Source organism: Strongylocentrotus purpuratus, unplaced genomic scaffold, assembly GCF_000002235.5.
Source record: "Strongylocentrotus purpuratus isolate Spur 01 unplaced genomic scaffold, Spur_5.0 spur5_scaffold_14, whole genome shotgun sequence".
In the NCBI taxonomy this organism is placed as follows: domain Eukaryota; kingdom Metazoa; phylum Echinodermata; class Echinoidea; order Camarodonta; family Strongylocentrotidae; genus Strongylocentrotus; species Strongylocentrotus purpuratus.
In genome coordinates, this window is record NW_022145599.1 from 10,456,324 (window position 1) to 10,528,412 (window position 72,089).

The 72,089-nt window shown below is 36.3% G+C and overlaps 5 protein-coding genes across 5 annotated transcripts in view; 2 read left to right on the forward strand and 3 right to left on the reverse strand.

Moving 5' to 3' along the window:
- LOC100892296 (voltage-dependent calcium channel gamma-5 subunit) overlaps nt 1-2,961 on the reverse strand; it is an 11,840-nt gene extending 8,879 nt beyond the window's left edge. The window contains exon 1 of the mRNA XM_003726378.3: nt 1,761-2,961. Coding sequence (XP_003726426.1) covers nt 1,761-1,965 — 205 coding nt within the window. The 5' untranslated portion in view covers nt 1,966-2,961. The remainder of the gene's footprint in view (nt 1-1,760) is intronic.
- Nucleotides 2,962-6,272: 3,311 nt separating this feature from the next.
- On the forward strand, nt 6,273-18,387 carry LOC581455 (actin-related protein 2/3 complex subunit 1A-A). The gene is made up of 12 exons (XM_011676863.2): nt 6,273-6,356; nt 7,114-7,246; nt 7,662-7,747; nt 8,133-8,198; nt 9,004-9,112; nt 9,563-9,632; nt 13,392-13,499; nt 14,315-14,418; nt 15,006-15,184; nt 16,054-16,157; nt 16,647-16,733; nt 17,391-18,387. Exons 2-12 carry the CDS (start codon nt 7,183-7,185, stop codon nt 17,563-17,565), a joined length of 1,152 nt encoding a protein of 383 aa, XP_011675165.2. The 5' UTR covers nt 6,273-6,356; nt 7,114-7,182; the 3' UTR covers nt 17,566-18,387.
- Nucleotides 18,388-21,327: 2,940 nt separating this feature from the next.
- LOC581506 (mismatch repair endonuclease PMS2) lies at nt 21,328-39,311 on the forward strand. The gene is made up of 24 exons (XM_781499.5): nt 21,328-21,457; nt 22,796-22,952; nt 23,922-24,008; nt 24,652-24,754; nt 25,543-25,645; nt 26,216-26,296; nt 26,748-26,836; nt 27,816-27,894; nt 28,384-28,481; nt 28,969-29,068; nt 29,658-29,742; nt 30,824-30,903; nt 31,449-31,747; nt 32,680-32,735; nt 33,124-33,680; nt 34,005-34,101; nt 34,762-34,864; nt 35,419-35,512; nt 36,025-36,098; nt 36,812-36,912; nt 37,345-37,451; nt 38,025-38,129; nt 38,383-38,418; nt 39,099-39,311. The coding sequence occupies exons 2-24, from the start codon at nt 22,814-22,816 to the stop codon at nt 39,159-39,161; spliced, it is 2,736 nt and encodes a 911-aa protein (XP_786592.4). The 5' UTR covers nt 21,328-21,457; nt 22,796-22,813; the 3' UTR covers nt 39,162-39,311.
- A 2,308-nt stretch (nt 39,312-41,619) lies between these two features.
- LOC581555 (FAD-linked sulfhydryl oxidase ALR-like) lies at nt 41,620-44,216 on the reverse strand. Its single transcript, XM_030984161.1, has 3 exons — nt 44,006-44,216; nt 42,512-42,738; nt 41,620-42,087 (listed from the first exon to the last, which is right to left on the reverse strand). Exons 1-3 carry the CDS (start codon nt 44,213-44,215, stop codon nt 41,922-41,924), a joined length of 603 nt encoding a protein of 200 aa, XP_030840021.1. The 5' UTR covers nt 44,216; the 3' UTR covers nt 41,620-41,921.
- Nucleotides 44,217-60,672: 16,456 nt separating this feature from the next.
- On the reverse strand, nt 60,673-71,285 carry FoxJ1 (forkhead transcription factor J1). The gene is given in 3 exon segments (NM_001079545.1): nt 60,673-61,949; nt 69,431-70,077; nt 71,010-71,285. Coding segments are annotated over 2 exon segments (1,407 nt in total). The 5' UTR covers nt 70,013-70,077; nt 71,010-71,285; the 3' UTR covers nt 60,673-61,124.
- Between the last annotated feature and the right edge of the window lie 804 nt (nt 71,286-72,089).

Consider the following 72,089-nt stretch of genomic DNA (forward strand, 5'->3'; position numbering starts at 1 on the left):
CATTTGGGTCCACTTCTTTGGTATAATATAAATTGTATCCAATTAAATATTTCATTTAATAATACATTCGTGAGGCAATATAAGAAATATTTAAATTGTTCCTATTGATTACTTTTTATTTGTTAAATATCTCTTCTTAGATTATCTTGTGGAACCACACCACACTGTTCGATGCTTTTATATGTTTTTATGTTTATGTTATCAAGTTTTGTGTCTTATGTATGGTTTTACCAATCTCTCAATTTTACAATGATAATGTAAAAACAAACAAATATATAAACTAGGTGTGCACTTTAACAGCCACAAACCTGGCTTTCTTTGTGTTCACCATTTTCCCAATTATTGAATTATCCACTTTGATTGTTTAAGTATGTAGTCTGTCATTACTGAATTATGTATTATACGATCTACTTTTCCCCTTTCTTCACCTTGTTTCTTATTGAATGCTATATAATTATGTTTTGTTAATTTACCTTCTTAATCGTTTGATTGAAATGTCATAGTTTTATAATGCTTTTATTGCCCATTGACTGTTTATACACATTGTTTTAATTGATGTTAGAATTTGGACATATATGATTTGAATTGAATTGAATAGCGCGATTCCAACCATTGTGGGGCACTGATACCATGGAAGGGGGATCGATACCACTCTTTGATCATTGATTATGCTGATTTACAGGGCCTCTGATTGGAGGAAACGTGTGGGAGGGGTCCTGCTTACTTTTCTCGTCCTTTTCCCATTTCTCTTTACCTTTGCGCTCTTGAAGAAAAAACAATCCCTCTTCTATTTTTCCTTCTGTTATTTGATTTTATGCATGTGCCCCCTTACAGCTATTCCATGTGACTCAGTGGCGTAATGAGCATTAGATTTGGGAAAATTTATCATTTTCCAACAAACGCATAAATTATAATTCACCAAAAGTGAGAAGAAAAAAAACACCCGGAGAATCATGTAATATCAGCAACATTTGTAAATCACTGGTATCGAATTAGAAAACCATGAATGAATGGATTTTATTTGGGGAGCAACTGCGTGCTATGTGATCCACAGTCCGATGACGTATCCATTAGACCACGACTCCTCTATATACTGAACTATAGGTCTATTTAATTTTGTTTTAATCAGCTAATACTTTTTTTTTATAGCTTGTAGATTAAACTACTGGTGCATAGAGAAAGCAAGTCCCCGCATAAAAAAAAATGATTTAAAGCAATGCTTATTTTATCATTTTTCAGAAGCAAACAATAATTATAATGAATTTCAGCTCGAAATGCTGTTGGACAGGATTGTTGGACGAATTCACATACAATGTACTTTATAATGAAAATCAAGAACATAATGTATGGAAAACGTGATCGCAAAGGCTTTCAAGAATTCAATATTATACTCTACATATTGCTCATAATATAGAAATCACGTACGTATACCATTGTCATATATTCAGACATTTTGATATGACGCAATGTATTGGAGTTGCCTAATTCTGTTGATTATTTTAAAGACCGTCAATAATATTGGGCCAGAATGGATGAGACCACACAGCGAGGTCACTGACAGGTGGCTATCTCATTCAGCTCTCAACTATAACATAAGAAAAAGAGGATCATTGGGGAACAACAGGCACCGATTGGGGAAGTTTTCTATATAGAGGGAGCAAGTAGCTACAAGTATGACAGTGGGGCTTTAAATCTTTTGTGATCGTGTTGGGAATAGGGGGAGGGAGGAGAAGATAAATTGGGTGGTGAACAAATTATACCTTTATCTCGGCAAAATTCCAGCAATCCGGAGTGCAATTTAATGGTGACTCGGAGGGTGCCGTTACTGAAATCTCGATCAATGATCTCGTTCGTGAAGATCCATTGGTTGGTAAAGGTAGCTATCCCAACGAGGAATAGGGTAATATAAGACCCAGCCACCGCCCAGATCGTCAGCCCCAACAAAGTAAGGTTCTTATTTTTCATCTTTTTTTCTTCCTATCCTCGATTTTGGGGTATTAAATCCTTTATTTTGCTTTCCTTGTGACCTCTATAGTCCGCTTATAACACTATTCGCTTCTATGTGTCTCCCTTCCTTTTTTCCTGCTTCTTTCATTTGTGTGTTCTCTCCACGATTATCTAATTTGTTATTGTTTAATTCACTTCATCCTCATTTTATGCTTCTTGTTACCCTTCACGATACTTCTCCTGTCCACACTGACGTAAGCACCATGTAGAGAGTGTTGAAATTATTCCACAGGTCAGGAAAATGCTAAAGCGATGTACCGATGTCTCCACACGAAACAACAGTATTGATACATACATTCGCTCCTTAGATGATTTTCGAAATCGCTCCAAAAGCTGATTATCCAATAAGGATAAGTTGGCTCAAAACATGATGGACAGCTTAAAACAATGTTCATCAGTCTTGGTTATAATTATCATCAACGCGTTTATACACCGTGTCAACTTTCAGCAAACCGTGTATTCACTATGCATCAATTTCAAAACAGACGTGCATGTCGTATGGATAAGGAGTATCTGAAATGATTGAAGACACCCGTCTTAATTTGGGCCAACCAAAGGAGTTTAGGCTGATGTTCAGAGAGATTCGATGGGCAGATTCAAATTAAAGGGTGTCGATGGCGATGTATTAGAGGCTTGGAGACACAAGCACATATAGGCATCCAGATGCATCCAGTGGCATCCGTGTCCTAAAGAGAAATATGATCCGAAGATGTTCACGCAGACGACACCGCATCACTGCTAAAGAACATCGGAGAGACTGCAGCGCGCGAAAGAGATGGCTATAAAATTATGAAGTGGAATTCTTTGCAACAGCTAAAGATGATGATGAATCCTTTCAAATTACGTTTCCACTAATCCGAAGCATCTCAATATCATACTCGCAATGTATCAGAAAGGCCTTAAACTATTAATAGAGAATTAATCGTCTATAACTGATTATTTCTAAATGACTTCCCATCGCTAAAGAAACATCTTTTCCCTCTTTCTGAGTGTGTGTTATGAAGGATGGATTGGACGGAACGCGCGCGGCGCACAACCATTATAACGCACACTTACCTTTTCCTATTGTATCTAGCATAGCGGCCCTCCGGGGGGGGGGGGGCAGAGGGGGCATAGTGCCCCCTACTTTTTCAAGCATCCGAAAAGTGCCCCCTTTTACATAGGAAAAGTTCCCCTTTAACTTTGTAAGAAGTGCCCCTTTTTATATAGGAATAGTGCCCCTTTAACTTTGTAAGAAGTGCCCCTTTTTATATAGGAATAGTGCCCCTTTTACTTTGCCAAGTGCCCCTTTTCCTTTGCAGAAAGTGTCCATTTTCCATTCTCATAAGTGCCTTTCTTAATCTCTATAGTAAGTACCCTTTTCAGGTACGAGAAGTGCCCTCCTTCACTTTTGATAAGTTCCCCATTCACCTTTGATATAATTGCCCCATTCATATCTGAGAGGTGCCTTTTTTTACTGTGACAAGTGCCCCTTTTCCTTGGTAAGAAGTGCCCCTTCTCCTTGTAATGACTACCCCCATTCTATCTCGGATAAGCGCACCTTATATTTTCACATGTGCCCCTTCACCTTTCTAATAAGTGCCCCGTTTCCTAATGAAAAGTGCCCCCATTAATAAAAGAGCCCCATTCCCCTTCTCATGAATGCCCCTTTACATCTCAAATGACACGTTTCAGGTACAAGAAGTTACTTCTTTTCACTTCAGATAAGTTCCCCCTTCTCCTCCGATAAGTGCCCCTTTAAAATCTGATCGTTGCCCATTTTCTTTCAACAAATGCACATTTTCCTTTATTATAAGTGCTCCTTTTTCATACACTTTAGGTGCCCCTTTTCATATTTGGTCGTTGCCCAATTTCAGGTGCGATAAGTGCCTCATTCACCTCTGATAATTTCCCTTTTTATAATGATACATGCCCCCTTTCCTTTCTAATACGGGACCTACCCCCTTTTCATAAAATTTAATGCCCTTTTCGCCTTTTATAAAATGCTCCTATCAAAATCTGATGGGGTCCCCTTTTCCGTCGACAAATGCCCATGTCCTATTCTCATAATATGCCCCAAATTTTGACCGAAATTATGACCAAACTATACAAAAAAAGAGTATGCTCAAAATTATGCCCATAATTATATACGACTTATACCCAATATTATTATAGCCACTTGGAAGAATATTATTAGCAAAAGGACATTCATTCACAAGCCTTTGTTCATTTAATATTAACCGATCAATGTTTATCAATCACCTGATCAATCAATCCAATCCAATCCAATCCAAAAGATATATAGCGCCTTTTCCTTTTCAATCAATCAAATATTTAATCAAACAGATTTTCACTAATGTTATTAATGAATTTGCAAGAATATAAATCATTTCATGTTCATAATAGTTTTTATAAGAGGAAGTTTGACTCAATTGTATTTTTCGAAATGATCAGCATTTAATAATCAAATTAACACCGCTTTAAGATTCTTCGTAACTAGCATGACAATGCATGAGACACAGCGAGTCTGAAGTAATTGATATCTCAATTTATTACCATTTTCAGGCATTTCTGACGAACCCATTATGTATTCAGGCTGAAAAATGAGTAGGTCTGTTCACATCATCGTAACTATATATATATGCAAATACATTTGTTTTGGTGATGTTTTGTAGACCTATGGTATAGTCTGTTCTCCAAAATAATATACGGGAGAGGAAATCCACTCTTTAAAATGTCATAATATGTGGATTATTTCGCGTTGGAGTGGAAATTCACGCAAAAAACTTAGAATCCACTCACAAAATAGTAATTGAAACATATATTAAGAGTAAATTTCTCTCATCGGAGTGGATTAAAAAACGAAATAATTTCTAATATAACTCGTAAAAGAGTTAATTTCCAAGAAAGAGGGGAGAAGAAAGAGAGAGAGAGAGAGAGAGAGAGAGAGAGAGAGAGAGAGCCGAGATAGGAGGGAGAGAGAGAGAGAGAGAGAGAGATGGGGTCCATAACCCATTGTTATTCAACGAAGATTTTGATAATTATATAAATTTGGCCTACATTTTATTTCTATAATGTCTATGTCTAATATAATGTATAATAAATGATAATTTGGACTAGATAATGCACAAAATAGATTTGATGTCTTCACGATTATCAAGCCATACGTGAACGACCCGTCATTTTATCATCCATCGAGTCAGTGGAGCGTTACATTTTCATGAATATATGATACTACTTGGAAATATATTTTCTTCTCATCCGGCATGCAGCCTGATAGTTTGCACCTCTTTATAGATGAATTAAGAGGATTTCATACAAAACCATAATACTAATGATGATGATGATGATGATCAGTGATGATGATGGTGATGGGGATGATGATGATGATGATGATAATAATAATAATAAGAGGAAGAAGAAGGATGATGATGATAATTATAATGATAATAATAATAATAACAACAATTATGATAATAATAATGATGATGATGATAATAACAACAACAGCAACAAGAAAATGGTAGCTATGTTTTTTAATTGTATCATGAGCATGATAAAAATGCCTGCCATGGGACTTGTGATTAGGTCTTTTTGGTTCAACGTTAATTGCAAGCTCAAATTGTTACTCATTCATAATGATATACATTTAAAGTCATATACTTAATTATCAAAAGCTATATTGTTTCGGCTAATGTAACAAACTATTATCCATTATAGTGGGATAATATTTAATTGTAGGCCTCCGATTATGACGGTCTTGACGGATGCTAAATAACTCAAGTGTATGGCATATGACATTGTTAAAACCAAGTATTCATTTCTGGACTAGTTGTGTTGAAAGATTCGTTTCTCAAAATTTAATTTATAAGTAATTTGCATCTTTTCATTTTGAAAATTCGAATCCCGGCAAATCGTTGTCATTGAGATGCTTCCAAAACCCCCAAACTTCACAATCCCTGGATCCCACAATTTTCCTTTTATTAAAAAACAAAACAATTATCCGCATTCCACATAACTGTAATTTTCACTTTCTTTCGCATTGAAATTGCACGATCCGATCAACATTACCTTTAAGTTTAAACAGATATTGTTGCTGTATTATGAAGATGGAGATAGATTGAAAGATAACATAAGTTTTTTTTTTCTTCTAGATTTCTGGAATTCCAAATATGAGACCAATGTGACGTCAAAATTGACCTGGGCGACGCGACATCAACACAGTGAATTTATACACTGCAAGCACTGTGCGTGTAGGCCTACTGTTTGCATACGTTCGCTACATGCCAAGCTAGCTGTATGTTACTGCACTGAACACACTAATTCGTGTAGACTGACCAGAGTCCACGAATTTCTTGCTACGAAATTTCGTGAGTATGAGTACTAAACATAATATATTTAAATGATATAATTATTAATTGTGATATGATATATGAATGCGAACTGTCATTAGCTCACCAATAAACAATGTATTTTTCAGTGAACCGTGTGCAGGACTGACGATGAACTTGGTTCAGTCCCATGTATTTACAACCGTGTGATGAATGATCACCTGCACGTTGACAAAAACTTTGACATGTTCGATTTAATTGCTTCAAAATATTGGATTATTATTCAGCTCCAAATGACCAGTTAAGACATTTGATTTCAATGAAATATTTGTAATATGAAATTTTTAATTAATCTTCTCCTTACTTAGTGAAGTTAGTCTGTGAATGAGTGAGAGTGAGTCAGTGCCGGTGGTGAGTGCTACTGCTGGTTTTACATCTTCAGTAGATCATTGGTGACTAACATAATTACTTTTATTATAATTAATGTTAGATCACCATCAAGACTTGGGCCCGGCTAAGCATTGACCATTGCAGAAAAACAAATTATTTTAAACTAGTCTTTATCTGACTTTGTTATATCAGTTAATTGTAAACTTTATAAAGGTAATTAAGCCAGTGTTTGGAATCTCCCCTCCCCTCCCTGTTGCATTGTGCAACCTTTTCACCGCATTCCAGCTGAAAATAATCCTTAGTGATATTTTTAAGTTTAAGTGAACTTAATAGTCTACTTAAGATCTGTATTTGAATTTGCTGTTTATCAATTATCATTTTTTAATTCTGTCTCTCCTTTTTTTAGAATCCTGATAAGCAATTTAGAAAGTGTTTCTATCATTGAGCAATTATACACAACCACAGAAACAGAAAGATGGAGAAATTCAGTTTTGGGGTGGACCCTATCACTTCACATGCTTGGAACCGTGACCGAACACGTAAGTTTACTATACTTATCTTTATCCATGAAATTTGATAGTAACTAAAACTTTTCTTTTCTTTCTTTCTTTCTTTTCTTTCTTTTATTTTATATAATACTTTGTTGGTTGTTTTTTTTTCTTTGTGTAATATTCTTTCAATTTCATGGTTCTTCTCTGCTCTCAAATCAGTTAATTAATTAATGAATATGGATAACAGTTAAACAAAATGTTATCGTTCTCTCTATACAATATCTTTGTTAGAAAGCCTTGTATATTTGACAGGTAGAAAACATAAATATGAGACCAATGTTACATCAAAATTGACCTCTGCGACATCATCACTGAATTTATATGCTGCATGCATGCAGTTATCGTTTATACAATATATGTCTTACAAGTCTGTTTGTTTGCTTTCTTGTTTTTTCTTCTACAGAAATAGCCATTTCTGCCAACAACAGTTTGGTTGACATCTATCAAAAGAGTGAGGAAGGATGGGAGAAAACACAAACCCTGAATGAGGTATGTATGCGCATGTTCATTTGGGTGGCAATATTTTTTAATAGATCTAATTCTGTTGCATCTAGAGAGTCTGAGATTTAAAAAATAAAACATTACCACGATCCATGTCGGCCTCTTTCTGGGGATGCTTTTAGTCTCAAATCTACATTCATATGTATTATCTATTCAAGCCTGCAGGTATGCCTTGCCTTACAAATCAGTTTTAAAGAAATGCTCTAAAATTTTAGATACTGGTACTACTGAAAATGTTTTGAATAAGATAGGATAAATTTGACGTTTTGCAAAAATGATGCTGTTTTCCAGCCTCCGTCACACTCATTTTTCAGATCTGTAAAGTAAAACACAATGTTGAAATGAAAATTAACTTCTCTTTATCTCTATCTAGCACACCCAGCGAGTGACCAGTGTTGACTGGGCACCCGAAAGCAACATGATTGTCACATGTGGATCCGTGAGTATAATACCCCTTTCGCATATATGTTGTAGGTAATCCCAATATTTGTTTGTACGTCATCTTGATCAACCTCTGACATTTTTATTTATTTATTTTTTTTTGGGGGGGGGGGGGGGAGGATGGGCTTCTTTGTTTGTGTTCATCTTGCTCATTATTTGAGAGATGTGTAGAAGAAACCACCAGAAACCAGCCTAAGTGGTTGAATATTTGCAACAAAAATGAGGGATAAACCATTATTATATCTTTAAGAGCTGTTTCTTCTCGTTGTTATTGTTTTTTGTTTGTTTATTTGATTAGGTTTTAAATTTTTGTGTTTTTGTAAGAACTGTTGCAGCAATACACACTGTATGAATATTTTGTGATTTTAATCCGTTTCAATTCTTTGCCGGGCTTGTATTTTACTATGCTAACTTTTATCCCATTGGATGGGTCAGTGAGGGGGGGGGGGGGTATAAAGCAAATAATTGCCAGAAACACTTATCTTTCATTTCAATGATACTGCAGGTCAACTTGGAAATATTGTGATTCAAACAATTATTTTTAAACTGGCCTGATTGAAAAACTAGTCTTTGTATCCTTATCGAAATACATTTTTGACTTTCCTAAACTTAAGAAGATAAACCGTTTAAAATTCTTCCTAGCTCCAGCCTCCATGACTTTCTCAGGCACTTTGCCCAATGACAAGTTTATACACTGAACGGGTGGGTTAACAGCTAGGACGCCGTGCACACACGTATACATTTTACTCAATGTCAGATAACAAGTGATTTTACAGAGGTGATGTCTTTTATTTCCATTCCAGGACCGTAATGCCTATGTATGGATTCAGAACGGCAATGATGAGTGGAAGCCCTCTCTTGTTATCCTGCGTATCAACCGAGCTGCCACCTGTGTACGCTGGTCACCATTGGGTGAGAAGATTTCGCCTCTTATGATTTTTTTAAAATAAATATTTACTTTATTCAGAGATATATAAGCTAGCCATAGAATAAATATATCCCAGTCTATCTTCCTTTGACAACATTTACGTAGCACATTTTAGCCCGTACAGGGTTTAAAATGAAGAAAAAATTACATTGATATATATATATATATATATATATATATATTATCATTTGTGTTATTTTTAATCCTTTCATGACAAAACTATAAAAACTTTGAAAATTTGATCACATCTGATTTGTGTTTACACCTTCCTGTTATGCATAAAATGGCATGATGCATGAAGTATATGCTCTTCTTCATTTACCACATACAGTGATTGAAGTATGTTTGCCAATGTTTTGCCCATGTTGAATTTTTACTATGGGTACTTTAGCAGCTGTCACTGTTAGATTAAACTTTCTGTATTCTATCTGCAGAAAACAAGTTTGCTGTTGGTAGCGGTTCCAGACTGATCTCCATCTGTTATTTTGATAAAGACCACGACTGGTAAGACAATTATTTCTCGTGTGCATTCATACTAGTAGAGACATTGAATCAAATAGACTCTAGGCTTGTATTACAATAAGCATGATCGTTTAGTGTATAATTGTCCATATGTCACATATGTTTATCTCAAGACATTTCCATTTTCCATCCATATGTGTATTTATAAGATTTAATGTGTTGATACTAATTGTGAATAAATACAAATATGTAAAATTTCTTCTAACACTAAAATTATTTTTAACATATAATTATACCTAAAACAACAAAAGAGCTAAAGGGAGAAAAAATCTTCGCTACCAAATTGAAATGTCTGAAAGAGAGAATCCCTTCATTGGTATTCAAACAGTTCTATAAAAATATATACCTCTTTCAAGATGTCGCCCTCACATCTTATTCCACTCTTTACATCTTGGGTAATTTGGCACATCGATGGCACATTGATTGAACAGCATGCATTGGCCCGGTAAGAATGATCATACATGAATTTTACATGTGAGGAGCACCTACATTGCGCAATAATATCATCTGCTCAGAGTCAGAAGGACGTTATCTCTTCTGTGTTCAAGTATGTGAAGTAACACCCTTCTGGCTCCAAACAGATGATGTGTCACAAATTTGTTGGGTTGTTTCAGGTCATCTCAGTCAAAATTTCTCCTCTTTTTCACCTTTCTGTCTCATTTCTTTTTATGTTTCATATCAATTGGATAAGGCTTTTATAAACTAACTAGCAGGACCCGCGGAAATCCGCGGGATTTTAGAGGGGGGGCGGGGGTGTAAATAGATATATAGAGAGTGTTTAAATTAAAACCACCAAGAACTTTATTTGCCATTCAGGCCATTTAAAAAATATACATGTTTAGCGTCCCCGCCCGCTTCCTTTTTGGGGGCCGCCTCCTATTTATTTATTTTTTGAAATTTTTTTGATTTTTTTTTTTTTGAAAGAAAATAAAACAGCGTCCTGTCCGCTTCCTTTTTGGGGGCCGCCTCCTATATTTATTTTTTTTTTTGAATTTTTTTTGAATTTTTTTTGAATTTTTTTTTTTTTTTGAATTTTTTTTATTTTTTGAAAGAAAAAAAAAATGAAAAAAAAAAAATTGTCGGCCGCCATCTTGAAAAATAGCCCGAATGTCATGGGAAAATGTACGGAGCGGCCATTTTGAAAGGAAAAAAAAAAAAAAAAGGGCCTCCTCCTTCCCATTTATCGAAAAAAACAGGATGCTAAACATGTTTTTTTTTAAATTTGGCCCTATATAAAAATTTAAAAAACGATCCAACTGTACCGGTAGTTATTCTTTAAGCTTTAAGTTCCGTAGTGTGGCGTACCGAATACGCAGAAATTAGGCTGCGTATTAATGGGAAAATAGTCCCTGCGTAGGTTATGCGTAGGCTGGCGTACAGGTTTGCTTATGGTTGCTTACTGTGTGGAAAGCTTTTACTGCTTTGTCGATCTGGCGTAGGGTAGCGTACTGCTGCGTAGTCATGTAGCATAGTGTTGCGTAAAAAGGCGTACTTTCTGCGTCAAGTTTCTACGCCGAAAGTACGCGAAAAAAAATTAAACATGTTGAATTGTTTTCGTTCATCTTGCGTACCCCTTTCCGTCCCTCAGCATATAGTAACGTAGGCCAGCGTAGTTGGTACGCAACACTATGCAACTCTACGTATTAACCCCACGCCAATTAGTGACCCGCAAGTGTCACAAATAAAGTATGAAAAAAATATGCTCATCTGACCCTAATTAAACACCTAAAACCCCCGAGCTTTCGGGGGTTTATGGCCCCTTGAAACCCGTGGACCCCACGCCTATATTATATATACACGCAACTCGCTGCGATCTGATCTCCCCCCCCCAACTTTGAAGAACGTAACCCTGAGCTTTTGGGGGTTTATGCTGGCCCCTTGAAACCCGTGGACCCCACGCCTATATTATATATACACTCAACTCAGGACCCGTGGAAATCCGCAGGATTCTAAAGGGGGGCGCAGGCAAAAAATTAAGTTTTTCATTTCGGGGGCTCCATTTCAAATTTTTGGGAAATTTTCGGGGGCTACTTTTTCAACTTTCGGGGGCTCTTTCTTCTGGGGCTCCTTTTTCATTAATTCATAAAAGGATAGGCCTACACTTTGTTGAGATTTGTTTAGTAGGCTATAAGGTTTCAGGCTTCCTACTTCATAATTGCCTATTTAAAAAAAAAAAAAAAAACATTTTTCTAGTTCAATAACTAAGTTTTCATGCATTGATTTGATGCAAGAACTGTAACATTATAAACCCTAGATTGTGATTATTTCCGACCATGAATTTCGATAATCATTTTTCAAAGTAAAATTTTCACAAGAAAATCAGACAGTCGTTTAAAAACGTAGACATTAGTAATACTTTTACTATTTCTAAGCTCAGGTTTCGTAAATCTATTCACAAAACTATATTGAAATCGCGGCAATAATGATGCAAACCAACAGATAACAATTTCAAAGTGTCAAATCAGCTCAGCTGAACTCACACACACTACAGCGTAACTCCATGAGCTCGAACACCGGCGCCGCAGGCGTCGGACGCCTGCAGTGCGCGGTGCTGGTGTTGAAGCTTCCTGCAAGCTCATGTCAACTCACACACACTGCACAGCAGCATTGCACTGTGTGTTGACTGAAGGCAGCTTGCGACTCAACTGTCAGTCTAATGGTTTTCTTGTAATAACTTTCCTTTAGAAAATGATGATCAAAATTTAGTATACATGTCCGTAATAATCACAAAATAAGCTTTGATTTCATACCTCCATTCACAAAAACTATATCAAAATCGCGGCAATCATGATGGAAATAGGTCTCTAAGTTTGGACGTCGACGGGATTGCTCGTCGTCTGTCGTGTGTCTATTTGATACGGATGTAATGTTGAATATGCATGAGGTATCTCTGTCGTCACGCATATCCTGCATTATGCATGTCGCGTCTGTTTTCGCCCTGGACGTCGACACGGAGGAGGACCTCGGGCGGAGTATAGCCAATTCGCTAGAGTAGACTCTCCCGCGGACGATGGCACCGGGCACGGGTACCCCGAGGGCAGGGTTCAGGAGGAGATAGCCGCACCAACTTGGGTCGGCGATCTCATTAAAAAACAATAGAATACAAAGGCTCGCCGAGACGTCGCGCCCCCCGCGGAGCCTTAGCGTATTACTTATATAGATGTTGTATGTCATTTTGGCGGCATTAACTAACATTTGTATCAACATATTAACTGACTTTATTTTTTTATTGGATTTGAAATATTTGTGGAGCATTAATTACCTATTTGCATATACCGGTAATATTTTTTCTTCTCTTCTCCTCTCATATTGCATGGACTAAAATTGGAAACTGTTTTCAGAGGATGCTCTTGTTTTTGGACCACAATATTGTGTTTGTTGGTGTAACTGTTCTACTCGTACAGGTCTTCATTATGTATTTGTCTTGGGCTGTAGAGGTTGATAGACATATACATATAGAGAGAGAGAGGGAGAGAAAGAGAGAGAGAGAGAGAGAGAGAGCGCTATACACTATATTTATCATTGTTGATAGAAAGTAACTTGTGCATTATGACATTGTGTTATACCATCAAACATTATGTTTATAAAAAGTAAAAAGGCTACCGGTATATATTTTCTCAAATTTTAATTGATAATGCACAAAATTGTTTCTTTATTTTTTCCTTCGTTTACTGAATTGAAATCCTACTAGTTTACTCTGAAATAAAAGTTAATGTTAATGCATTTATATTGCAATTTCAGGTGGGTGAGCAAGCACATCAAGAAGCCGATCCGTTCAACCATCACCACCGTTGATTGGCATCCCAACAACATTCTCCTGGCATGTGGCTCAACTGACTTCAAAGTCAGGTTAGTTTACCAGATGATGACGTATGATGGTTATGGTGAAGATAGTGATGATGATGATAAATGATGATGATGATGATTGGTGCATGGTGGTGATAATGGTGATGATGATGACGTTGACGATGGAAATGATGAAGATGATGATTATGATATGATGAAGATGAGTATGGTGATTATAGTGGTGATGATAATGGTGAGGGTGATGATGGTGATTATAATGGTGATGATGATGATGATGATGATGATGATGATGATATGGTGTGATGATGAAGTCAGTGGTGATAATGATGATGGTGATTATAATGATGGTGATTATAATGGTGATGATGATGATGACAATGATGATGATGATGGGTGTGATGATGAAGTCAGTTGTGATGATGATGATGATGATGATCTGCTGCTGCTGCTTGATGATGATGATGGTGATGATGGTGGACAGCAGTTATACAGTGCCATGTTTCTGCTTCAAAAAATTGTTCTGTAATCCAAAATTCTTGTTCAGATACGGCAAGGTAAACCGCCTCGGAAAAAAGCAACTTCAGATGAATGGCAACTGCATGCCACAAATCACTTACGTGTATTTACTGAGCTCTGTATCATAATTAAGATACAGAAATGCGAGAGTATCAACAGTGATTTGTGTTGTTTGATCATATCTGTTTTCTCATTTGCAACAACTAGTTCATGAATTAACTTTCCTGTTCTACTGGGTGAAAGCATTATGCAGAGCTTATGAAAGTGAATGCAGGAACAAAGATTTTATTGATCCTATCATTTAAATTTAAACAAAAATCATCTTCTTCTTTTCTAAACAGGGTGTTCTCTGCCTATGTGAAGGACGTAGAGGCGAAACCAAGCGGTAACGTGTGGGGCTCCAAGCTACCCCTCGGTGCATGCCTTATGGAGTTTGGAGGAAGTGGTATGTTGATGATAATAAATAACTTTGATTTTTAAATAGCACCATACCAGTTAAATTTATAGCCAACTAAATGCTTACATTCACTTGGTCAGCTCTCTGTCGATCTTCACCTACAAACTAACTCGGGCGCACTCCGGTTTGAGTCATGTCATTCCGGATTAAAAGTCGGTGCCCAGACAAAAATTAAATATCATATCTGATTGATACAGGACTGTAAAAACCTAATAAAAAAAACACACAAATATACACACTTACAGTATTTTATTAGCCCTGTCACTCGATTCAATCACAGTTCCGCAAGTTATATTGCATACTCTCCCCTCATATGGGTAGCATCCCATCTAAGTCACCTTGTACGGGAGCCGACATGCTAATCTAATCACATTGAAGTTAGCATTGATTGATCCTACCACTACCAGGTACCCTATTAACACCTGGGTGGAGAGGAGCAACGTAGATAAAATACCTTGCTCAGCCATGTTTGACATTAGTATATATGCCTTGCTCAAGAAGATAATTTGTTTATATTCCATGGGAACCTGCAATGTTTTGTGCTTAGTGTGTTTTGTTTGTATGTTGTTTTGCAGGTGGATGGGTCCACGGTGTGTCCTTTGATGCGACCGGTAACCGTCTGGCCTGGGTGAGCCACGACAGCACCATCAACATGGTGAATGCTTCGGCCAACTTTGCAGAGAGCCAAACTAAACTCAAGAATCTTCCCTGCCACAGCCTGCAGTGGGTGGGACCAGACAGTATTGTAGCTGGAGTAAGTGAAGAGGTTTTTGTTTTAGGATGATGATGGGGGTGGTGGTGGTGGTGGTGGTGGTGGTGGTGGCGGCGATGATGATGAATTGATGATGATGATGATGATGATGATGATGATGATGGAGGTGGTGGTGGTAGTTGAAGCTCAGATCAGGTTCTTGATTATAGATCAAGTAAATTATACCCTGGTGCACTAATTAAAAAAATTAAATAAATAACTTTCTTAAAGGTATTACAGAGTTTTGGTATGGGGTCATGAATTTGGTTCAAATTAACATATTGGAAGCATATGCGATCCTACAATATTCAGTGATCGTTGTCGCGGTTGAAATCGATCCTAAAAGTATGAAATTGTAAATAATAAACCCTTTATGTTGTATAGCTCCCTCTCAAGGTCAAGATATTAATTAAGACATAAAACAATGTTTCTTGACTAAAATCGACCAATTGGCTATTCCCCGTTTGGAAATTATATATCACAACTAAATATTCTGAGATTTTCATGGTCGGTGCTACCTTTGTATGGCCGTAAGCGCTATTTGAAATGTATCGAAATTTACCGGGAGCACCGGTAAATTTTGATATTTAATTTTTATCGAAAGCAGAAGTGTTTTAGGGGCTAAATTTTCTAGTGCTTATATTACATCCACAGGAGCATCCAAATATAATAAAATGGTAAAGAATCACTATCAAGCCAGTTTTCAAAATTTCCCAAAACTTTGTATTACCTTTAAGAGGTATGCATGGGATTTAAGTAACAAGTCATTTCTTCCAGTAATCACTCATGTAATGATTTTATCCATTTGCTTGCTTAAAGATGAAAATATGACAACATTCTAACTGTGTATGTTCTTCTTGTTGATTTTGTAGGGTCATGATTGCTGGCTGCTGCGATTCAGTGTTGATGACAGTAACAACCTCACCTTCGAGGGGAGAGTTGGCTTCTCCAGAAAGAGGACTGAAGAGAAAGTAACGTGAGTTTGACAAAGATAACTATATTCATTCCCTCTCTTGAAATATGCTACCTAAGTTTTCTTGAATTGACCTACCGATATACATTTTGAAGGGGGAAAACAATTTTAAAATATATATATATATATATATATATAAATCTGTGTTGAAGCAGAGCATACACATATGGATGTACTTTTATCACAGTTGTCTCTACAATTCCACATTTATAGCATTTTTTATGATGAAGCTATATGCAACAAACACAATTTTTCTAAAAGAACCTTAAAATATATAGAAAAACATATGTGTAAATTTAGAATGGACTGATCAAGCGTAAACCATGCACAATTTCTGTGGGTTGGTCAATGTAAACAAATAATTAGTGTTTTCAGTAAAGTTTCAGACCTTATTAATCAGAGGTACTGCCCTTTAGCAGTGCCCTTACATTGCTTTTGATATATCCTGATAGGCTATTTAGTTTGTTTTCTTCTATCTTCTGTCTCTTGTAGTGCCATGTCAATGTTTCAGAGCTTAGACAAGAGAGCCACAGTCGAAGACGATTCTAAGAAGACCTCAATACACCAAAACTCTATTGTGTAAGTAACTATCCAAGATACTTGTACTTATTCTTTTTTCTCTTTTAACTTTCCTATGTTTCCTGAAAGTATTGTGAAGGTTTGTAGCCCATACCCATTATGTAGCCGTTCAGTCACTGAAAATTTGTACTACTGTGTTCACTTTTGTCATGAAAAGTTTAATCAGTATTAAAAAGAAAGTGGGGAATCCCCTAAGGTGAGCATGCTAGGTGGCGCTAGACTTCAAGCTTACACTGCAATATAGCATATAATGGTGTTTGGGCAGTTTTTTGTGGGAGGAGGGGGGGGGGGGGGGGGGGCTCATGAGTTTTAATATACAGGCTTATAACCCTTTCTTTTTGGTGGTGGGGGTGTCTTGTTTTGTTTTTTTTCCTTTATGTTCCCTCAACAGAACATATCTTGACAAAATGCCCATCATCTCAATTATGGATAGCTTTGCATTTTATCCCCATTGAAAACAAATAAGAAAATAGATGCCGCTTATAAGTATCGACTTGCATGGTGATGTGAATATACAGTAGGCTTGCAGTTGCACCATGTAAGAGAGGGTGTAACCGCAAGCCCAAGCCTACTGTATAAAAAAGACCATGTTGAATAAGAAAATGTTGAATAATTAAGCTAAACTATACAACTTTTTTCATCCTTCCCCATGGACAGCCAACTCCTCATCCACACAGGAGGCAGGGAGGCCGTCACCAAACTCTCCTCCGTCGGTGCTGACGGACTGCTGGTCGTCTGGAACCAGCACTCTCTCCAAGCTAGCATAGGGGGCAGCACATTCGACATGCTCGCTGAAACCATCAATCAAGTTAACATAGCATCTCAAGAGTAATCTACATGACTGCCTCGGTTATCTGAAAGTTTTCTTTCAGTTCCTTTGACATGAAAATGCTCTTGGGATAAAAAGAAAACAAAGGAAATGATTTTGTAATTTGAAGCTATGCTAAGTTTGGAAAAAAACAAATATTTCCTTTGTGACATTGATTTCCTGTGTATTTTGTGAGCTTATGAAAGCTGTATTCAATTTGCTTGCTTCGAGGTCTTCACAGGTATTCATCTGGCTATAGGTTGTGCATCTCTGAACATTTATTGTATGTCTTCCACTTATTTGGCTTTAAATTTGATCAGCCCGAAAATCATGTTAACGGCAGATATTGGACTATTCAATGTAAAAACTTATTATCAAAACTTTGATAAGATTTTGTCATAATTTGTATACATACTTACCCATATTTAAACTACATTGAATGGCTGAAAGTATTCAGGTGTACAGGGTCTGCATGTTTCAATTTTGTTTTGTATGTTTTAGAATTATTTAAACAGCTTTTGAAACCATCGTAACTCCATTTGTTTTCTTTTCTGTACTAAGAAATATTTTAAATGTTTGAGTTGTTCCTAGCAAAATAAAATTGACAATATTTATTCAAAATGGACACTCCTGTTGAAGTAAAAAGAAGAACAAAACAATCACTTTCATGCATATGTTTTAATTCCAGATTCACCTCGGAGCATAGATTCAAATTATCCATGTAAAATGAATGGATTAGTGTAGGGAATTTCTATGAGGGTAGAGAGTTATGTATTTATTTCTTTGAGACCACATTCTTGCCTGCTTTTATATGATTTTGTTTTTCAACAGTACCGACACTTTTCGCCAGTCCAAATTATGTGTATAACAGATACATTCTGCTTCTTGTACTTGTATATATGCTAGGATGTAAGATAGATGTAGGGCCTTACCGCTATGTTTTTCTGTGTATATTGATATTGAAAAAGTTTCTAGGAGCAGAAAAACAATTTTAATGGTATTTCCGAGTTAGCAATTATGAAATGAATTTAAAACACTGGATTTGTATTCATTAAATCAAACTTTGTTATATTTCATGACTTTCTATTAAATGCAATAAGAAATGTTATTCATCTGCCAACATGAACACACAGGTTTAGATTAATTTGTGATTGCAACATGAATTGTATAATTTAGCTGGACTGGTACATGAATGATTTAATTTAGGCCCTTGCAACCAGACACAAGTTTCCTCTCCAGTTATAAAGACCTTTTCCTTGTTTCTGATATCTTATTACTTTTTGTATGTACATTGTATCAAGTTACTGCTTACAGTTGACCAGGATATACCAACTGCACTTCAAGTATGTAGATGAGTAAGGGTGCTTGCATCCATCCTGTTTGTCTCCTTTTCAAACAGGATGTATAATCAAGGAAGATGAAATTGAATATATAGAGATATGTAGCAATTACTGAATTAATAATATTGCCCTTATAATATACATGTATCTATGTGAAGAGAGTATATATTGATAGAAATTGGAACAAAGTTTGATGTGTTAAAAGAGTTGATTTTACTTTGGACACTTATATTCTTCATCGCAGTTATAAACAAAAAACATGGGTGCTCATTTTACAAGAACAAATAGTATCTATTCATTATACAATGCAGATATGTGAAATTTTCTTTTTTTTTTGTTTAAAGGCAGAAAGAAATTTGAATTATTTGTGGGATAGTTAAAAGATAAGATGGTGATAAAGGTTGAATGTTATGTTTTCAGTATTTGGATCTGTGGCAGGGTTTTGGGTAATTAGATACGAACTTTTTTTAATAGTTGAACCACATTGTTATATATAACTGGCTGGAAATAAGATATGTTGCTGCTGTTTGTTACTGTACTGTAAATATGTTATTGATAATGGGAGTACTGAGAAATGTTTTGATATCGGTGATATTAGAATAACTTTATTTCATGACTAAATTTTTTTTAAAGTAAATAGGGCACTTTTAAATATCATCTGTTAATAGCCAAAAAATTACTTTAATTTAGAGTGAACCCCCTTCTGGCTCTTAGCAGACTATATGTAATGCAAGCTTAAAGGTAAAGACCAGTTATGGTCATGCGATTGCATTGTGAAAGAAACGTTGTGGAATCGATCCGAAAAGGTTGATCATCTAGCATCTAGCAAGGTTCTGGAATCATCAAAATGATAAGAAATTTGGCCCATTCTTCGTAAAGTTACAAGCACTATACACAGAAAGATGTATATGGGACTACCCTATATCTCTCACAGACCAAGAGAGAAACAAATTTACCAAATATATGAATTAGTAGGTGGTTTCCCGGCAAATTTTTTATCATCATGTATTAGTCAAAACATATTCTTTCACATGATTGGTAATGAGAGCTTCCATTTCATTTTTTGAAATTGGGGCGTTTCCAATACTGGTCTTTACCTTTAATTAGTGGTTTGAAAATCGAGGGTAGAGTACTTTATAGCATATGGCAATCAAACAATTAATTTTAATGCCAAACACATTCTGAAATATATTTAGATAAATGCACATATGCAAATATGATTCATTGCATGAATTCTACTCTTATCAAATGATTTAACTTCATATGTACTATTAACTTCTTATGAATGTAGCTCAAATATGCACAAAGCTTGTCACCAAAGTCAACTCTATATCTCTGTGGCTGAATAAGAAGTATATTTTACTATGTAACTCTATTGGTGTGAAACATATATTTATAATATAGCATGCAATGTGATGAAAGTGTGTATTCAGTATTTATTTTGATATAGCTAGGTATTCAGTACTGTATATAGCTGAACGGTTTGCCGTGTGGATTAGTACTTGTAAGGCCATACAGGCAGTGCAATTAAGCAATAAAGATGAGATAAACGTCTTAGTACTGTATTCTTAAATGTAATTATTCACCCAATCATTGGCAAGTCTCTTAAATGAACTTCGTTTTTGGATGAGATACATGATCATAAACATTTCAATATACATGTAGTTGCTGCTTTTTTTAGCACATCTATCACTTTAACTTTAAAATTTTAATGTGTTAAATAAACTTTGTTTTGCAGTGCAGTAATTAAAATAGTAGGAGATTAGAACATTATTTAACATTTGATTTTTTTGGACAATTATAATTATAAGTATGAACTTTCTTTTTGAAAGAAGTGTAAGATTTGTATGTTATTGGTGCTTATAATGCATGTACAACAATCCCTGACAGTTTATTTATATTCATGCATAATGTAGGCCTATACATGCTAAAATTGTGCTTATTTATATGCCTGAATGTGTAGTATATAAAAGTGACAAATAAATACATAAATATGTGATGAAAGAGATCGAGTCTGAGTATGTTTTTTGTTGGGTTTACTATTTGTTAAATACATTTGTTTGTTGTCTTGTTTTGCTTATTGGTGACATATAGATGTTGGCTGGTATCCTGGAAAGGGGACATATATTTGCTTTTTAATAAAAGTTGAAAAAGAACTTAGGGGGGGGGGGGTGTGATGAAGCTAGCCTGCTTCCAAGAAGTTTGATGAGCATTAATGAAAGTGCTTGTCCTCCCAGACAAGGAGAAAGATCCTCTTCAGTATCTTTAGGGACAAAACCTCAAAATAATGTGGTCATTGTTGCTATGTCAGGAATTGCACTCAATCCATTCATCATAGCATTCTTTTGATGAGTTTAGCGGGAAGAAAAAAAACAACATTGTAATTTATTCTCTTTTATATAGTCTAGGGCCTAGACCTACATATATTTGACGGAATCGCGTCTGACAAGTAGACTAGTATCTTGTTGACGCGGGGAATCCTGATCCTGTCCAAATTTGAAGTGTGTAGACTAGTGAACATGTTTCTTCCTGAATTCGATAAATGACGTCAAACTAGCTGTATGAACTTGTTGAAGGTAAGTCTGTCTAAATATTTTCTTCTCGTCAATGTACCGGTACTTTCATTTACTTTGAAATTGTGAATAATCGCTAGCATCGCATCGACTATTGAGGTCAAGCTCACCTTAGCTTCGGTCCCATCTATTGAATGAGGCGTCTTCTCTTTCAGTCTTGTTTGGTTTGTTTGTTTTTCATTTCTTTTATTATGATCGGGCAAAGCTAGTTTTCCATGCCATCGAAACCGGGCTGACCAGATTAAACTTTTAAAAAAAGCAGAAACACGAAGTTGCAAACCATCCAGAGACTCCTAAAAAATTGCGTTACTTTTTAATTACAAATCTTTATCCTCAGTTTTCTTATTTAGACCTATAACTGATTTTCCTTATAAAATTAAAAATAATTATGGCGTAGGTATATATTCAACATTGAATGAACGCCAATAAACAATTACCCAACAACAACAACAATTTATTATGATCGTGATCGTGATCAACCGCTCACATTATGCATCAAGATAATAAACATTATGAAATTGTTTGTGTAAATATCCTGACCTTATCGACTTTATGGTGAAATAAGTTGATCAAGTTTTAGCTAGGGCTAGACCTAGGTTAGACAGAAATAACCATCTAATTTGGGTCATTTCTTTAATAAAACTGACATTTGTTGTCATTCCCCAATACAATAATCGGAGGTCTAGTGGAGCCAGACGTAGTCTCAGTGGAACAACCGACGATTAGAGAGACTGAAGCTTTCGGTCTAGACCTAGGTCTAACTTTAGACCTCTAACTTGTTAGGCCTAGATTTCTAGATCTAACATTAGATCTAGATCTAGATCTAGACCTAAAACTAAAGTTAAAACTTGATTAACTTTTTTCATGATAAACTTATAAAGTCGATTAAACTTTACTTAAAACTTAATTTAGGTAAGATATAAATTTGTCTACTGTTAATTTAGTCCAGAGTCTTGAACTAAATTAGACTCGGACTTAGTTTCCGCACAGCCAGCCCCACAGGCACATAGAATCTACAGAGTACAGGCTACAGGATTTCATTTTTGACAAACAATGTTTTAAACAAAATTAATTTGTCAGTATTGTGTCCACTCCATGCATTGCATTTGCAATAGCACAGCTATGTGTCTTCTTTCCCCTCCTTTAACTATAATTATATAAACTTTGTACAAATTGGCAATGTTGGTGAAGTACAGTTAATTCTGAGAGGCTGAATATACCGACGCAACTGAAACAGATACAGAAACGGAGGTGTCTGTACTACCTATAGTCTATGGCATGCCCTATAAAAATGAGTTGTTCCCATTTCTTTATATTAATCCTTCCATCTGATATGTACAGGTTACAAAATAACCAGACATGGCAGTGGCTGGGAAAGTGAAGGCGATTGACCGGCGGTCAGTCCATCAGATCTGCTCCGGCCAAGTTGTCCTGAATCTTGCCACAGCCATCAAAGAACTTGTTGAGAATAGTTTGGATGCTGGAGCTACAATCATTGGTTAGTATATAAATTATGTTTTCCCCTCTCAATCTCCAGGCATCTATTCTAATTAAATGCAAAGTGTACCACAAATGTATTGAGTCTGTTTAAATGGAAATTAAGAAATAATTCTAAGAGTTTGTTGGAAACCATTAACTTTTTATTTTGTAAAAAATGTAATCATTATCAGTATGTACCTTCTAAGTTTTATACTTTCTTAAGTTTCACATTTTTTGAAGAGACATGGGAATCATGCATGACCCTCTTTTTAAAAAATCAGGGATACAGGACTTACTAGGAGAGTATGAAGGAGTGCAAGGAGACAGCAACAAAATAATAATGAAGATGATTTTAGCCTTCAATCATGGCAATTTCTATAAAACTAAAACAATTATTTAAAAAAGTGTACTTATTAAACTAATGATATGGAGGACATTGGCCCAAAAAGAAATTGCTTTCTAATAAACATAAAAAACTACTAAGAAAAACAGATCCCCCCCAAACAAAAAGGATGGGGGAGATGATAAGACAGCTGATGGGATTCATGATTGTCTTTGTTAACATGATGACTGATGAATTGGAGACAAATTTATAACTTGGTTGTGGGGATGTGATATCATTCTCTCTTTATTCATCAATTGTTAAAATTTTCATACCCTAAATTGCTCTCTTTTTCAAGGAAACTAATTTATTTATGTCTTTGCTTCATGTAAAGTGCAAATACCAATTTAATTTTTTTTCTTCAGAAACATACGAAATGTTAATTTTTACTACACCAACACAAAACATTACAAAGTAGAAATGTGGAAAGGAAGTAATTGTTGCAAAACTCCTTTCTATTGTTCCAGTGGAAAACTGTTGTTTGGCTATTCTTTTTCTTTTATTCTGTGAGCTTTAGTATTTAAGACCAAACTTGTTTTTATTCTCTCACAAATGCCAGAAATTAATATATAACAGTAAACCTATATTTTGTTTTCTTTATTGTAGAAATCAAATTGAAGGACTATGGCGGTGAGAGTCTGGAGGTATCTGACAATGCTTCAGGAGTACAGGAATGCAACTTCTCAGGACTCAGTAAGTCAACATTTAAAAATAGAAACTGGTAACAAGGACATGGTAAGCACTAAATGCTTCTAATCCTCCCTATAACTTTTTGTCTTTTTCACATCCCCGGCTTTAAACAATGCTTTTTTCACACTTTTTACTTTGGGAGTAGAGGTCTGATTACCTGGTAGTATTAAGATGAGTTCAATTCATTCAATTCAATAATGGTTTTATTAAAAAACAATGCCTCGCAGCCAAAATGCTGAATTGTGCATGTTTACATAAACATGAGCTCCATTAAATAATATTATATTTCATTTGTTACAATCATTCATTCAAACAGTATTGGTAACATTTAACATTATACATGTGTAGGTATTTAAAATCTATCTCTATATATTATTTACATTTTTAAAATCTACTAAAGAGAGATTGTTTGAAATGTGTTGTGTTCACTCTCTCACTCTCTCTCTCTCCACCCTCTATCATCCCCCTTTTTATTCTCCCAATTTCTCTCCATTTCTCCTACACTTCTCGTTAAGGTATTTTATATACCCCACTTCTATTTTGAACTTTGTTCTCTGTGCTTTATATACTGCAGCTTGCATACTGCAGCTTGCATATTGCAGAAAAAACCTAAATTCATCAATATCTGTTTTTATATCTTGATCAGCTTTGAAGCACCACACATCCAAACTTCATGATTTCTCAGACCTGAGCACTGTAGATACGTTTGGTTTTAGAGGAGAGGCTCTCAGCTCACTCTGTGCACTGAGGTAGGATCACTGATACACCTGTCGTTGATAAGATTAGGTTTGGATTAGATCAGATTAGATTAGTTTTGAAGCACCACACATCCAAGCTTCATGATTTCTCAGACCTGAGCACTGTAGATACGTTTGGTTTCAGAGGAGAGGCTCTCAGCTCACTCTGTGCACTGAGGTAGGATCACTGATACACCTGTCGTTGATAAGATTAGGTTTCATGAGATTAGATAATTGGATTAGATTAGATTTTATTGAATTATATAAGATTAGATTATGTTTGACTGGATTACTTTAGATCAGATCTGAGTGAAGTATTTGATTAAATTTGACTAGATTAGTTCAGGTCAGATTAGAGTAAATTGTATTATATTAGTTTTGAATCTATTAGATTAGATGAGATCAGATTAGATTGAATTATATTTTACTTTATTAGAGTAAATTATATTAGGTTAGATTTGGTTAGGTTTGACTAGGTTTGATTAGATTTCTTGAGATGAGATTAGATTTGATTAGATAAGATTAAATTAGATCAGATTAGTTTGATATAGGATCATCACTGGAACTTTATTATTATGTGTCCTTCAAGATAGTGCTGGTTCCAAAAGATCTCTCCTTTCTTACATAAGTCGTATCTAATCATATGTTTCAGGAAGTAGAAAGAGAGCCCTAGTGAAGTGATTTATTGACAATTTTAGCTATATTTTCAATGAAAATCAAGTAAGACAATACCAGGAAGTATCACTCTTCTGAGTGGTTACCCTATTTACATTGAATGACACACTTTCCTTTGTTTGCAGTGACCTGACTATAGTGACATGTCACCGGTCTGCTTCAGTGGGAACCAAGCTGGTGTATGATCATGATGGCAAGATCCTCAAACAAGTACCTTGCCCTAGACAGGTATGAATGAATAAATGTCATCCACATCATAACCAAACTTTTCAGAGAAATTTTAATTATTATTTATTTAAAAAAAAAAAATTAATAATAATAACCCGAAATCTGATAACCTGATTTATTTTTGTTTTTGTTTGTTTGTTTCTGTTTTTTTTTTCTTTCTTTCTTGTTTTGCTTGTCAGAAAATTGTCAAACTTGTGCACCACCCCCTCCCCTCAACCAACCATCCTGGATCTGTCAGTTACTTTAAAGGAAGTCGGATTCCATTGTGTAAAACTGAAATTAAAAAAATTAAAATTCAGGATAATTTTGTACAAGTCGATGTATACTGAAGTACTTATTGTGATAACAATTTGCTGACATTATTAGAAAACAAATATGGATAAATATGATCAATTCCCATGTTTGTTACTGCACTTTCTTTCCTTTTTTTTTCTCTCTCTCTTTCTTTCGCCCTCCCTCCCTCCAACTCTCTCTCTCTCTCTCCCCCTCTCTCTTTCTCTCTCTCTTTCCCCTCTCCCCCTCTCTCTCTTTCCCTTCACCCCCTCTCTCTCTCTCACTTTCTGATTACAGCAAGGTACAACAGTTACACTTCAGAATCTCTTCTCCACCCTTCCAGTCAGACACAAGGAATTCCAGAGAAACTTGAAAAAGGTATTTACGATTTGCTCCGCTGCATAAAATGTCTTGCTCAGTTAGCGATAGACCATTGATTTATCTCAGGTTTAGGATTATTTTTTGGTCATGCATTCAATTTTTCCAAACATAATCAAAGTATATATTATGGTCATACACTTCACTCTCTCTCACAGATATAATTTGATGTTGTGATATTTACACTATGACTGTGGTCAGATTTAAACTGTCATCAATTGAGATTAAAAAATTGCAAATTGTTCAAGCTGCTAGCTGTATTAATGATACACTTATGCAAGAATGTGTAGAGAGTTGTGCCAAATATGGTGGTTTGGGGCATAAAGTAGACATTGTTTTGTTTAACTAACCAGTTGCCAATGAATCATTTTATCTGGTGGTTTTGTCGGCGTTGTCTGTGTTTGAATGATAAAACTAACATTAATTTGATTTTGTGTTCTCTATTTCCTAGGAGTTCACCAAGATGGTTCAAGTTTTACAAGCGTACTGCATCATTGCGTCAGGAGTCAAGTTAACATGCACAAACCAAACAGACAAAGGGTATGTACCTTATCAAGCAGCAAATATGCACACCTTGACTTTAAAAGAGGTTGCTTATAAAAGACACAAAGTAGTGGGCTCTCATGGGGAATTTGACAGCATTCGGGTGTTTACCCAATTACAGGTGTTGTCAATCACCAAGTTTATGATTAATGTGTCTAATATGTAATGCTCTGAATTTTCCACCCATTCCCCCATATGGTAAAGTCATTATCTTACGTTTCCCTCACCCTAAGACTCCCCAAGAGACTTAAGGTTATTTCTTGATGGGACTACATAGGTGTTAAAGGGACTGAATCGACAGTTTCCATGTGCAGAAGGCCATAATTCGCTGACACCAGACTTGGTGGAAATACCATTAATGGGAGTACAAATCTGCACACAGCAAACCTGTTGGCCAGTCAATAATTACCCCCTAATCGCTCGGAGAGCTTCGGGTGAGAGAAAAGCGAAGCATTACATAAGGTTGAATGGTCATAAAACTGAAGGCTAACTGGTGATTGACAACACCGGTTATTGGGTAAACACCCGAATGGTGTCGAATTCCCCATGAGAGCTGACTTCTATGTGACCTTAAAGTCAACCTACAGTGTCAAACACAAAGCCTAGTAAAACTAAAATTTCATATAAGTTATTAGGAATAGGTGAGTTGTATCTTTTCAAAGTTTCATTGTTTTAATATAATGTTGTACAATAGAAAATCTGTCCACATTAAAACAAAACTGAAGACCCATCTTTTTCCACAGAGCTAGTTGTTTTGTGTCCTTTTCTTATGTGTATAACATTGTAAGCACTATGGTACTTCTTAGTGTACTATAGCTCAGCTTAAATGGCCATTATTTGTAGTACAATAAAAACCTGTCTAAAGTGACCGCCCAAGGGAACACAAAAATGGCCTTTGAAGACATGTGGTCTTTGTAGACAGGTGGTCACTAAAGCAGGTCTGACTGTATTATGTTTTTATGCTTTTTTTTTACAGGAAGAAATCTTTGGTTGTATCTACCAATGGGACCTCAACGATGAGAGAAAACGTTGCTAATGTCTTTGGATCCAAGCAGGTATGTGGCCTCTTCCCATCTATGTGTTTGTCTCTGTCTCTGTCTGTCTGTCTGTCTGTCTTTTCTCTCTCTCTCTCACACACACTCACTCACTGTGTCTCTCAATCTGTCTCTGTCAATCACTCTGTATTTTTATTCGCTCTCTTCTCTGTATATCTCCGTCATTCTATGTATATATATACATATCACCATAACTTGAAATTTGAATTACATTGAAGATATTAATGTAGAAAATGTACCCCTATTATCTAACGTATCAAAAGTATCCTCAATAAGGTTGCTACTCATCTTATAGTATGATCACAATAACCATGTTAAAGAAATCCCAACAAATAGTTTCTTATCAATACATTTAGATAAATTGTGGTAAAAGTTTTAAAATGGAAATGAAAAGGTATGAGTATACTGTAAAAACAGGCTGATTTGGCTACAAATCAGGGACAGGCTTTACTAAACCAATGCTCTTTGTGCAATCTTTGTACACTGTAGATACAGAGTCTCTTGGAGTTTGACCAGTGCAGGCCAACCCCCGAAATGTGCGAAGAGTATGGCATCAAACCTGAACGACTCGAGAAGATCCCTTTCAGGTCAGAAAATGTTTTCGAAATATGAAAAAATAGCCTGCTGAGGCAGTTGCACTATCTATTTCTGTATTGCTGTTTTAGGGGAGTATTCAAATATTTTTTTTCAAATTCAAATTACAGTCAGATTTCTCTATACAAACTATATTGATATGTTTCTCATGGATAATATTTTATATGAGCCCTAATGATGTGTCTTGACCAATGATTATTATTCTATCCTATGTTGTATACAGGTAGCGCTTAGAGACTGGTGGAAAACGCTTTATAAGCACCGTTTTTATTATTGTTATTATTTTACCCTTCAAATGAATGTACAGAACGATTCGGATAATGGAAGCACTGAATATATTTAAGTGATTGTGGCCCTCTTTCTCACTGCTATAGAAACACTAGTATCAATTTAGAAATATGCAAAGGTGATCTTCTTTGAGTTGTGCTGTACAATTATAGTAGTTTTTATCCTTTAAACTTCTGTTTCTTTTATGAACAGTGTATCTGGTTTTGTGTCTAAGTGTGATCATGGTCAGGGCCGCAGTGCAGCAGATAGACAGTACTACTTCATCAATAGGAGACCATGTGACTTTCCTAAGGTTTGTTCCTCTGTCAATTAAAACAAAAATTAGAAATGTATTCTCCATGGAGAGTAGAGTATATTATTTTGTAAAGTATTTCCATTAAAATATGATTTTTTTAATTTTTTTTTTTGGGGGGGAGGGGGGTGAGGGGGGGGGGGGATACTCAGCATGCATACTATTCTACATAGTTTGGGGAGAAACCGTTTGAAACTTGAGAAATCTCAAGTAGAAAAGGAATGTCTCATGAAATTTGGGCAAAAAACTAAGTTTCATTTGAATAGTCTTTATTCTTCAGTTGTATTAAACATAAGGAGTGACTAGAGTGAATTTTTAGAATCCGCAGAATATGTGATACGTGTGTATGTAATGTTTTTATTTTGCGTTTTACAGTGTAGTCTTTCACTTTCGGTCATTGCAGTATTCATAAGAAAACATTAAAAAGAGAAATAGTAGTAGACATAACAGTATTCCAAAATTACATTGACAAACACGTACTAGTACTTGATCAAAAAGAAAAGTTGACTGTATAAATGTGAAGCAAAGTGGCATCAACTTCAAGCAAAGAGAGAAACTTTCATGAATATCTTTGTTTCATATTTTGTAGGTTAGCAAGCTGATCAATGAAGTCTTCCACATGTACAACAGACATCAGTTCCCATTTGTTGTTATGGATATCTCACTTGCTAAAGGTTTGTTAAAAAGCATAGTCTAATAAATGGTAGTGTGACTGAGTTTTGTATGGTTATTTTATGGTTTTCGTGGGGGTTCTTTACTACAAGAAAAATAAATGGCAAGTAGGAATGGTAAAAATGGGAGCTGCAAAGGCCTTATATGCATATTAATTATCTGTGTGATATATGTAGGAAAATAGGAAGTGTAATATCGTCGGTGGGGTGACAAAACCTCGTATCTCAATTTTTTGAGATTTTGATTTTTCTGCATAATTTTGTACCTAATGGCCTACGACACCACCTGATAAATCCATGGAACGCCTCCTGTCTCGGTTTTTTCACAAATTCCAAACAAAGGACAGTGTCACAGCACTAAATCTGTTGAGACAGGAAAGGTTTTTGCGCTCTCCTGAAAATTCATGATTTTTGAGATACAAGGTTTTGTCACCCCACCGACGATATGCTTTAATACATCATGATAACAATGAAAAAAACTGCCAGGGTTTACTACATTATATATTAATGAGCCTTAAGATTTTATTTCTTTCTCTGAATTATATACAATGAATTGTGCAGTATGCAATAAAACTTTGTTTCATTTCATAGATTCTTGCAAGCCTTCACAAATTTTACATGCTTATGGTCAGACAGATTGATATTGTAGATACTTTTAGGATCAAGTAAAACATTTCATTCTCATTTGTACGTTTTCATGGGTTGGATTTGTGTTTAGGCTAGGAATTTGAACACACAGTTTTCCAGTCAGACAATGATAAGATATGATTTTGACCATCATGGATTGGTGTTCCACCTCCAGATCATTTTTTGTGGCTGGGTGCCCAGATTGTTTTGTCTTTTTGTTTTGCCTTTTTTTTGTGTGTGTGTGTGTGTGGGGTGAAGGGGCTCATTGCAAACGTGGGAGCTCTGTGGCCTTCAGGTCTTTTCTGAGATCTTTCTTTTCTGTTGGTTTGAGCAATATTTAAGGTACAACTTTCCTGTAATGGCTGTAATAATTTGAATCCATTCTATGATAAGAATTAAGAACATCATTTATATCCTTGATACTAATTTGTTATGTAATGAATATATATCTTCATAGATGCGGTGGATGTGAACGTCACACCCGATAAGAGGAAAGTACTGGTGCAGGAGGAGAAAACACTTCTAGCTATCCTCAAGGTAACATGATGAATATCATTATCATTTCCAGGGAGAAGGAAATGAAGTTTTTTTTGTCTGTTTGCCTATGGATGAGCAATGCATTATTAGGTGTATATTTTATCAGATGTTGAAAATAAAAACTTTTAGTATATTGTGTGATAAATATTTATTTATGATAACAAACGTTTAGTATATTTTGTGATAAATATTTATTTATGATAACAAACTTTTAGTATATTTTGTGATAAATATTTATGATAAATATCACTTTTATTTCTGGGCCTTTTTGATTCCCTGCCTCGCACTATTAAAAAAATATTCAATATTGATTGTTCTTTCGAGCTATGATGGCAATAAATTTATTTTGGTTAACTCTATATGATAACTATGGAATCCTAAACATGTAGGTCTGGAGGTGCTGTCTTCTTGTTACCAGTGATGGCACAGGCTTTTACACCACTTGCCCTCACGTAGGGAGTTGTTATAGTAGCATATACCGCTATAGGGCTGTAGGTTTTTTATGTGACTGTGCTTATGTTATGCTTTCGTTCACATTCTGTCAGGCATCTCTGAAAGCCATGTTCGAGCCACGGTCCTCCTGTTACGATGTCAACCAAAAGCCCCTGTCAGCGGTCACTCCGTCCAGTTTGGCCTTGTCCAATATGTTCAGCCGCAGTCCAAGCAGCAGCCAGGGCAGTAGTCAAACTAGCACCGGTAGTCCAAGCACTGGTCAAGTCAGTAGTCCGGCCAGTAGTCTGGGCTGTAGCCAGTTCAGTAGCAGTCAAGGCAGTCCATGTTTCAGGCCGAGCAGTCAGAGGGAGGGCAAAAGAGCTGGGACTCTCAACTTGGGCAACCTCAAAAGGTAATTGAGTCTAACCTGATCTTTGATCATCTAGCAGCAACATATATATCGGAAATAATATCTCTAGTGATTTTCGTTTGTCTTGGAATGTATGGTCAAGGGATCTAAAAGATCATGACGTTTCGTGCACCGCTGCAACACTTTGTCAGCTGATAGAATATATTGTAAGCAAGCGTGTTTTATACTTGTGAGAGACAGAAAGGTGATGATTCATACAAGTTAATGCCCCAGTGGCTTCCATCAGACATTGTCAGATGATTCATCTGTAAGGACAACTTCTGTGTTTCCTTGAACAGTGTTTCTCCTTGAAAGTTGTATTTGAGGAAACCTGTATATAAAGACCATCTTCCTGAAAAGGCCACTTTTATTGTTTTCCCGGAGCTGTTTTCATGTTGCGAGTTTCTATGTAGTTTGTTCGTCTCTGAAGGACGAAACTTTAAAAGCTCCTGATTGGGAGCTGTAGGAATTACCCTGTATTTTATTATCAGAGTACATACACTGTCACCATTTCTTCAAACTATATTCTTATGACAGATTTTTTTCTTTAACAGCAAACCCACTCAAGATTTTATATTAAGGAACAACATTTCTAGAGAAATAATTAAAGCAATAGTAAACTAAAGTTAATTTGTCCTCCATTCAAGCAGTGAATTAAAGAATCCAAAACAGACTTTGGAAAACCTATTTACAAATCAAATTTCCTTCATATTGATACAGAAAACTTTCATCGGTTGGGGATAATGATAAAATGTAGTTTTTGAAGCTTCTACCAACCTTGAAATTTGTGGCGCAAGCTTTTGTCCACTCCTGTGGACTTTCTCAAGCTAAGTGATCAGTCTGAGTCCCACGTTTTCTTAGCTGCACTGCCTGGTGTCCTGCAATTCCTGCGATTCCTTCACATTGTTTTTTTCCCTGTATCTATTCTCTATTAGATCATTTGCCCATGCAAGTCACCAGGACGATGGGGAGGAAGAGAGGCAACCAAAACGTGAGTCTTTTTTATTTGATTTATGGATGCTTTGTTTGAACAGGTAGCATTCCTTGATCATTGCTGATTTGTTTGTTGTTCTTCGTTTGTTTAGTAAAGCACCATAATGAATATTAATGAAGATTACAATAGTTTAAAATACAATATTTAGTTATACAGTAAGACTAATGGTAGCACCATGTGAGAGGGGGCAGGATCGGGAGTCCTGCATATTAAGTTAGGCTGTAAAATGAAAAGACCTTTCATCCTTCTTGGATCAAAGACATGAGGAAATTGTGATGCCTTTCTTTCAGATTAATTAAAGCTCACAAACATATCCTGTATCTAACAATGTGGAAGCGTGTTTTCTATCATTGAGGTAATTGATTCATTGATTCATTCTTTATAGAGCCCAAACTGGATGCCTTCTTTCAAAGTTCCCAAGAATTGACCAATAGGTCAGATTCTGTGGACAGAATTCCTTCGACCTTTGATGAGAGGGAGTCTTCAGAGACTTTCAGTGACACTGTACCTTCCTGTACAATTTCATTTGAAAACTGCAGAACTGAACCTGAAGGTATCGCAAATGGCAAAAGTCCTATCATTTCTCTCCAACATAGTATACCTCCCTCACGTGTTGAAACTGAGGAAGTAGGAATCTCGCCATTAAGAAACAAATTACATGACTCCTTATGCACTGATGAAGGGAGCAAGACTGGGGAATCGCATAAAGTGGAGGACTGTTTGTCTCCAGGAGTGGCCCTGTTAAGGTCAGACGGTGAGAGCGGTTTCTGTGAATCTTCAACCGGTGGCAGCAGTGGGATAAGGTCTAGTGAGGAGAGTCAGACCAACAGCAGTCAGGAACCCAGTCAAGAGACACAGGAACACAGATTGCATTGTACCTCTACAGACGTGGGAAGTGCGATAGAGGATGGAGAGACCCATAGAATACTCATTCATAGGATGGTGAGTAGTTTCTTTTGATTTACCATTACATATCAAATATTTTTCCATCGGTTTGCCACAATTTTTCCATTATTTTGTCATTTTTCGATGCTTCATTCTGGAAGTAGTTTCTAAATATCTCTCTCTGACTTGACACTGCAAAATCTGTGTGTTATGTGACAGAAATAACAAAACTTACAAAGTTAATTGTAGTTTGTTATGTAATAATGTAACCTCCTAATCTCACTTGACGTAGATTCTTTATATGCTACATGTTAATCTCAAATGTTGTCTCATATACTTATATCCATGAATGCTTAAATTAAGGCTTTTTTTTTCTGTCAGGATGACAGCACTCCTTCATCATCTGATTCCGGTCAGAGAAGAGAGGTCACTGTTCCCTTGTCCTTAGCTGGTCTCAGAAGGGCTCGAGAACAAAGAGGTATGTACTGGCCTTCCTTTTTTTACAGGTACATTCTTCTCTGAAATAGATAATTAATATTTGTTGAAAAATGCTTAGATGCAAAACTCTTAGAATCCTATATATTGTATGGAGTCTATAATCTACTGGAGGATGGATAGTCAAGCAGTAGATTAATATAAAGTTTGAGCTTGGTAAGTTTCCAGCCAGAACATGTTCCAGTTTGTCTTTGACAATCAGTTGTGGAATCTCTAGTCAGTGCATTGGTCAGTCCCTCCATAGTTTGCCAGGTTTGCTACAGTACTACGTTACACTTGGTGAGCCCCAAATGGCACACCCAAAAAACTTTATAAACCATGAAGAACAAAAGAGAAGGAAGGGGATTCATTTTACAATTTACTTGGATGGAGATGAAAAGGTTTAATGGAAGACATTATTGAAGAACCTGTGAATAAGCCTTGCTTGGATGTTGCTATGTCTTTTTTTTAGGAGAATATCTTTTACCCTCACATACAATAACTTCATTTTGAAGACAATGAATCGTTTTGATTGAAGGTATAGAAAATGCAAGATGACATTTCTATGCAACCTATCTTCCTATTAGCTATGACTCTGTGGCTTAACAAAATATTTAAATATGTATTTATAAAAAAATATTTACTTTTGAATCTGTTTTTTCAGAGACGCAAGAAAGAGAGGAAGGCATTGCTGGTCGGACGTTCCGAGCCAAGATTGCTCCTTCGGACAATGCCTCGGCTGAAGAGGAGCTTAGTAGAGAAATCAGGTACAAAATGAAATACTTTCTAAACAGTAATCATGAGTTTATTTAAGTTATAAACAGAAGGTAGCTGCATAAAAAAGAATATAATTTATAATGTAATTGACATGGTTGGTGTTGTTATATCAATATATTATTGTATTTCACTGACAAAACACTGTTCCTCTGTGAGAAGATCTGAACACAAATATAGCACTTTGTCGGTAAAGAACCAGAAGGACTCTTCATTATCTTTGTGAAGTTATTACCACAATTCTCAGCAGACAATAAAAGCTGTGCGTTGGAATGTCATTTGATATATTACAGAAATCAAACAGGGATATTGTGTGTGTGCATGTATAATTGGGTTTTACAGACGTGTTTCAATCAGATATGATTATTTACGTCTGGGAACCGACCTTTAACGTCATCATCCGAAAGATGTCACTTATTTTCGAACCAGGTCGCCTGAGCCAGTTTGTAGGCAAAGACAGAGAGCTGACCAAGTGAACGTGCCGCTAGACAAACTCACATTTACTGTTAACCATTCCTTACCTCTGTTTACCACTTTTCTCTCTCAGCAAGGATATGTTTTCCAAAATGGAGATTCTTGGTCAGTTCAATCTTGGATTCATCATTGCCAAGCTAGGACAAGATCTATTCATCATTGATCAGGTAATGGAAGACCACCCTCTCTCAGTCAGTCTATATGTTTGTCTACTCCATCAAAGAAATACTGAGGAGAGATTAGTGATTTAATCTGTAAAGCTCTAAAATGCCCTGAAAATTGAAATAGAGCTCTGTTTTTGAAAAAGAAAAGTATGTAGACATTGCAGGGCCAAAGTAACATTTAGAGTCACCAAAATATCACTGATCATCTCTCTCTCCCTCTCTCTCTCCTCTTTTCTTTTGAGTATTGACTCCATGATGATACATTTAGTTTGTCGTCATTTAAATATTCTGATTGAACATTTTATTAACCTTTTGTCTGCAATTGTATCTTATTATTTTCAAAGTGGGTTACTATGAGTTTAAAGATCAGATACTTGATAAACAGTTTTATTTTTCTTTCTATAATGAATGAATCTCTTCACCACGTACAAAGAGTTTTACTTTATAGATCAACATCTTTTCTCTGAATTGACAACCATATCATGTGTCTGTATGTTTATCTTGTCCCCATACAGCATGCCACTGATGAAAAGTACAATTTTGAGACTTTGCAGAAACACACAGTACTACAAGGACAAAGACTTATTCAGTAAGATAGCAACTGTTCTTTCTTAGATTAAAAGTAGTTCTTTCCTGCTTATATTTGAGATGTATAATACTGTATAATATGTAGATTCCCAAATATTTGTTTATTTTCTCACCATTGTGTGTAATTTTGTCTCAATTAAAATATTTATTTGGGTTTTTTTTTGTAAAGGAACCTTGTACCATCATGACTCTGAGGAGTCTTGTGATTCATGTGATCCATAACTCTTTGAGCAAAGTAGATGATAACACACTATTTACAAGGGTATAATGCCATATACATGTATAACAACTGTTCTATTATTAGTATTATTATTATAGTTTATAAGGACTCATCATGACTTGTAATTAATTTTGTGGCGCAGATAATCTTAGAAGATTGAAGAGCACCATCTGAATCTCAACAACGACAACAACAAGATGTTATTATTATTATAGTAATGTCAAACTTTCAACTGATTTAACTAATGATGAATGGTGGTGGTTATTTTACCTGGCTGCTAAGAAAGCATAAATGCTTGTTAGTCAGCAACCAGACGGCCGAGGGCTTTGGGTCCTCTCTGAGGAACCTGGTAATGAGGATTAATGCCTTACCAAAGGGCACTAGCGCATCGACTTTGTTTCGAACCCGGGTCACCGGATCACGAGACCACTGCTCTACCGACTGAGCTATCGCGCCTCCTAATGATATCCTTTATCTGATTCTTACCCATCTAGACCATTACCTTTAGAGCTGACTGCTGTGAATGAGTCCATCTTGATGGATGATGTGGAGATCTTCAAGAAGAATGGATTTGATTTCATCATTGATGAGGATGGTGAGTGCAGTTCTTTTCTACTTTCTCTTTCTATATGCACATATTAAAAACACCTGTATATATGTATTGTACATAATTTGGCTAGGATGATGTTCATTATGCAATTTCCCTTTATTCTCAAGTGTAAAGTTTTTGTTTTTGTTTTTCCAAAGTGTGGGGGGATTTAATGAAAACGTAGTTATTTAAAAGTGTGAACTAAAGCTCAAGACCAAACCTTGGTAGAGAAAGAAAAATACAGTGGAACCGATGAATATGAGTGGTCTTTATGTCAAGGGGGTCTTTATGTGTCGGTTAAACATGGTCAGTCGATTTAAAGTGAAACAAAAGTGTGGACTTTATATGCAGGTGGTCTTTCTATACAGGTTGCCACCAGAACATATTTGGCTAGATATGTTATTGAAGATAAGAGCTTTTTATTTGTTGTCTTTGCAGGTCGTCCTACGGAGAGGGTCAAGCTAGTGTCGCAGCCCTTTAGTAAGAACTGGACGTTCGGCAAGGATGATATCGATGAACTCATATTCATGCTCAGTGATGCACCTGTGAGTTCATGAAGCTAATAATAATAATGATCTGACTGTTGCTCCAGCAACAAATACTTTGGGCGTTAGTTTATCAAATGTTTAGAGGTAGAGTCAGGGTCGGTTTGGGTTTAAGGGTTAGTGTGATGTAAAGTAGTGGGTCCAAGGTTTAAGTCAAGGACTCTGAGAGTATAGGAATTTAAAACACATTAATCATAACAGGAGCATGTGTCATACAACTGTGTTAGGACATTAGAATCCACTTACCCATGTCACTGGAGCTGCATTATGCTTCAGTGGTTAGTGACTTTTAAGCCAGTGGGTCGTCAGCTTTCATGTGCTGAAGGCCATAATCCGCTAACTTGAACACCTAGGATTGGGGATTTCCTTGGTGACGGTTTTTTGTTTTTTTACTTTTTAGGAAGGAGAAAATAGTAAATTGGTTATCACTTCTTAATTTTTTATATAGTGTGATGAGCTGACAAAATCAACCCTTTCCCCAAAAATAAACATGATTGCAATTACTACTATTTAACTGAAACATTAATTGAATCCCGATTGGAACCGCTCTCTCTCTCTCTTTATGATTTGCAGGGTGTTCACTGCAGACCCACCAAGGTACGTCAGATGTTTGCTTCCAGGTCGTGTCGGAAGTCCATCATGATTGGCACCGCCCTCAACAAAGCAGAGATGAAGAAGGTGAAACATTCTTTCGGATTACGTTTTTTTTTATCCACTATCAGCTTTCTGTTAATTTGTGCCGTTCCCTCTCATGAGTGTGAGACAAACAGCTTCAGAGTGTGATTATTCATCAGTATTCCTTCCATGACATTTGTAAAACTTCATAATCCGTAACAAAGAAAACAAAACAAATTGATGAAAATTAATATGTTACAAAAGTATTTTGCAACCATTAATCTTTTCTGTTCATACATTGTTTATGTTTTTACAGCTGGTTTGTCACATGGGTGAATTGGAACAGCCTTGGGTAAGTACAAATAGTTTTTTTAAACCAACTCTCATTATAAAAAGGTCATTTTGTTAGTCCCTCTTTTATGTGCTGATGTATTTTATTGTTTTTAGCCCTTGATATTACAACAGTTCAGTATTAAACATGGTAAAATATGTTGCCCCTAGACCTTTAAAGTGTTTATTATAATTGAGCTTTTATTCATAGAATTGTATCAACATGAATAGAAAATAACTGTATTATTTGTGTCTTTCTGTATCTTTCTGTTTTTTGTTTTTGTAATAATTATTTTTTTCTTCTCTGAATCCCAGAACATTTGTCTCTCTCTCTTCCATTTCTTATTTCAACCTTTCCTATCTTATCAGTTATACTCACTCTCTCTCTCCCTCTCTCTCTGTCCCTCTCCGCTGTCTGTCTGTCACTGTCTGTCTGTCACTGTCTTTCTCTCCATTTGTCTCATCTGTGTTGCTGTATGTCTGTTTGTCTCTCTCTCTGTTTGTTTGCCCCCACTCTATCTCTTTCTCCCTCTCTCGTGTCATACTGCTTTTAGAACATCTTTCTGTTTTTTTCCCTCCCTAGCTCTACATGCACATGTTCTAATGCAAGTCTCACTTTAAATACCTCAAGTTTTTTACTCTCCGAACTTCACATTTATCAACAATCCAGAAACACAATCTTGCTTATTTTCCATTTACCAGAACTGCCCCCATGGTCGCCCTACCATGCGTCATCTCTTCAACCTCAACATGATGCCAGATTGACAGGACATCAATCAGGCTGGGCGGGACTAAGCTACAAGCTACGGAACTGCTTTGCCTGGAATATTAATTGCAGCTGTGTATATAAAGCTAGTTCGTAAATACTATCTGCGCATGGGCAGATATACATGTAGGTCATTCGTTCCCAAATTGTAAAACCCATTGAGACAAATACTGGTATCGTGCTCATGAAAGCTATGTACCGTTAATAAGTATTCATTTATGCACCGACAGTACATTTATCTGATAAACAGGTGGAAGTATTCTTCTCAAGAGGCAAACAAAAGGTATTCATGAAGCACCATATGGACGTATCCATCTTGTGAAAGAGCTGTGGATATTTTGAGGTCATGCGTTCCAAAGCTATTTACGAACTGGCTTATTGGAGACATATCATCCATCTTTTTCCCTGCTGTAACCAGTTATTGATGAAATGCACACCATTAGCTTTAAACATTACACAGATAATGCTTTGAGAAAATTAAAATGTCTTTTTTGAGATTTTAATTTCTCTGATGATTCAATTCAGAATATAAATATATTAATGCTCTATCACATGATTTGTAAACACAGTAATATACAGTAAAAATTTGCATAGCAAAAGAAGAGAATCAGAATTCTAGAAAGACCATACATAGAAAAGGTCGAGTCTCCCTGCAGGGTTTGTAAATCATGTACCTACAAGGATGTCATGAGCATTTCAAAATTATGAATTGAAAATGAAGCAAAATTAAAGTAATGTAGACATCTAATGATGTTTTAGATTTGTATGTATGCATACTTCATTAACTAAACTTGCTCTTTACGATCCGAAAGCTCGCCCTAAATACTTATTCCTCGTCAGTAGGCCAATCAGTACCAACTACATCAATGATTTGAATCATTTGCATTTTGATTAGTAAAAGGATCAAATATGAAGACTTGTTTTCAAGTTCTTGACATCACTTTTACATTACCCTGATGTGGTTACCTAGCACAAATATACTTGATGATGATTCTGAATCTAGTTGTCTAACCGGAATATAATCGAACGCCAAGATTATGAGAACATGCATAGAAAACATACATGTACGACATCCTCATAAAGGTTTCTCCGGAAGGTAAATGTACCTGATTTGGTTTGAAAGAGTTTGGATATCTGTCATGAGATAAGTTGGGCATTTCATTTTACTTGTCTTTCTTTTCATGTGATATAACAATGCTAAATTAATTTACATGGTGATTTTGATATACAAATGAAAACATTCTATAAAACAATCTGCATTATCAAATCTAAACATAAGAGCAAAGAGTTTTAAAGATATATACAGCTTTCAGAATATGTGGGTGCTATTCTTTTAAAATCAATTTTCGAGTGGAGATGTAATTCTAATGAGCCGACGAGATCCCAAAACGGCTATCATCAGGCGGATGGGCATTAAATATTTTTACTGTTATATTGCCATTTTCTAAGCTTTATATGAAGAAATGTTTATAAGCAATATTTTTGTAAGCTACCATTAATGCTGTATTCATATGTACCTGCTTTAAGTAAAAAGAATGCTTTAATAAAAGAATGCAAATTCTTAACGATGGTAATAATGGCTGTCTAGTTCTTTGCAGGTGTGTGGAAAGTAGCTGAAATACAGTGGAAACTCGTTATAACGAGGTCCTTGGGACCAAGGAAATTTTTACCTTGTTATAACAGGAATCTTGTTATATCTGGGTAAAAAACAAAAGACTATAAAGAACTGGGACCAGCAAAATCACCTTATTATAACATATACCTTATTATATCAGAACTCTTTATACCAAGGTTCCACTGTATCTTATGGGAGTGTCGTGGTCGAGTGGTTTAAGGCGCTTGACTTGGAGATGCTAAGGTCAAGGGTTCGAATCCCGACACGGCACTAATATCCTTTGGCAAGACATTAACCTGCACTTGCTACTCCCCACCCAGGTGTTAAATTGGTCAAACAGTTTTTGAGCGTCATGGTAATGCCTGGCTGGAATGCTCCCCAGGGAGTGGTGATTGTGCACACATTGTGTGCGGGCAAGCACTGAATCCAATGGCCAGGGTAATTGTATATTTGTAAAACACTTAGAGACATTTGTATTAAGCGCTATATAAAAATTAAAATAAATATTATCATTATTATTATTAGTCTTTTCCATAATTTTTTAAAGAGTAGGATTTTCAGATTTTATCATCGCATTGTCATAAAATTGATAATGATCACTTTCCAAGGGAACAAATCTCACAGTGCATGCACCAGTTTCCGGCCAAGTCCAAGAGAAATATTGATTGGATACCATCCACAACCAATTTCACCAGAATCAAGGCCCAAATGTATTGCTCTATTAATTCAGGCATCTTTCATAACATTAGGAACCAGAGCACTATAACACTGAGTTCCCATAGGACATATATTTATTCAGATGGTCATATCTCAGCCAATACTTAATATATTCAATTGGTTTTCGACATTCAGACATTATTTTTGATGCTCTTTTTTTTTAAATGAAAAAAAAATTGAGAAATTCTAAAAATAGATTTTTATGATGTCACAGCTTCGGTTACGGTACTCTTGAAGAAAAAGCTCCTTGATTATACCATTGGCTTGATCCAGTTTCTGCATCCACATTCTTTGTCCAAATCCCGTTGCTTACAGATCCCCACACACATTCCATCCAGAGTACTCTTTGTATAATAGCCACATCATTTATAACAAGTAATATTCTCGACATCCATTGGTCCATAAATATGATGATGTCACAATGATGTCACCAGTCACATGACCCATCCTTCCAGCCATCCAACCATCGTTCGTCGATCTTTGAGCAGTCAAACTCTGGTTTGCTTAACCTCCTACTGACATCGTTGTGAAGTCTGCAGAACCATTGTGAGAGGTTGCTCCTTGAAGTGGTGTCTGGATGGTTTGTCTTTAATCTGAGGATTGTAATAATGACATGGGATTATTATAATCATAATAATAATTTAAAAATTGTGATTTTATGTATATCTATCATTGACTTTAATTGCTCACCCAGATCCAAAACATTTGTTCAAAATTATTTTTAGATAATAGCCAACAAACATAGAATTTTTTAAAAACAATTTTCATCAATATATACCACTACAAACCAGATCAACATATCACATGGTAAACTCTGCATAAGCATTCAAGTGACTTTTAATTAGCAAACTGCAAAGAGAAGAGAAAAAAAAAAGTATCCTTGTATTAAGTAGAGCAAAATTTGTTGATGCACCACCCCTGAGGTTCATTACTTTGGAATTCCAAATGACTTTTGAAGAAAAAATATTACATGGATCTAGAATATTTTGGAATTTTCAAATACATTATAGTACTTACTTTTCCCTGAGATCCTCTGAACAGTCCTCACATGGGTAGAACTTAGAAAAGAGATGGATAAACTGGCTCATTTCTGACTGCTGTGTCTGGGTTGGTTGGTCAGGATAGTAAGCCGCCGTGGTGTGTAAGAATGACCAGGTATTACGACCAAGCTCCTCTCGGTCAAGCGGACATTCGCGGTCTGGTTTTTCATCTTGGGCTGGTGTGGCCCCCTGTGAGTTTGACCCCTGTAAAGTTTTTTAAATCATAAATATGTATCGGCCATTATTTCATTTTCAAAAAATTTAATTGGGGAAACAGTGTGGCCATTTTTTTTTGTTCTCATACAATGAGGGTTCTTGAGGTACTTTCTGCTGAATAACAATGTCATCTGGCTGAAATATTTGTCATTTAATAAAATGCCATTGGGTTGGTGATTTCTTGTACAAGAAGGGAAGCAAGACTCTTCTAATTGTTACTTTTGCTCAGAACAATCTGAAATATTGAATTAGTTGCTGTGGGCTGGGGCAAAATGAAAAAAAAATGTAGTGCTAGATCCCCCCTGGTGTAGTTAAGGAAGTTGTCACACTTCAGTAAAATATATATGGTACTTGTTCCGACATTACTCACAATATAGCACTTACAGTTTTCTATTAACTTCAACTATTTTGGGGGTATACATACAAGCAGTAGACATGATTCTTGTATAAATTTTCTACTTATTTGAAATTTGATATCTACCGGTATTCAAGTCTGGCCTACTATATTGTTGTTACATGTAATCCTGTATGTCAGTTCATGTTCTGGTAGCCGACAACTAAACCAGCTTTTTTTTTTCTTCTTCCTCTTCTCCTTTTAAGAGGCATGAACACCTCAGTGATAAACGGCATCAACAAAAACAACCAAAAAAAATATCTTTTCCTAATATAGATCAAAAAAATAAAAATGAATTTCCTCCAAATGACTCATTCACACATATTAAATGGAGAAAACCATGTTGGATTTTCTAATGAATCAAGTATGAAACAAAGGTCCTACAGAAATGTGAAGTTTAATGCATTTACACCATTCAAATAACATCTTGTAATTAACTGCATCGTAAAGATTCATTGTCCATAAAGAAATTAAATTACCTAACCATGCCATACCATTACCAACTATCATTTTGACTGATCGAGTTACACTTACTCCGACTCCGAGTCTGATTCTGAACATGATGATGAAATAAAGACCATGAAGACTATCACCAGAAAGCATCTATCATAATAAATACATTATCAAGCCAATAAACAATATAACACATACAAGAAATCTTGGTTTAAAATTGCGCTACGATATCTCTTCGAGCCAGCCAGCGCCAGTGGCATCGGTAAACCTGTGCCACTGGCTCGGGACTCCAGCCATAGCTAGGCGGCCCCGAAGGCCCGGCGGCGCAGGATCAATCCAACAGCCGTGACTAGACGTAGTTTGTCCTTGTGTTACCTGTTTTCCTACTCAAATGATTTAGATACTTACATTTGGAACGGGGAAACCTGGCGGCAACATCACTCCCTTATCTTGAGCAAAGCTTCTGAAGTCGGTACATGCTCTACAAGGCCTTTTCTTACTCGGTTTCTTCTCAGAGGCTGTACTGCTCGTGTGCTCCATGGGCGCTGCCATCTTGAAACTGATGATGAAACACTTGAAGTTATTGCGCCAGCTACGTTCTTGACTGAAAGTAAACATTGCGCAAGAATTCATTTGTTCAAATATAAAGCAATTTTCGTCTTCTTTCATGATGCATACAGGTTTTAGCACCAGAGCACAGATTGGCTTAAGATTCAATCTACTTGAAAATTTTTATAAAGGCAAGAGACAAAATGAAAAGGATAGATTCCAAAGGTATACACTATGCATGTTCTTATATTTCCAACTACTTGACACAAATTTTATCAAGTATATTGACCATATTCGATGTTTCAGAAGAGTTCTTAAAGGACTTGTTTTGCAAGCATGTGTTGCAGGATGGATGATTTTGATACAATCTTTTTTCAGCATAATGTCTGTCTCTCGTAGGATATTTTATAACTTTTGTTTGTATGGCTTTATGATGGATATAAATTATTCTTGTCAGAATATTAATAGGAGAGCTCTATCTGAACGCAATTTGTATAAACATTTCTTATGTGTCTTTAGTTTTTACATAGGTATTAAACACCTAATCATATTAATACAAGAAAGCATTTGTTCGAATGACAGGTCATTGTCCTCTTTTGCCATGATGCATATTGTGTTTTGCACTAGACTACATTTCAGTTCAAGATTTAACTTATTTGAATATCTATGTAAGGTCACTATACAGTACGCTAATGACAAGGAGCAGACATTGTTTGCCTCTTGGCCAGGAATTAAGAATGTAAGCCAGCTTTGTAATATACAATTACACTGTAAGTTACGAGAAAGGAATGTATACAGCTTACAATTTCGTTTAGTTAAGTTAGTATGTGTGTTGTGTGAGCTGTATGTGAGTGTTAATTGCATTGCCTACGTAGTTGGGGATCTCGACCAGTATGCTGATTTTGTTAGTAATTATATATTATTGAGCCTGCTTCTGCCATCCTGTGTATTAGAACCTTATATAGGGAGGAAAGAATACATGTTCATATTCATATATAGCTATGGAAGGTAAAGATATTTTTATCAAATGTAATCTTCTTTCTTTGAATGTCAAAGGAATTCGAGAAAAGTCAAAGAGGGCAAAAATTTGTACGTGGTGTAAAGATAAAGGTGCTGATATTGTTTTTTTACAAGAAACATATAGTACAATAAAGTGGAGGAGACTTGGAAATTGCTTTGGAATGGGAGTTCATATTTTAGTCATGGGACAAACCATAGTAAAGGGGTGCTTATTTTAATAGATAATAAATTAGATATTCAGATGTTAAATGTTATTTCAGATAATAATGGTAGATATGTTATAATGGAATGTATTATTCAGGGGATGAAATTGATAATGGCTAATGTTTATTTGCCAGTAAGAGGAAGGGAATCAGAAAGGATCGATTTTTTGGTCAATTTTGAAAAAATAGTAAAAGAAATTAATAAAGAAAATAATGCAATCATTATTGGGGGAGATTTTAATATTATTTTAAACAATGATTTAGATTATTTTGGAAGTAGTAAACACCATGTTCAGTCTCGATTTCATATTTTATTTGAACAATTTTTAGATAGATTTGAGTTGCTGGATGTTTGGAGGGTAAGGAATGGATTGAAGAAACAGTTTACGTATAGGCAAGTAAATTCATGTATACAAAGTAGATTAGATTATTGGTTTGTTTCTAAGCAAATAGAACATGTAGTATTAAAATGTGATATAATACCTTCTACGGCTCCGGATCATTCAGCCATTCAATTGCAATTTTACGATAAGTTAATGTATTCATTTAAGTTTCAGGGATCCTATTGGAAATTAAATAATAGTTTATGTCAAGATAATGAATACATCAATTGTATTAAAGAGGAAATTATTAAATTAAAAGAAGAATTTCGAATAGAGATAGAAGATAAAAGAGTTTTATGGGATTTTTTGAAAATGAAAATTAGGAATGTTAGTAGAAAATATTCAAAAGAAAAGGCGAAACAACGAAAACAAAGAATTGAAAATTTGGAAGAAGATATTTTGAAGCTGGAAAATGAATTGCTGAATGGAATAGACCAGCAAAAAGTTGATGACTTAGAACGAAACAAAAAAGACTTACAGGATTGTTATAATTATATAAATGAAGGTATTAAAATTCGTTCTAGAGCATCACACTATGAATGCGGAGAAAGAGACACTGGGTATTTTACCCAATTAATGAAGTCTAATAAAAAGAAAACATTGATAAATAAACTTTATATTGATGAAGATATAAGTTTTGATCAAGAAAATATTATGCAAGAAATATATACATTTTATAGTAAGCTTTATGCTCAATCAGAAGAGGAAATTGATTTTGTGGATGATTTTTTTCAGGACTTACCAAAATTAAATTCAGATTCGCGTGCATTATGTGAAGGTAAAATAACAAACGGTGAATGTATTGCAGCCATGAAAGAAATGGCATTAAATAAATCCCCGGGGAATGATGGATTAAGTGTTGAATTTTATATACTCTTTTGGCCATTGATAGGACATTTAGTTGTAGATTCTGTAAATTCAGCTTTTGGAAAGAAGGAACTTTCCTCATCACAAAAGCAGGCGGTCATTAGTTTGATTCATAAAGAAGGAAAAGATCCCTTATTTATAAAAAATTATAGACCAATATCTTTATTGAATGTAGACTACAAAATTTTGACTAAAGTGCTTTCTATAAGGATTAAAAAAGTTTTAAATGATTTAATTTCTGTCGACCAGGTGGGTTATCTAAAGGATCGAAATATAGGTGAAGCAATTAGAATGATAGATGATATAATTCATCATACATCAGTCAATGAAATACCTGGATATATGATGATAATTGATTTTGAAAAGGCTTTCGATTCAGTTTCACATACTTTTTTGCAGAATGTTTTGTTTACATTTGGTTTTGGACCATCATTTTGTAGATGGGTGGAGACTATATATAATAATGCTCAAAGTTGTGTCTTTAATGGGGGCTCATCTACTGGATACTTTGATATTAAGAGAGGTGTTAGACAGGGGGACCCCCTGTCCGCATATTTGTTTATACTTTGTATTGAAATTTTAGCTCGTTCAATATATAAAGACCCTGAAATTCAAGGATTTACTTTTAATAACGTACATGTAAAACAAATTCTTTATGCAGATGATATGACTCTCTTTATTCGGGACTCAAATTCATTTAAAAAGGTGGGGGAACTGTTTGAAAATTTTGCTAGAAATTCTGGATTAAAAATTAATAAAGAAAAAACTTTTATATTATTGTTGGGCCCTTCTCAAAATGAAAATATTGCTCTTCCATTTGGTAAAGTAGTACAAATGGTCAAGATTTTGGGTATATATTTTTCTTTAGATGTTGAAATTCAGGAAAGGACAAATTATAAGGAAATTTTGAGTAAAATAAAAAAGTTGTTGTCTTGGTGGAAACAAAGAGATTTAACTTTAATGGGGAAAATTCAATTGATAAAAACATTTATTTTGTCAAAATTGATTTATGTATCGGCGCTGACACCAGTACCAAATTGGGTATTTACAGATTTGGATAAACTGGTTTTTGACTTTTTGTGGAAAGGAAATGATAAGATAAAGCGAAATGTAATGTTCTTGGATTATTGTAGAGGTGGACTAAGATTAACGGACTTTCATTTATTTATTTTAGTGCAGAGGATTATGTGGGTAAAGAGACTTTTAACGGGGGATGCAAACATGGGATGGAAACAATATTTTAATTATTTAACTAAAGATGCTGGAGGAATTTTGATATTTTATAATAATGCAACCGTAGGTATATCTGAATTAGTATTACCAGCATTTTATAGAGACATGTTGGATGTTTGGATGGCTACGAGAATATTTTTGTTAAAGGAAAGTGTTTCTAGGAGGAATGAGATTATCTATAGTAATAGATTCGTTTTTATCGATGGTCATGTTCCTTTTGATGAGGGATTATTTAACAAAAATGTGTATAAGTTGCATCATATTGTTGATAAGGAAGGTAATATAAAATCTAATGAGGAATTTCAAAGAAAAGGTTTAAATAGTTTAGAAATTAGTAAAATACAACATATTTTTCTTGGCATCCCGTCTTCATGGAAACAATTTTTAAATAAAAATACTCACTCAAATATAGATAGAGAATTAAATATGGATATTATTATGTTTGAAAAGGTATATATGTTAGATCAAATAACCTCAAAAATTATATACGCTTTTTTATTAAATAAGAGAGTAGAAAAATCGTATGCAGAACGACATTTAGAACAGACTTATAATATTCATGGAAAAGATATACAACTAATATTTTTAAGACTTAGAAAGTGCACATTGAATAGTAAGCTTAGAGAATTTCAATTTAAAATGCTTTATAATATTATATATACTAAATTACATTTATATACATTTAAAATGGTTGATAGTAATTTATGTTCTTTTTGTGGTAAATATGAAGAAACTTATGAGCATTTATTTTGTCTTTGTGAGAAAGTAAAACCAATTTGGGAAGAGTGTGGGAATTTATTTAATTTAGTAGAGATTACAAATATAAATTGGAAAGGTATCCATGTAGGGGTAGTTGAGTTTAACATAGGGAAGGAACAGTTATTAAATCATATCATAATTTTGATAAAATATATGATATTTATAGATAGTAAAAATAGACAAAAACCACCAACTTATTTGGAGATTAAGAAAAGATTATTAGAAAATAGAAAGGAGGAGAAGAAATTAGCTGGGGACCGAGGTACACTCACATATCATTTTAGAAAGTGGGACAATTTAGAATAGCTTCGTGCGGAATAGATAAAATAAGGAAAGCGAATAGAAGCAATGGAATGGACATGGCTGATATAATGGTCGAGATTCCCACAAAATGTAGGCATGTTTTAAGTGGGTGTCTGTGCACGTGTGTGTATGTGTGTATGTAAGTATTTTTCATTTTTTCATTTTTTTTCTTCTCTTAAATGTCTTTTTATGTTCATGCCTTTTTCATGCATGCATGTTTCATCCTTTATTTGATGTAAATAGCAAAAGTTCATTTGTATTATTTAGATGTGAATGTAAAATCATATTCTATATAATAATATTAACATGCAGATTTTTTTATGTATTGATTTTGTTATTGTTTGTGAAAAGCAATGGAGAAAATGAAATATTATTGGGGAAAGGAAGAAAAGGAAAAAAACTTGTCAAATGCGGTCTAGCGCCATCTTTTGTTTAAAACATTATAGGAGTGTCTTGAACATTGGTGTAAGTATCGATGTAAATAGTAAAAGTTCTTTTGTATTATTTAGCTGTGAATGTAAAATCATATTCTATGGAATAATATGAACATGCAGATTATTTTATGTATTGATTTTGTTATTGTTTGTTATTATAAATTTTGTTCTTGTTTGTGAAAAGCAGAAAATAAAATATCATTGAAAACAAAAAAAAACTTGCTCCACTGATCTCTACGGAAAAATCCGATTTTTCCGTAGAGATCAGTGAACTTGCTCAGATCAACTTGCATTGTGATATTAATTTTCATTTGCTCCGGCGAATGTTGGATAACTCATGTAATGTAGAATAACACACAAGGCAAGGCAACTCCCCTATCCCCTTTTTGTTTGACTGCATCCAACCATATCCATTCCGATCTGCTTTCATCGAGCTATCTTTGGAAAAGTTGCTTATAACTATATAGTATAGAAAAAAGTATGTGTCACTGTCTTGTTAGCCCTTTTCCTGTACATTACCCACCTCCTCTTCTTCCTCATCTCTCCCATTTTCTGTATTTCTCTCCGTTCCAAATCTTCTATCCATCACCTCACCTCAACCCCTCCTTCACTTATCTCCCTCAGCCCGCTCACCCCCTACCACCCCCTTCCCTTTCTCTCTCCCGCCCTCTCTATATATCCCTCACTTATCAGAAATTTCTTCTCTCTCTCTCTCTCTCTCTCTCTCTCTCTCTCTCTCTCTCTCTCTCTCTCTCTCTCTCTCTCTCTCTCTCTCTCTCTCTCTCTCTCTCTCTCTCTCTCTCCTCTCTCTCTCTCTCTCTCTCTCTCTCTCTCTCTCTCTCTCTCTCTCTCTCTCTTTCTCTTACTCTCTTTCAGTCTCCTCGACCTCACCTCTTCTACCCTCTCTCTCTCTTTTAATCACTAACTGTTTGGTTGTGATTTTCTGTTACGTACGTTGCAAGTTCCTCTCCTATAATATAGACTTTCCAGTTCTTTTTGTTTTGGCAAGTAAACACAAGAAGATTTGCATCAATTTGCATGTAACGTCTAACCGTTATGCAAATCTCCAAAACCAAACAAGCCCATCTCTACAATTTGTAAATAGCTCCCGGTCATGTTTTTGACGATGTATTTCATTTAAACCACAAGTCTTCTTCATTCTCTTTAGTCGTCGTTTTCACAAACCACTCTTTAGCATGAATATTTGCCTGTATCCTGTACTCGGCCTGTCCTCGCAGTCTCCCATAATCAAGATCAAATTGGTGAATGAAAACGGGGCTAGTGGTTAAACTTCAATCGCTCTAGTTTTATACAGCAAACACCGTAAAAAGGGAGCAAACAGGTGCCCGTCCAGAAAACGAAAACCTTTTGTGACACCTCGTGTAATCCTATCAGTAATTATTTGCCAAAGAAGCGCCCCTCTTCAGTCCAAGATCTATCTTAAAATAGATGTCCAGTTCAGATGTTTGGGACAAGGATTAGCAGAGTTTGTCAATAATATTAAGTTCACCTAAAGGCATTCCTGATTCAAGTAACTAATTAAGGTACTTCTTTTCTTGGTTTTACCTGTTGTAGGGGGCTTATCTATATACGGTATTTTTTTAGTCGGAAACAGTATAACAATTTCAATTTCTGAACAATTGTAAAGATGTTATCGATAATGCTAACAAAGTAGCTATAAACGCCATCACCATCATACTTTCAGCCTTCCATTAAAAAGGAGAAAAAACACAAACATTTTTACCCAAAATAGGATTTTTTATTTTTGTAATCAGGAGCCATTAAATGGCTTTAAATATTGTAATATCACAAAATATCAACATTGTCATCGGGGATAGAGCAGTAGAGGAAGCATTTCTTGACCTGTAATTATTGATGTTACAATGATAGCTCTGGTTAAACTTTGATCCAAAACTGTGCTGTAAAGAATATGTTTATTCATGGGTAAAATTATGCAACTTCATTGCGACAAAATAATGATAATGATAATAATAGTATATAGGCCTAATTATAACAATAACAGGAAGAAGAATAATAAGATCATGTTTCTTATATTACGGGTCACATACTTTATTTATCCTTTCGGGTGAATCAAGTAAAATATTTTTCTATTTTTAAATTGTTGGTGAAATTGTGGCGAGGTTGTTACAAATATAACATTTCAAGTGTGTAATTATGCGTTGTCCTTAGATAAAATCGTAACTATCTTGGATAGCTTATTTCTACAATGCCACAATGCGTGCGATTAGACATGGGGAAAGTGGCGTATACGTTATGAGTATTGGTTCTCATTTTGATGCGGACACTGTTTTGGCAATTGGCAATGGCAGAGCTCCGGAAGGGATGTCGTTGATGTTGTTGCTGTTGTTGTTATTGTTGTTGTTGTTGTCTCTTATCTGTTATCATATTCAATATAATCCTCTAAAAATACAGTAATATTAAATTTGCATTGCGAAAAATGGCAATGTTTTGGAGTAAATAAAATATATAAGATTAACCAAATAACAAGTAACAAAGTGTACACAATCTTTGGAATCACCCCATCCAAGTGAGAAAAATTACTAAATAATAAAGGTAATTTTCAAGCAACGAATTTCGAATGCCTCCTCGAAATAGGCGTAAAAACAATGCTGTTTGTTACAGAAAGGAAGGTCAAATTATGAATGTTTAAAGGCCTATGTGTTCTCTCATTATTGTTTCCAACTTCTACAATATTGTTGTGTGCTTTGCAAACCAGAAGACCAGGAAAGGTCTTCACGTTAATGAAAAGTATAATTGATAATTTTAACCATCATGACGTTTTTTTAATAATATCCCGAAATAGTAATCATATTCAAATCATTTTAATATATATTGACATTCATAATTTTACCGGACTCTGGAAAGCAACACACCGTCGGTTGCCCGGTAAAAGGTTGCGTAGCGTGGACGCTGGTTAAAAAAAAGGGGGGGGGCGAGAAAAACGCTTTCGAAGTTTTAACACCTACTTCAAGTGCTAAAAGCGATAATGTTTCTATGTTCCATGACTTGTAGACAAAACTATTCTTAGAGAAAGAATCTTTAAACAAAAAATTATTGAACTTCAAAGAGTATATATAGACTATTTAAGATCTGTTTGAAAACTTAGTCTAATATTAAAATGAAACATCGATTTTCTCTTTAAAACATCAGTTACTTTCCTTGCATTGAAACTTTCAGGATTGTTTTCCTCATTGTTATGATACTCGCTATATAATTAGCTTTACCAATAAACTACTTTCGGAACCCTGACAAATTGCCACAGAATACCATTAATGCCCCGACAAAAAGGTTGACACATTTAAAGTGCTTATGTTCATGACAGAACACTTATTCATGTTTCAATAACAATTATTCAACTGTCAGATATCTATTGTGCATGCATGATTATAGATAATTGATTTATCAATATGAAGTGAGCTCATGCGAGGCGATGTTTATTGTTATGATAGAAGGTAGTAATTATCGTTTTCAATTTATTGGTGCCAATATCCTCTGGAATATAAAATGTTTGTTCCGAGCCTGTGTTATGGGATACAAATTAATGCCCTTTTGGCTAAGAGGATTAGTTCCCGAAAGGTATAGTAAATGCACCAGAAGTATCTGGTACAATACGTGTGAATAAGGGCATATCCTAAAGTGAGGCCTTGGACAAATTGTATTCTGGCAATCTAATTAATCAATCAATTATGCATTTAGATCCAACAAAGAGCATTATAAACGATAGCGTATTAGGAAATCATAATTGCTACAAATGCTGCCTTGAGAACAAATTATTCTAGTTTAAACGTTTTGTTCTGTTTCTGTAACATGATTTTATGATTTGAGCCTGTATGATGTTGTTAAAGCTAAACGTTAAAATTCAACATGCTCCTGTCTGAATTTACTATTTGCTTGTACCATTTATTTAGGTCAGCGTTTTAATTTCCAGAGAATTGAATTGGAAGCGCACAGAGACGTTAAAGCAATATTGTCATTAAATCATCATTCAATATTATTGGCCTATGTGGCCTATCTGCAAGAAGACTGAAAATTATTTCGACAAGCATTTTGCTCTATATAGTAACAATTATTGTTCGGACGGTCTTTTAGAGTGTTTCCAGGGTTCTTCTAGTGTACTTTTTTTTGTTGTTATTGAGTTTATTCTCGAGAAAATACAACTCCAAATCTTTAAATTCGCACTTTTAGCCCATTTTGTCATCTCTACATACTAAACCGATCAAAAACCCTAAGTTCAAATACCAAAATAGAAGAGTTTTAAATGAACCCTTTCAAGTGTGTCTTCAGGCGGTTTCAACCCTATAAGAGGGGTTCCCCATTTTGTGCGGCTTCGATGTATTTGGGTACAACTATCATCATTTGCATATAACAGACTAGCTTGCACGGTTTCTCACTGCTTTCAAACGAAACCCCCAAGTGACGCTGCTTAAAATCGATGTAAATACAGGGCTAAAATAATTTTCCCTCCTAAAAATTAAAGTACCTCTAAAGATTAATTCCACGTTAAGGTTCAATACCGAGGTCGTTCAAGAATTTTCGGCTTTATTCACCATAGGAAGTGATATCGATTAGACGCGCCCCTGTATTGTCTTGAAAGTTGCGCTGGATAGAGGAAGATCTGAGCATGCAAGGCAATTCATGCAAGGGCATCAGATGCTTCAATCAGTCGATAAAGTATTGGCACACGGCTCAAGAGAGTGCCTTTAATTTTTCTTCTCGTCGATATAAGACGACTCTGTATAACAATCTTGGATGAATAGGGGCACGCCAAGCGAAACAAATTCCTTGCACACAATATGCATCGCATGTGAGACGGTTGGGATTATCACGAGTGAGAACCTCAGTCACACCCACTATAGGGGGTTAATGTAATTGCTTGTTCGGTTTGTACGCTGGTCTCGTGTTGGTCTCAATGGTGTGACCGAGTTGGGTGAATTCGTCTTTGGTACTTCACAATGATGACGCCTTGTCGTGCATTATTTGGGACCAGTCAAGCAGGTTGCTCCTGTCCCGACCTTCGAGGAGGGGTAAATACGGGGGGGGGGGGGGGGGGGGGGGGGGGGGGGGGGGGGGGGGGGGGGGGGGGGGGTCGCGGTCATGCCCGGCAATACCACCATACATTTTTCTTCTTCAGAAATGCAGTTTGATAAATCAATAACAATGACAAACCTTTCTTGTTTAGCGAGTATCAAAATGGTAATACGGCCCCATACGCTTCAAAAGAAATTTTGATATCATTACCCTACCTTTAGTTCCAGCAGCCGTAATCAGGGCATATTTCAAGGAGCAAGCTCTACCAGTTACCCACGTTGACACCTGGGTGCATGCATGAGAGTGGCAAATGTGGTTTAATGTCTTGCCAAAAGACCTTAGTGTCAGGCTGGGTTTCGAACCCTCAAACCTTGAGTTGAGGGTCAAGTGAATGAACCGCTATACCACAACCACATCCTCCATTTAGGAAAAATGGCAGTCCCTGGATCTTCAGATGAAAAGGTTTATATAGATCATTAAAAAAATTAAATCAAAATTCTGTCCACGGGTACCATGTAGGTCAGATATTTAGGTCTTCGTTGTCTTTATTTAGTACCGTAATCATCTTGGCAAGTTTTTAGCCACCACCACCACACACAAAGAACTTTACATATACAATGTTGTCTCTAATTTCCTCATCCATTATATTTCATTTTTTGTAAATTTTGTTTGTATTTTGGTTATCTTTTATATCGAAACAATCATCATATGAAACATAATTAGTTTCCTTTACCCCCCCCCCCCCCCTCTCTCTCTCTCTCTCTCTCTCCCTCCTCTTCCTTGCACCCCCTTCTATCCCCTCTCATATCTCCCTCCCTTCCCCCTCCTTCATTATTTTATTTAACTTCCTCATAATATATACTCTTAACCTTTTCATCCATTCTCATCTTTCTTTATCTCTCCCCACCCGAAGCTGTCTGTTTTCTAACCCATTCTCCTCTCCTAGCTGCCCCTTTCTCCCCTAACCCTCTCCTCCCCCTTCTCCCACACCCCTCTCCTCTCCCCCTTCTCTCTCTCTCTCTTTCTCTCTCTCTCTCTCTCTCTCTCTCTCTCTCTCTCTTTCTCCCCTCACAATTACTTTCACTTTCTCCACTCTCTTCTCCTTTCATCTACCTCTTCCCCTCTCTTACACAATACAACCATAATACTCACTGCACCACGGATGGGTGAAACTTCTCTCGTGCCCGGCCGATGACTTTAAAACTTTAATGAGGGCATGCAACCATCTTTAATCAATGCTTATTTGCATGAGACTGAATCCCTGGCGTCTTTTATATTCCAGGCCTTGTGTACTACCAGATCCGTTCGAGCGAGACTTTCTGATGCCCCCATCTTGTTTACATCCCACTTTACAATACTCTTCATTACAATGAACTATTATACGTGGACATTTCAAATGTCGCAATTCGTGCTTTGATATTCTTCTCTACATTTCCCTCCCCCTTTTTCTCGTTCTTTTCATCTCCTATACTGTGTGCTGGATTTAGTTTAAAGTCGCTTTTCTTTTAAATGGATTCTTAATGGCTATATTTTTCTAGTTCTTTAAGTATGTTTACTACCTTTTCCCCTTGATATATCGGATGAGTTTTATTTCTGTGATAGAGAAACGCCGATAATGAAAAACAGTCATGTGTACATCAAGTTGTTTACTACACATAGAAGACTATACTAGTGGAAAGTATAGAATTGCATCATATTCTCTCATATCAGTTGAGTTGTCTTGTTTTTCCTTTCTCAACACATTTTCAATGTCGCTTTTTCTCATTTGTGCTTTTCCTCTCTGCCGCCTCCTTTTTTCCTCACATTATTTTCCCTTTTCTATTTTCATATCCACCCTTATCCCATTCCTGTTTTTATTCTCTCCCATCTTTTCCCAATTATGAAATCTTCCGAAAGCAAAATACGTCTATGGACGAATAGCTGTAGCGTTTTGTTTTCCTGTTTACAAATTACCTCGAAGTAATGAACTCATAATGAACCCCTAGAGTATAATCAAGAACACAATAGATCCATCCAGTATGTAAATTATTGATGCAATGTTCTTTTGCAGCGTTGTTTTGCAATCAACCTCCTTAGAGGTTATGATTCTGAGAATATGACAAATACGCCGGGGATGCAAATTACATTGTTGTGATAATTGTCTAGGCCTACATCATTAAGGCATGGCTAAGCTTTAGACACCCGTAAAATAAACTGTTACTTAGGGGCGGTGAAAGAATATTTTATCATAGGGTACACCCGGTAAAGAAAACAACAGGCTCCGACAAGCCTCCCCCCCCCCCTAAAAAAAAATGAAAAAATGAAAAAGAAAGAGAGAGAGAGAGAGAGAGAGAGAAGAGAGAGAGAGAAGGAAAAAGTTTAAAAATAAATAAAAGTAACAATGGGAAAAGAGAGGAAAGGGTTGCCTTTTGTGGTTTGGATGTATGTGTGTATGGGGGAGGAGTGTTTGGAAAATCAAGGGAGATAATCCCCCCCCCCCCCCCACCGCCATCTTCCATTACGCCGCCATTGGTTCTACCCATTCCGATACTGTATATTGCATCATTGTTGCGATCACTTTACAGGCCTATACACCAACTTAAGTTTAGTAGCTATTTTCCTATATTATAATTATGAAAACACTGGAGAGATATACACAGCCATCTTTGCAACAATACGCTATTCATTAGATGATTAAACAACCATCCAAGGCTCTTTAAAAAAAAACTAATTAGCATTGGAATGTTATATGCCTGTCTTAATTAGCATGTCAACGGTGCTATATTGAAAGCATCAGCCTTCACAATTTGATGAAAAGTGACATGTAAACCCGCCCGAAATTGGTCTTTGATGATGATTAAAATGTCATTAAGTCACCGCATTGAACTACTATTAAGTCTTCAAAATATTGCATAATTTGGCATTTAGCTCATAGCGTAATAAGCATTATAAAGTGACATTCATTGATGTAGATCATGCATTATTCAGGCTGAACACAAAACTATGTTTTCTGTATAGATCTTTGCAGTAAATTGAGACTCTGCAATTTTGATAGCTTTAGGATCTATAACCAGTTTGTTAGTCTTAAACAAAATGTTAATTTACAAAGAAAACGATGGCGATGGCAATCGATATTGGACAATTTTAATATAAATAATGCGTCACTTATTGAAAACGTCAGAGAATATAACAATGACATAACATTCCTACGATGATTGCCCTTGGTTTTGCCCTCGATGTTGATTTTTTGAAAGTCTGTGCGATCATGTTAATGGCACTCGTAATAACTTCATTATAAATGTAAAGCAAAACAATAATTATTGAGGTCTTGAACATCTTCATCTTTGATATCTTAAATCCTATGTTTTGTTGTTGTTGAAAGTACAAAATAACCGTGCTATAAAATAATGATATTGTATGTTATTATTTTGAAGTCATGACACTTTTTGCTGATGCGACTGGATGAAATAAAATAATGTGACCTCGCAAATATGATAGGCTTTCGCTATTAAAAGGCTTCTTTTCCTTCCTACTTGCCTCCTCATAGTCCATGATAACCCCACTTCCTCCCCCCCCCCCCCCCCTCTCTCTCTCTCTCTCTCCCTTGCAGTGGCGGGTCCAGGGGGGCCCTGGGGAGAAAAAACGTGTAAAAACACGCAAATTTTACTGGGCAATGCAAAATATTGATGAGCCAACGACGATGAACTATCACCTAAATACCACTTTCACCTTCATTTTAGAAGTACATTGTATATCCAGACGTGGTTGTAGATTTTCTTTTTCTGGGGGGGGGGCGTGGGAAGGGGCCTGTGTGTCCTTGCATTCGTTTTCTACACGTGCCTCCCTCGAATTTATTTTTAACCAAAACATCTTTGGGTGGGGCTTGAAGATTATATTTAGATGGGGCTAGAGAAGGACGAGAGTGAGAAGGAGGGAGGGATAGAGTCAGGAAGATGGAGAGAGAGAAAGGGAGAATAAGGTCTTGAGACAGACTGGTATAAAATGATGAAAAGACGGGAAAGAATTGAAAAGGGAAAGAGAAGGAGAGAGAGAGAGAGAGAGAGAGAGAGAGAGAGAGAGAGAACACACAAATGAGAGGGAGGAAGAGTAAGATATGCAGGAGATGAGAGGAGATAGGGAGATAGATAGTGTCCATGTGAGAGACAGGAAGAGAATGGAGAATGGAGTTAGGAAAGAAGTGAAAAGGAAGCGAAGATGACAATTTGAAATAATAACATTGTACGTGAGTGAAGTGACCCTAATAAAGGTCGTCACAAGGTTAATAACGCCATTACCATATTATAAAAATGGTGGAGAAGGGAAAGGGAGAGAAAAGAGAGAAGGTAGAGGGAGATGGGGAAGGAGACACAGAGAGAGAGAGAGAGAGAGAGAGAGAGAGAGAGAGAGAGAGAGGGGGTGGAGGGAGAGAGAAGTGGGTATATAGAAAGGGGTAGAGAAAGAAAGAGACGGAGAGAGAGAGAGACAGAGACAGAGAAGGATACATAGAGAGAGAGAGAGAGAGAGAGAGAGAGAGAGAGAGAGAAAAGAGAGAGAGAAAGAGAGAGAGAGAGAGAGAGAGAGAGAGAGAGAGAGAGAGAGAGAGAGAGAGAGAGAGAGATCAAAATTAAGAGCCCCCATTCATTAGCAGTATTCTGCTCGACAGGAAATACCAGAGATGCTAATTAGAGGAGAGCATCAATTCAAACAAGAAACCTTCATTAAGATGGTTGCGAGATACTCTCATAATCGATATTAGCTCAAACAATACACTCAATACCAGGGCAATATTTACCCCCGCCCTATATAATCATGATAATTATGATTCCATGCATTCTCTGCCCTCTTTCACCGACGATTTCTTTTTTCTTAAAATTTTTAAAATTCCTCATGCAGTCTCCTTCTACGCAACTCCTTTGACCCCTTTTTTCTCTCATTCTGGGCCCTAGCTCCCTCCTTTCTCCCTATCAGAAAAAAAATCTACCATCTACCCTCTCTCTTTTTCTCTTTTTCTTTTCTCTCTTACACTCTCTCATTCTGGGCTCTCCCTTGTCCCTATTTAAAAAAAAAAAAAAATCTTCCACCCTTTCTTTCTCTCTCCCTCCCCTTCCCTCCCTCTCTCTCTCTCTCTCTCTCTCAAATTCAATTCAGTTCAATGTTAGCGCTCATAACGTAGTATGGACCAATGAGAGTACTACCATTATCAGGTTTTCAATTAATATTTGCAGCAGCAGCACCTGTCCCTCACACCAGGCACCAGATACTAAAATCAAACGCCCACAATCTATCTCATCCTTAAAGGGAACAAAAATCAAAATGCGATGAAAAGTTTTGGATTAAGATAGCTCAGTCATATTTATTTTGCCATTTCGCACTGCAAGCATTTACACAATTCTGGAAATTAGGAACTACAAAATGCAGGACCGTTGAGAAATATTATGTAGAATGTACGCTATGTTTCGCATATAGAGAGAATTGCACTTAAAGTTTCCTTAGACCTTGTGACAATTTTGCTTATCAAAAATACCAAAATAGACACAAATTTCAGGATCAAGTAGACACATCAATACAGATACATGTATATATATCACCACTGATATTGAAACCAATAATTAAATAGTGAAATTGGAGGGAAACTGCTGAATCTATCATCCTTTGTCATTGGATGATAATATGTTTTGACATCAGTGCAAAATTTCATTTTCCCTGATATCTGCAAAATTTTATTTTTCCTTACATGATTATGCCCGTTTTTCAGATTACAAAAAGCATGATTATAATTATGTCTCATCATTATCAGCATCACTTCATTTGACCACAAACTATTATATAGCTTGGAATTACATAATGCATGATTTGTCTAGACATAATGTCACATTTAAGATGTTTTTATGTGTTTATTTCATGTTTGAGGTATCACACAAAATGGACAGTACAATTGCATATCAGAGAACAAACACAAAAGTGGATGGAATACAAAAGGCATAGAGTGCAGTACTAAAACGCACTTTGAGGCAGAAATTGCAATTTTTCAAAAAACCACACTTTGAAAATCTTGAGTAAAAAATGGCAACTATTCATGTGACAAAATACAAAACGTGTATATATATATTTCCAATTGTGAATTGCTAGCTGAAATTCTGAATGCAAGAATTCTAAAACAAAACACTCAGCTAGAAATAAATGATGAGGATGTGTATCACACGTTTCAAGTAAAACATCAAATATCAGTTTCAATCAAATTTCTGCAAGTGAGCCATTTTGTAGACTCAATGACAAATCTCAAAGATTGAATTGAAAGATAGATACTTAACGGTGCAGCATTTGTATTATACATGTACATTTGTATATATTTTAAACTCTGCTTGTACTTGTGTGGTAGACAAAATACTGAAGTTAGGAGTCAAGTGGAGTGTCGACATTTTAGAGAAACACTACAACACAGCAAAAAGAAAATAGCTTGGATGGAATTGACTGATGATAGGCGGTCTTGTAGTAATTTGTACAAAAATAGTTGATGCATGTGGTCTCAGAGCCAGCCCTGGTCCTCACACAACATTGTGATTAATTGAGAAAAGCTATGATCACTGTACACGATTAGTTATAAACTCTATAATATATAAGCTTTCTCACATCAATCCTATAAAGAGGGTGACTTCACTAGCCAGCGTGATAGCGTCTTCGATAGATCTAACTTTCATGATTACTGTTTTACGTTTCTTTTAGCGGGAGTTCGATCCCAAGCTCCGGTTCACGGAGATGGCATGGGGTTCTCTTGCCAGGGCATAGAGCCCTCTGCCAGCTGGCCAAAGTCAAAGAGATCCCCGAAGGTGCCGCTCTCATTGAGGTTAATGTTCCTGGTCTCCGCCCAAGGATGGGCGTTCCTCTCGATGGCGGGGGAAGGCGGGAGATCAAATGCAGCAAAGATATCCTCAAGCTGGACGTCAGACGGATGCAGATCAATCTCCTTGAGTTGTTCTTCGAACCAGATCGGGCGGAGGATCCTCGTTCCCGTTATCGACAGATCAAGGACGCTATCGTTGATGTTACTCTCATGCTCTGATGGAGGTGGCGTGTCCATTTCCAGCGAGTCGGACGTGTCTGACTCTTGTCCGTTGAGAATGTCCTCCGTCTTGATGCGCGTGCCTTCGATCTCAATCTCCGATTCAAAGATGGAGTTCCAACTGAAGTCTTCCTTGAGGATGCTGCTTGGCATGCTGTCATCCAGGAGGGACGCAGGCTTGTAGCTCTGGGATCGAGACATCTTGACCTTCTTAGACGACGAATGAGAGCCACTGTGTTCCGAGGCTGACCTCTTCTTTGGCATGGTCTGCTTGCGGCTGTGGTGCTTGGTATCGTCCATGTAATGGCCCTCATCCTCGCTCTCGGGCTCCGTCTTGATCTTGATGGGGAGCTCCCGGAATGAGGCGTGTCGTCTCTTCTTGAAGACACCGTTCTCGAGCTCGTCAGCATGGGCGGGGTCGATGCGCCAGAAGCCTCCCTTGCCTGGCTCGTCCTTCTTGCGAGGAACCTTCTGGAAGCACTTGTTGAGTGAGAGATTATGACGGATGGAATTCTGTAGAAAAAATACAAACAGAAAAAAAAACGGTTAATTCATAGGAAAATGAATCGCACCTAACAAACATACATTAAATTTTGAATGCAATACAAAACTAGAACAATCTGATTCCATTAATTGGTATTCTTAGAAACTTCTTAAAACTGAAGAAATTAAATATCTCTAACATGAACCTACATGTAGAAATAACTGTAGCTCCATGCTCTACACAGCCTTAATGGTAATATTGTATTTTCATCCTAAAATATTATCCTTTAATATATCTTAACACTTCAAGAGAACTCCATTAGTACAGTCTCATGCATACAGAAATGATATTACAGAAATAAGGGTAAAAAGATAGTAGCAATCGAACAATGCTACATCAGATATATATCTTGTCAAACGCAAATCACAGTAATTAAAAACAGCCATGCATCATGGCCATATGATTCTCCATCTTTTCCACACCAACAATGCCGAGCATATTGACATAGACCTCATAAAAGGATCGTAAAAATGGGGGCTATCAACTGACGATTTGACAAATGGCAAACAATAGCGAAGGAGAGAACTCTACATCCAAAGGAAATGCATACAGGTGATGAACTGGCAATGGGTTGTTTACAGGCGTTGCTAGGGCAACTCTAGAATGGCTTTGGCTTTGACAGTGAGGTGGCTACGTAGCCTGTGCGTTGTGCGGCACGCTTACTGGCGTACGTGACCCAAGCCTGAAATACAGGTCAGAGAACAAGGTCTGTGGTGACGAGGTCTAGCTCTGTGTTGGAGGATAAAAGGGAGTTGGGGGGGGGGGGGGGTTACCCCTCTCTGCATGGGGCTGTGGGCTTTTCTCCAAAACCACCCAACTCTTGCATTTTGGTGGGATCTCCCGCTCTAGGGGGGACCAACGCATTCATCTAACACAAAACAGGACCACCTATGCCTTTGTCATTCGAAGGCTGACTTTTCTTTGAATTCAGTAATGATCGACTTTGATTTTTATCACAATGCTCATATATTGTAAACAAAATTGCTGGATCATTGTTTATTCATTAAGGATCCAGTTGATATGTGTGCCATAGGTTATCTCAGGGAAAATATTGATCTCTTTCCCACAGGTTTAAATTCTAATTATTTCTTTCAAAATTGCTATGGACAGATACAATAAATAAATATCCATTTCAAAATATGTACAATTATTAAGCTACATGTACCAAGCTTTTGAATTACCACCCCAAGTCTAAACCAATATGAGCCAAGCTCAAATATCAAATCATTTTAATGAGAGAAAAAAAAAATCTGTGGAAGCATAAATATAACCCAAATCAAACGACCACTGCACCTTAATCAAATAACCACCATCGAAATGGAAGTCTGTCAACATAAGACACTATGATTTCATCGTGGGTTTGTTTACAGGGACCACAGCTGATTTTGTCAATCATTCGCCAACCAGTTGAACAAATTTTAATTCAGGGAGCATTATTAAATTTTTCCTTCTCAATTTAGTCAGCTAGCTAATACACTCTGCAGCCCAGCTAGAGCGATAGGAGGGACGGAGAATTAAGTTTCAATATTGGTCGGATTAGCAAGGCCTTCATCGCGACACAGGCATGAATGCGATGCGGTTATGTGAAGTACCGGTAGATATGAATTATATCGCTAACATCCCACTGAAAGCTCATTTTACTATGCCTATTGCGCCAGTACTCAAAATCAATGAGGTCTCCATGCAAGCCGTTCTACTTTTCTCTGCTATATGTCTAAAATTATATACCCGGTACAATACTGTCATATTCATGAAAGAGTCTTGAAATCTGAAAAATATTCAGCTTGACTGGCATTTTACATTGCATATAACTACATGTAAATGAAGCTTTTTTCCTTCTTTTACTCCACAGGGAAAATGCATATACACACTGTTTCCATGACAATAGTGATGTTTTGAAACCTAATGGAATTGCATATTGTACATGAATATATATCTGAATTTATTTTTAGGACTTTTCACATTACTCTCTCTCTCTCTCTCTCTCTCCCTCTCTCTCCTCTCTCACCCCCTCTCTCTCTCTCTCCTCTCACATCCCCCCTCTCTCTCTCCTCTCACACCCCTCCTCTCTCTCTCTCTCTCTCCTCTCACATCCACCCTCTCTGTCTCTCTCTCTCTCCCTCACTCTATTTCTATTTCTTGTGATCTCATTTCTCTTTATCATAAATTGCCTTCGTTCATGATACATTGTAGAGCGTGTGAGTTTATAGTTTGCATTTATTTGGCAGTTAAGCTGACTGCAATAATCCTTAATCTATTATGAATGCATTAGGGTAGCTCTCAGTGCAATGTAAAATTGGCAAAAACTGTGGCTGCATGTATGATATGCACCTATTGAAAATACTGTAATGGATCACACGGAATCAAGACTTATACAACTATTCTGCCATTATGAATACTGTGAGCAGACCAGTGGCTCGCTCAAATAAAAACAGACTAAGTATACTCATAAATCATTCCCTAGCTTGTCCCCATATGTGGCACCACAATAGAATCCCATCGTGCTCAACTCAGAACTATAGACGCCTCAGCCGGCCAACAATGGCCAACTTATTAAAAATGTGTATTCTACAATCAAGTTTGGATTAGGTTGAAGGAAAATAACATTCTCCCAAATCGTGACCATTTTTGGATGAGTGAAATATATTCAGCCTATCTCCGGTATCGAATTCACAGATCAAAAGAGCACACAACATTTTATCAGCAAACATATTCAGTACTAGAATGAAGCTAGGGCAAAATTATTCATAGGTTAGTTTTATCTCCTGATAATAAAATCTACCTTGAAATTTGCCAGCCTTGGATTTGATGTGCACTAGAATCAAATTTATATAATATTAATTTCCTCAGACAATGCTATTGCCTGTCACACACAATGTAATGTAACTGTTTTATTAATTGCCTCGGTAGGCTCAGTTTCCATTATATTTCATACAGCCTTTTTGCCTTCGTTGCAATTTTCCAAATTACTGGTGAGCTTGATAATGTATTGTTAAAAAATTCATCTAATTGAAGTTAGTGAAGGTCGTGGTGGAGAGGCCTAGATAAAAAAAATGGTTGAATCCAAGGAGATTGCATGCTTATATTACACTGTACTTTGGCGCCTATAATAATTCATACAAAATATTCTCTCTCTCTCTCTCTCTCTCTCTCTCTCTCTCTTTCTCTCCCTCTCTCTTTCTCTCTCCATCTCTCTCATTTCATGTTTGCCCTGCAATATCTATTAATCAGTAATTTATCTTCTCCCCTCTCCCACAAGATACGTGCCTCCTACTTTCCCCAACCTTTTTTTTTTTCTCTCTCTCTGGATTAAAGATTGAATCAATTCATTACACACGCATGCCATTATGTGCAGACAAATTTATTAATATTAGAATTTAGAAGCAATTGGGAGGCATTGGAATGGCTCTGCAGTTGAATGTTTTCACATGGCTAATCTAGCTTAATGAGGTTGACTCTAGAATAGAATGTATTTCAAGAGCTTCAAGTAAAAATCTAGGGGCAAAAACAAAAACAAAATAAAAATAGGCCCAGGCTTCCATCGCCAATTTGAAGTAATTCTGTGAATCAAATCCTGTCTTTTCCTTCAAGACGATCAAGATTTCTAATGATGAATCATTTCTAGTTTGTTTGTGCTACATGGAAATATTAACTTTCAAATCTTGTAAGATTTTATAACCATAAATTTATAGAGTTAAACACATGCACATTGTATTTATTTTCCAATCATATTAAAAAGACAAATAACATATGACATAAAACGAAATGAAACATAACAGAATTAAAAAAAATAAATACATGTGTATATAGATTGCTTAAAAATGATTGGCTGGATTGCCCGTTCAGTGTCATAAAAATATATGACACTGTTCTTCCTGGGGGTCCAGTGAGTATCTCACTCACTGGTGAATATATAAATATGAACATACATGTACATTTTATATAGTTAATGCTGAAGTTTAAGTCAAGTTCTTAATCGTAATCGCCAGAAATCATAACAAATGCTAATTATTATCATTTTCAACTAATTTGAGATCCTTATAGCCTGATACGAGCAATAGTTACAAATTTGTCAACAGCATTTAAAGGGACTGTGCATACGTGTACAAACATGTATACAGTAGCATTTACCCATCACAATACCATTGTCCGAACGGCATCCATCTTAATAAAGCAAGGATTGGATCGATGGATGGAGAGGTATTCCAATAGAGAAGGGGCTCTCGATGACAATAGCCCTGGCTCTCCATGGCGTATAAACCAATCAATACTGGCACTGCTAGTCCATTTAACCCGACAAGACCAGGCCTTGCTCAAACAAAAGAGCTTTCTTCAAGATGCATCTTCTTTTCATAACTTTTGAAGCGGCCCCTTCTTCTCCCCCCCCCCCCTCGATATCTCTCTGTCCTCTGTTTCCCCCCTTTTCATCAGTGTTCCTGACTAAATAATGCCTGCTTTTGTTGTTTGTGTTCAGTGCGAAGCCTCTCTTTTTCATCTTTGATCAGCTCAGTTGATGTGTGAAGACTTTGGATGTTTAATTGGGATTCAAATCCTGTTCGAACATGCTCAAAGTGTTTTCCTTTTATAGACCCCCACTTCAGGTAAAGGGTATTGTTTGATCTTACATTATTTACATTGCATTGCTACATCATTGTAAAGGAAGTTATCAAGTCATTACCGCACATTATCATGTAAATTTATCATACTTGCATAAAAAGACCCCAGATATTTTGTGACATAAAATGAATGATGCTAAAAAAGCATCATGGATTTTACCTTCAATTTGATTTAAACTTATCTAATCATCATACAATGACATGCATGGCATGCACCTCCCCCCCTTCAGCCTTTAAACTTCTATTAAATCTTCTTTTTCAATCGCTCTTGCTACATGTACGCTTGTTGTAAATTTATTAAAAGAACATTGCAAATGATTCCAGAGTCACGTACACGTAGGCTGCATGCCCCTTTTTATCAGAGGTTTATTATCCTTTTGTTCTTTCAAATGTCAGGGATATTCATTTATTTGGCCCGACACACTTTTGTGTCCTTTAAACACGTTCAATAAATTGTATATAATGAACATTCAATCAATACTTGCATATGAATAGGCAGACCCTTTCTGCCACTGACAGGGCAGTTCAAAAGACAATGAGAACAAGGAAAAAAAGAATGATTTATACTAAAAGTGGTTCAAATCAATAAAAAGGTCAATTTACGTGTAATGGCAAAAGAAATTCAGTGGCTGTCAATAATTCATTGTCCGGCATTTTTATATCTAGCTTTCCTTCAATACATCTCCAATCGAAGCAAGTTTTTCCCTGCGAGCCTTTGACGTAGAATCACAGACACGTTTCAGCTACTGCCACTTATATAGATGATCAATAACTGTGCAACACACTTCACTGCTGATTGAAATTTTTCATCAAGCTAATCGAAAATTCAGAGAAATGATCGAGAAAGAGCGATCTAATTGTCTGCATCAGTAGTTGGGATTGTATCAAATATTTAGCATATTTTTTTTTACATCTTTTTTTAAATTATTGCTGGAACATGCCAGCAAATTTCAATCCATTTAACATACAAGATTTTCATAGGGTTTCATACTGCATGCATGCATGTATTTACATGTACACTGACATGTCAGAATGAATATCAGAGATAATGTAGAATGACATTTCTCCTTTCTGAAGATCATTTTATAAATTGGAATTATATTCCAGCTTAATTCTACTGCACAAGTACTACATGTACGTCATGACAGCACCAAAGTGGCCACACAATTGATCTTCTACAGAACAGAGATCCATCATAATGGCTAAACGAATATCTAGGTCAGTCCAATTCCGAAGGTCAGTTTGAGCAAGAAATTTGACCCGAGCGCCTTTTTAGTGGAGTGAATTTAATATTCCCATGCCCGTTACTTACACCTGCCCTCTCTCATAATAGAGTTTGACAAATTTAGACTTCCATATCTGACGTCAATGGTCATATTTTATTCATTAAAAAGGAAAAAAACCTCAGCATAGAATTTCTATGTCTATTTGAACTGCCGATGTACAAGGTACAGGTATATTACATGTATGCCGTTACAGATCTGGCTACACAGGAGTATTTGCCTCAAATTATACATTTTCAATTCTTCAATTTAAAGTTTATGAAACGTATTTCAATTTTTGTTTCTTCTTTCAAAAAAAAAGAATTATCTGAAATTTTCCATCATCTAATTCACACGGTATATTTGTGTATTTTTGATAGATTTAGAATTGTACTCTTCTCTGGAAAAAGCACTACAAAATCTGCAAGCTACATGTAACCTTTAAAACACTAGATCTCAAATAAAATATGTCGATAAAAAAACTCTAGTGTCAGTCCCCACAATATGTAGAGTGTATTATGCATGCTGCTACTGCCAGTACTGAAATTGAACACAGAAATTCCTCTTGGTGACCTTAAGGTGACCTCAGAGTGACCCAACATTGACCTTGAGATGACCAGACAGGGATTGAGGGCTGAAGGTTGGTGTGGGATTACACCCTCAGGGGCAGAGACAGATAAGCCCATCAGAAGTCTGCATTCTTTGGAAGTGAGGAGCTTTTAGTGACTGTGACCTCTAAAGGTCAAACTCCATGAATCACTGCAGGGGGGCTTAGTGGTTTCAGACCTTTTGGAGTTGGCAGGTAAAAAAAAACCAAGGAAATTTTCATCCTCTTTATTAAGGCTGACAAAGGAAGAAACTACAACTAGCTTGGCTGCAGTGAGGGGCTTTACCTTTTACAAATACATCCTGTTCATGGCTCTAATTCTTTGCAGTTTCATACAATAGTTTATTTTCCCCATCAAAACCTCACGCCATCACTAAATTAACCATTACACATTACCCCCACACTCCCAACCATTCTGTCTATTTGTAAGCATCTCCCCCTCTCTCTTTCTCTCTCCCCCGCCTCCTTTGTTCTCCCTCTTTCTCTCTCTCCCTCCCCTTCCTAATATATCCCCCTCCTCCTCCCCCCCCCCCCCCCCCCCCCCTTTCCCCCTTTCTCTGTCTGTCTCTCTCTCTCTCTCTATCCTCAGCCAACTTTCTAAGAAAGTGCTGGAGGCTCTGTCAGGAACAAGATGGTATTCATGAACTCCAGGATGTGTTTTGTTATGCAGCAGGGCACTATTCAAAGAATGCTATTCAGCAGGGTTCAAGTATCAACACAACAGACTGTGTCTCTATTTGCACTTGGACCAGTTCAGAGCAGGTAGAACATGTCAAGTGTTTTAAAGTCAAAGACAAAGATGGCTATAATCTAGAGTCTAGTCATGCTAGTTTCAACATGCTACTACAAGTACAACCAAACAAGTAGGTCAGTAAATGCAACATAGAGAAAAGAAAGGAGGGGAAAGGAGAAAAAATGTGATGGCAAAAAGTAAAATTTAAAAAGAATGGATCTTTGATATTTACCTGCCAACTAGGATCAGCAACTTGGTAGTACTTGAAGTTTTCCGTTATCCATTTGTAGATCGATGACAGAGTGATCTTGTGTTTCTTGGACTCTTTCATAGCCATCCATATGAGAGTCGAGTAAGAGTACGGAGGCTTAATGCTCGAGTTCGTCTTGTAGTCTATCTTTTGGTCCAGTTGGACAGGACTCTGATGAAGATGGTGGTGATTGTGATGGAGATGGTTATGTGACGACACCTTTGAGATCTTGAACTCGGAATGCGAGTGCTTGTGATGAGAGTTTGAGATCTTGACGATGCCGTTGCCCCCCTTGTGGATCTGCAGGGCGCTCTTGATGCTGTTTTGGATTGAGAGCGGGGTGGGGCTGCTGGGAGGGGTGGGGTGCTGGATGCGCATGATGCGAAGGTTCTGCAACCAGTTCAGACTTGTCAGACTGTCGTCCAGATTGTCTTCTTTGGGTTCTATCTTTGGGATTTCCATGACGGGCTGGTTCTTGATGATCCAATTTTGTTTGAATTTCACAGCAGCCTCTTTGGTGCTCAGCAAGGGGATGGTGACGGTTGCGACTTTGGCAGCAGCCATCTTGGATTGTGGTTGTATCCTTGTGAAGCAAATCAATTTATGGCCAGTTTCCTTTCCACAAATTCCTGTAAGAAAAATCATCATGACTTGACATTAATATATAAGTACCACATTTTTACCCGTTAGCTGTAGACCTACACAATATATGTCATAATCTCATATCATAAGAAAAGCCCTAGAAGTCTACCCCACCCACTTTTTTAGTTTATGAACAGCACAATTTATAAAGCTAGCAAATTCAAAGTTGACCTCCAAGTCTAACGCTCCCACTGTTTCCCAGTATTAACACTAACGCTTGTAAGTTGTACGCTTGTAATAGACTATTATAAGGCAGTGGGCCTATTAAAAACAAAATTAACACGATTTGATTTCTTTTAGCTTGAAAAAAAAAATCACAATATTTGTTTACCTCAGCCACAGAAAGCAAGTTAAGTCATTCACTCACAAACCATTCATCAACCCCATCCAACTTTATTATGCAAGACATTAGTAGCTAGCTAGCCTGGCCACATGTGCGCATGCACTTTGTTTACATGTTGCGCGCGTAAAGCGGAAGTTATTGTGCGCGTATTTGCGCGCATTGTCATTGTCTCAAAACTAGTTCAATGACGTCACTGACTAACAGGTGGAAACAGGTGCTTTCCCTAATTATCATTGGAGATCTAGGGATGCAGTCAAAAATCTGCTTACGGTTTGGCATTTGAATAAATTAATTACATAACCATTGCTAAACTTGACAAAATGACACGATAACAAATGATCAATGAGATTATCATGCTTATGGTTAAAGGAAAAAAAATGAAGACAAGGAAAACATCAAAATTATGAATACAACAAATGTAAAGAATAGTTGTGTAGCTGATAAAATCAATGTTGGGTGAGCTAGAATTTGGTAGATAACATCTAAATTAGAAAAGTCAGTGAGTAAACAAATGTAAACAACTAAAGTCCCTCGTGTCTCACACTGTCACAGTCACAGTTTAATAAAATAACTTACCAAAATTGACGAAGGCGAATTCGGAGGCACCAAATTCACAAAGTTGCAAACACAAGTGAAATGGCTTCTTCGTAGTAGAATTATATATAAAATCCTGAATTAATCACAGTTTGAAGGCAAAGTGGACAGTGAAAATGAGTGGTCAAAACAACCACTTGTTATGATGGTTGCTGCGATGGTGCAACAGGTCGTGGCACAGTGGTGGTATTGTATGCCGGTATAGGTCCAAGCCCATTGGCGCGAGACAGAATTTTGTAGGCGTCCGAATGCGACCCAGTCAGCTGGTAGACTGGGGATCGAGGAATCATAATACACATCAACATGTGAATGAAGCATCACGTCGCCACGTAGCAACAGCGTAAACCATGATCAACAACCGTAAGCGGGCTTCTCATTGGTCGACTCGCCGCTGCACAGCTCAGGTATAGGGCTTCGCAAAGTGGATCGACTTGTCTTGCTTGCAGAACCTCTCTGCTCGAAATGAGAAATAAACAAATGAGACTTTCGCCAAAATTATAGCAATTATCAATGAAAAACGAGACCTTATATTCACCGCATTATACCCCCACGTAATTAGATGGAAATTAATGCTAAGAAGTATTTCTACTCTCATTTTTTCATTCTTGGTTAACGATGGCAGAAATTAAGGCGGTCTCGAAAGTAGAATAGTATTAATAGTGCAACACCACATCCTGCATTTTATAGCATCGGGAGAGATAATTCAACAAATTAAAAATGTATATCTTTTCGTCGAAAGCTATCATCATCTCACCTCCTCAATCAATCTCATCTCAAATTAATGGAATTAGTAGCGAAGAGAGATCCTTGTAATTAGCCAAATTTACCTGATATCAAATTTTGACAACGCTACCAATAGGAAATCTAAAAGAAACCATTGAAATCCGTGAAACACAAGAAGCTGTCATGGAGGAAACCATCGTTACATTTAAAAGACTTTATATGTGTCTTCTTTTTTATATAAAGAATTTGTCATTAACAGAAAACGTATGTGGTTGAGTATATTTGGGAACTCTTTACAATCAGAAAATGTGACGCAATGAACTGGGAATGAACTACCAA

Bases quoted from the DNA above. Each gene is read 5' to 3' on its own strand.
- LOC581455 (XM_011676863.2), top strand. From the start codon at position 7,183: ATGGAGAAATTCAGTTTTGGGGTGGACCCTATCACTTCACATGCTTGG. The intron at 9,113-9,562 runs GTGAGAAGATTT...TTCTATCTGCAG, and splicing joins TGTACGCTGGTCACCATTGG to AAAACAAGTTTGCTGTTGGT. The intron at 16,734-17,390 runs GTAAGTAACTAT...CCCCATGGACAG, and splicing joins ATACACCAAAACTCTATTGT to CCAACTCCTCATCCACACAG.
- LOC581506 (XM_781499.5), top strand. From the start codon at position 22,814: ATGGCAGTGGCTGGGAAAGTGAAGGCGATTGACCGGCGGTCAGTCCAT. The intron at 32,736-33,123 runs GTGAGTCTTTTT...CATTCTTTATAG, and splicing joins GGAAGAGAGGCAACCAAAAC to AGCCCAAACTGGATGCCTTC. The intron at 37,452-38,024 runs GTGAGTTCATGA...TATGATTTGCAG, and splicing joins TCATGCTCAGTGATGCACCT to GGTGTTCACTGCAGACCCAC.
- LOC581555 (XM_030984161.1), bottom strand. From the start codon at position 44,215: ATGTTTACTTTCAGTCAAGAACGTAGCTGGCGCAATAACTTCAAGTGT. The intron at 42,739-44,005 runs GTAAGTATCTAA...AAAACTTTACAG, and splicing joins CAGGTTTCCCCGTTCCAAAT to GGGTCAAACTCACAGGGGGC. The intron at 42,088-42,511 runs GTAAGTACTATA...TACAATCCTCAG, and splicing joins TCAGAGGATCTCAGGGAAAA to ATTAAAGACAAACCATCCAG.